The 61,670-nt window shown below is 37.9% G+C and overlaps 1 protein-coding gene across 1 annotated transcript; it reads right to left on the bottom strand.

Annotated features, from left to right (window-relative positions):
• Positions 1-15,541: 15,541 nt before the first annotated feature.
• LOC114296320 (receptor like protein 21-like) lies at positions 15,542-31,866 on the bottom strand. Its single transcript, XM_082909933.1, has 2 exons — positions 31,358-31,866; positions 15,542-15,875 (listed from the first exon to the last, which is right to left on the bottom strand). The coding sequence occupies exons 1-2, from the start codon at positions 31,815-31,817 to the stop codon at positions 15,646-15,648; spliced, it is 690 nt and encodes a 229-aa protein (XP_082766059.1). The 5' UTR covers positions 31,818-31,866; the 3' UTR covers positions 15,542-15,645.
• Between the last annotated feature and the right edge of the window lie 29,804 nt (positions 31,867-61,670).

The following is a 61,670-nucleotide window of genomic DNA, read 5'->3' as shown; positions in this document are numbered from 1 at the left end:
TAGATATGGGACACGGCGATTTCAAAAAAATGGGGACACGGACATGTCGAGGGATACGGAATTTTTTTTAGTTATATATATATATATATGTATTTGTACAAAATAAAATTTTGTTTTTTTTATTTAAATTATATATATTTCAATAAATAAAATAGAATACAGCATGATATTTATTATACATAAAAAATATTGTATATATGTGTAACGGCCCCAAAATGTGTATTCCGTTTATCAAATTTTTTATTTTATTTTATTAATTATGTGTAAATGATTAATTATGCAAAGTGCCTAGTTTAATTTGTGCATATTTGTCCAAATTGGAGAATTATCTGTTGGGGTACAACTTTGAAACTAAAACTAACAGCCTTGGTGGGTTCAGAAATTGAAATTGGGAATATGAATAGGCTAATTGACATTTTTACACCCAATTGGGAAGGTTAATTGAAAATTTATTTCGTCTGATTCATTAAGGTGTGTTTGGGTGGTTTAATTACAACTTTACACTGCAAATTGAAGGCCATAGAGGCTTCAGAAACCAGAACATAATGCATAATTATAATCAACATGATTTTTAGGATTAATATGAAGTTTTATAAAAATCTAATTCAGAATGAATTAATTTGATTTAATTAAATATTATATATATATATATATATATGAATATGAATATGAACCTCTTGGACTCAACAAGAAGAGAGAAGGAAAGAAAAGAAAATCTAGAGAGGAAAAAAGAGTGCTCGAGAAAGAGAGGAAGGAAGAGAGGGAGAAGAAGAATCAAAGAAAATTGAAGGGAAATCAAGCAAATCTTCTCCAAATTAACCATCTAAGGTAAGAATCTTCTTCTAATTTCTTGAAATAGGGTTGATACACCCATGATCTCATGGAATTGAAGCTAAATGAGGATGTGATGTGTTGTATTTGACCCTAGAAAGCATATATAAGCACACATGGCAAGAATTGAAGGAAATTAACTCTCAAATTCACCATGCATAGCATGTTTTCTTGAATTTCGTGATCGTACATTTATTTTCTTGCATGGTTTTCAAAAGTGAAGGGGAAATTCATGAGTAATTAAGAATTCATGGAGAGAAATTGGAGTTGAGAGTATATAATCATAAAAAAATAAATAAATTGAGAAATTAGATGATTTAATTCTCAAAACTCAACATGCATGGCTTGATCTTGTTTATATACATGATATTATTGTTTTATACATAATTTATTGCATGAGTCTCATGAATTTCTAAAGTTGCCAAAGGATTTCTTCATGGGTTTTACAATTGAAGCTTCACAACACATGATTTTTGTTTTGTAATTTCATTGAAGTTTTAATCTTTCCTCAAATTGGAAGATTTGGGAGTAGATTTCAAGTTTGATTCCTATTTGATGTTGAAGGCCCAAATTCTAGCATGTTTATATGAGTTTTGGGCAGCGAAATGCATGAAAATGAGGTTGAAATTGCAAACTTTGAGCTTCACACATGAAATAGAATTTTGAAAAACAAGGCATAGAATCTGCTATGATCTGTACATGCGGATTAGGCATCCTGCACGTGAGGTTTTGGTTAGCCTCGTGGTTTTTTTTTTTTTTTTTCTCATCATTTTTCTACCCTTTGGGCCATCGTTTGCATAGTTTTAAAGTATTTTTCTTGTGCAATTGCATCTCATGAGTGCATTGGAATGAACGACTGAAAAGTTAGAACTGAACGAGTGAAGACGAATGGAAATTGAATAAGTAAACAACCGAATCAAATAGAATTGGCTAAAGATATTGTTGTAATTGAATTTTTGTGCTTGAATTTATTTGTTTAGGTCGGATGCCGCATCTTTAGTGCATCTTTAGCACATGTTTCAAGGAGCCCACTGTGAGTAACACTATTGTAAAGCTATGTTCCATTATAATTATTTTCTGATTGATACAAATGTATTATTTTACTAAATTGATAATGTTTATTGTTGAATGATTGTCCTATTTTCTGAACTATACTCGTGGCATCCATAGCGTATTGTTATTGCTATTGTTATTGTTACAGAGATCTCTGTCAGTTCCAATCCTTGGAACTATTGTTATTGTGTTGATGGCCATCAAATGATTGTTCGGTCTTTAAGACTTATTAATTGTTCTACTATTGGATGTACCACGTATGACTATTATGAATCGAAATGATTGATATGATATGAAACATTGATCTAGAAATTGATCTACTGAAGAATTGACTGTTTCAATTATTGTAAGGTCGTCATTCATAACCGCTTTACACAGTTGTTATGCAATGGGCTCTAGCTCATTGTTTATTATATATATGTAGGTGATCAGGCACTGTATTAGAGTTAGTGGTGTCGACTCAAACCCTATTTTGTCAAGCGAGCCTCACCGTTAGGTTCCAAACCATCGTGAATCAAGGCTTTAGGGTGATTCAGAGTTTGCCCATCTATACTGTGATCTAATGTTATGGAAATGTCATGGAATTTTTGTTATGACTTTTGTTTGTGTTGTTTTGATAATGGGATTTAATTCCCTAACTTGTGTCTTATTCTAGATATAAGAGTTTTATGGACTTAAGTGGTTGTGTATATAAGTATATGAAAGTTTGTTTTGTTCATTTAAGGCCTCACAGCTCATTAGACGTTATTTTCTATTATTGTTTGGCTTTCGCCAGCTCCATTATTGTGTTATTGCCATTATTGTTAAGTAGGCCTTTGGTAATCACGGATTACTGGCCGGTTACAGCGCTAAACCTATAGGGGCGGGTATGGGTCATGACAGAGTGGTATCAGAGCATGAGTACTACCACACACACACGTCCAAATGAGCTATAGGATGTCCTGGAATTAGGGCATTACATCTACAAATGTGAGTGTGTGTGGAACTGTCGTGTGCATATGTGATAAAAAAAATGTGAATGTGTGAATTATTTTATTTTATTTTTATGACCAAATCTGAAAATGAAAATGAAATCTGTGAGAAGTTTTCCTATGTTTATTGTTGCCTCTATTTATATATAGACAATGGAAAGAACAAGAACTGTAGATTAATCTGAGGTCCCTGATGCCGAATTGACTGACAAGAGAGAATGGTGAATAGTTTAACCGAAATAGTGAGATAACTGACACGAGCATTACTTGACCTATGTGTAAATGGTTATGTGGGAATTAGTATGGGGATTGTATATTCCACAGTTAGATATAGCTTGTGAACATATTGACTGAACCCATTTGGAATTGGAAGTCTCTGTTAATTATTGAAAAATGAAACTGGAGAGTTACTGATAGATTTACGCATTGAGAACATACTGAACATGAGAGAACTGACTGTTAGATATTGACCACTCGTGGGAGTATGTGATGGAATTTACGAATTTGAGAATTTATCAAATTTTGTCATCACAGGGTGTATGGTGTATGTCTCTTATAAGACGAATTACTGATGAATTTTTGATGAGTATTGCCCATGTTTGATTGATAATTGCCTATGAGGATCTGTGATAACATAGATGTGTATGATATCATTTGGTTATATGGAATGGTTACACGGCATGAATGACTCCGCCTATATGAATTCTTCACTTGTGTGATACCCACAGGAAATGTAACTATTGACTGATTCTGAATCGCATGCGAATGAACTAAATGACTGATAATCTATTAATCTCCTATGAGAAATAAAACCATGATTGTATTATGATACTGACTTGTGATTGGAAATCTTTTCTCCGACAATTGAATGTTTGACTTTATAATACTCGGAAGAGTTATGTTAATATTAATGACATGTTTCAGTATCTATATATAAATGTTGGATTTTGAGATATTGCTGGGTTAGTCCTTCACACTGTACTCAGATACTGCAATATGAACTGTTATGCATATGGACCGGGAACTTTGACGTCTGTGAAATAGTGTGATGGGTTAATGCTATTTACTGTGAATTGTTTGTGAAACCTTTGATATGAAGTGGACGTATCTACTAGCAAGTGCTTATAGATTAACAGACTTGTGTGAATATTCACTTTTAAGATATGTGATAAACTGATAAGAACTACGTGGTATGTAAAGTAAGGTTGGGAATTTATTTGTTATAGTAACGAATTGATTGTGCATGATGTTAGCTTATGGGATCCAATTGGTACTGTTACTGTTGATTGATATTCACTCACTGGGAATTATGCTACGAACTATGATGGACATGGGTTTTAAATATGGGGACAATTTGATTGACCTTCTGCACTACAGTATAAAAAAAAGTAGGGGAGGGGACCAAAAATTAATATGCTTGGTAAGAGAGGATTTGTGCACTTCCTCAGAAAACACACAGAACACCAGGTGACTTTGCTGTTGTGACTGACTACCTATTTATCAGCTAATTTTGGACTGATATAACTATGCTTTTGCTCGAAATGATTGTTATTGTTCCTATTGACTAGATTATCGAGACCATGACTGTATACTTAGGTGACTTGTCTGTGATACCCGAATAATTGTGAATCCATACGTTCTTCGGGAACTGCTGGATCAGACATGACATGATGCATATCGATATGACTTGAAATATGATTATGAATTTGACATGATTTGAATATGATTTCTAGTCTTCTATTTGGAATTACATATATATAAATCCTATCACTCGGAATTTATGGTTTTGTGATTAAATGATCTGTTTGAATACCTTGACAAGTGAGTTGTCTAACAAGCATAATTGCCCTATATGCCTACATGTGAGCCATATATGAAAACGGCTATATTGAATATAACATGATGCCTATTGATCTGATTTTGACATGACTAGAGATAATATGAACCGTTATTACATGATTTTTATATAACTGTGAGAATTGGTGGGATAATTATACCGAGTGACCAGAATATATAGCTAAAAGAGATTGAATTGTGTAAGTGCTTACCTTGTACTCTATTGAAACATATTGTCCGATTCAATTTTATTCATGAGACTATGAATTAAATGTGAACATCTGAAAGTATATGAACTTGGTACAGTTTGTGATTGATTACCTCAGTGACACATTTGTTGTTATAGGAATAATCTCTGGATTTACTGGATATTCTGGATGACTACTAGACGAAATATGGAATTGGATTTTGAAATGAATTGTAAACTATTGTGTTCGGTTTTATTTCTTGGCAAACCCGTTTGACAAAACTCCTTTGAGTTGTAATTTTATTCGCATTTTTATTTCAGTGAGACTTTGAGTGTTTAGATGCGAATCCAACCCGAATCAAGCCTTTCAGAGAAGTTTGTGATGATAAAGTTTTCAAGATTGCCACTTCGCTGATTATGACGGGGATCGAGCTCAAAATGCAAAAATGCATTCAAAGTTGCCTGTTCGACCATGTAATATTTTTCTAGTTTTTCCAGTTTTTGCCTGTCCGCTCGAGCGGGGAAACGGGCGCTCGAGCGGGGTTTGTGAGCTCACAGTATCTCTGTTATGCCTGAAAAAGTACTGGATGGTGTGATTCGGCGCTCGAGCGTCCAAACCGCCGCTCGAGCGTAGAAAGCGTGGAGCCTGTATGAAATCACAGAATTTGAAGTCTCCGCTCGAGCGGGGAAAATGGCGCTCGAGCGGACCGCGCGATCCCAGATTTCCAGATTTGATTAAAGAGTTGGTTTTCTTCTGAAATTAGGATTGCTTTGGTTCTCTATAAATACTTGGTTTTCTCCCAAAACTAAGAGATTGATTGAACTGCTCCAGATCTTATTTTTGGATCTTAAGGTTTATATCTGGAGAGATTTTGTTAGTTTTCTTTGATGTTTTTTATTGAGTATTCAACTCATGATCTAAAGAGAGTACTTCAAAGGTTTGTTTGTTATACACAAAAGAGAGAATTATTCTTCAGTTGTGGATTCTGAAGAATTCGAGCCTGAAGCTTTGGTGGAATCCGGAGTGGCTCATCAGAAAGACAATTCCGTGGTGAAGATGGGGTTGGAAGAGGCACATAAAGGTTGGTTCAATTAGGCGTTGTGGATTCGCTAGGTAATTGAGAGTATACCTGTGTAATTCCTTTAAATCTTCTTAGTGGATTGTTCTTGTGGCTGTTGCCCGTGGTTTTTTGATCACAGTTGGAGGTGTCCAATTGTGGTTTTTTCCACGTTAAATCGTTGTGTTTCTTTGTCTTGATTGTTTGATTGTTTGATTGGGATTGTCATATTCTACTTAAAATTGATACATAATCACAAATCAACATCTAGTGGATTTCTAGATTTTTCATATTGAATGATTAAAGGAATTGATAGACTGAAAACTTGAATTTGGTTTGAATATTTACCGCACTTTGAAAACTTTATGTAGACTGTCAACGATGGATTGATTTGAAACTGAGTGTACGAACAACATTTGAATATTTACTATAGACTATTTGAGCACACAGGTATTATGATAGGAATTGGTTGCTTGGGTATTATCAAATTTTGGAAGTCATGTTATGGGAATATATGAACAATGTGCGACCTGTGATTAATTGTGCCCGTATTACTGTACTATCATGAGATTGTTTGATTAAGAGAATAATTCCTACCATGTTTCTATACTTGGAATTTGCTGCCATGGAATTGAAGCATGATCCTACTTTATAATTCTAATAACTTCTGAATGACTGCGATTGATTGACTGAGCAAATGGTTACTGCTGCGTTACCGTAGTTTATTGTTGAGTCTATGGGATACATAAATTATGAACATCATGCGATTGACTCCTTCAATATTGCATTTATTATTCTGAGCTTACTCTATGGGTATAATTTATACGTTAATGACATCTGTATAACTCTGGACGACTGTGATGAACCACTGGATTGAATGATTGAATTGAATTGTGAACTGCCAAATGACTAAGGAATGAATTATATACTTGTTACGATCGTTGAATAAAGAAAAAGATAATGGTATGACACTGGGATATTTAATCCAAACTTAATACAAAGTAAGATAAGTTGGAAGGACCAAACTTCTTAAGGTGGGGAGACTGTAATGACCCCAAAATGTGTATTCTATTTATATATTTTTTATTATTATTAATTATGTATTAATGATTAATTATGCAAAGTGCCTAGTTTAATTTGTGCATATTTATCCAAATTAGAGAATTATCTGTTGAGGTACAACTTTGAAACTAAAATTAACAGTCTTGGTGGGTTCAGAAATTGAAATTGGGAATATGAATAGGCTAATTGACATTTTTACACCCAATTGGAAAGGTTAATTGAAATTTTATTTCGTCTGCTTTGCTAACGTGTGTTTGGGTGGTTTAATTGCAACTTTACACTGCAAATGGAAGGCCTTAGAGGCTTGAGAAACCATAATGGAGTACATAATTATAATCATCATGATTTTTAGGACTTAATATGATGTTGTATAAAAATCTGATTCAGAATGAATTAATTTGATTTAATTAAATATTATATATATATATATATATATGAATATGAGCCTCTTGGACTCAATAAGAAGAAATAGAAAGAAAGAAAAGAAAATCTGGAGAGGAAAAGAGAGTGCTCGAGAAAGAGAGGAAGGAAGAGATGGAGAAGAAGAATCAAAGAAAATTGAAGGGAAATCAAGCAAATCTTCTCCAAATTAACCATCTAAGGTATGAATCTTCTTCTAATTTCTTGAAATAAGGTTGATGCACCCATGATCTCATGGAATTGAAGTTGAATGAGGATGTGTTGTGTTGTATTTGACCCTAGAAAGCATATATAAGCACACATGGCAAGAATTAAAGGAAATTAACTCTCAAATTCACCATGCATAGCATGTTTTCTTGAATTTCGTGATCATACATTTATTTTCTTGCATGGTTTTCAAAATTGAAGGGGAAATTCATGAGTAATTAAGAATTCATGGAGAGAAATTGGAGTTGAGAGTATATAATCATTTAAAAAAAAAATTGGGAAATTAGATGATTTAATTCTCAAAACTCAACATGCATGGCTTGATCTTGTTTATATACATGATATTGTTGTTTTATACATAATTTATTGCATGAGTCTCATGAATTTCTAAAGTTGCCAAAGGATTTCTTCTTGGGTTTTACAATTGAAGCTTCACAACACATGATTTATGTTTTGTAATTTCATTGAAGTTTTAATCTTTCCTCAAACTGGAAGATTTGGGAGATGATTTCAAGTTTGATTCCTATATGATGTTGAAGGCCCAAATTCTATCATGTTTACATGAGTTTTTGGGAGTGAAATACATAAAAATGAGGTTGAAATTGCAAACTTTGAGCTTCACACATGAAACAAAATTTCGAAATACAGGGCACAGAATCTGTTATGATCTGCATGTACAGATTAGGCATCCAACACGTGCGGTTTTGGTCAAGCTCGGGTTTTGTCTTCGTATCATTTTTCTACCTTCCAAGCCATCGTTTACGTAGTTTTAAAATGTTTTGCTTGTGCATTTGCATCTCATGAGTGCATTGGAATGAATGAACGAAAAGTTAGAACCGAACGAGTGAAGACGAATGGAAATTGAATAAGTAAACAACGGAATCAAATAAAATTGGCTAAAGATATGAATGTAATTGAATTATTGTGCTTGAATTTATTTGTTAGATCAAACGCCGCATCTTTAGTGCATCTTTAGCATATGTTTCAGGGAGCCCACTGTGAATAACACTGTTATAAAGCTATGTTCTATTATAATTATTTTGTGATTAATACAAATGTATTATTTTACTGAATTGATAATGTTTATTGATGAATGATTGTCCTATGTTCTGAACTATGCTTTGTGGCATCCACAATGTATTGTTATTGCTATTGCTATTGTTATTGTTATTGTTATAGAGATCTCTGTCAGTTCCAATCCTTGGAACTATTGTTATTGCATTGATGACCATCAAATGATTGTTCGGTCATTAAGACTTATTGATTATTCTGCTATTAGATGTACCACGTATTACTATTATGAATCGAAATGATTGATATGATATGAAACATTGATTGAGAAATTGATCTATTCATGAATTGACTATTTTAATTATTGTAAGGACATCATTCATAACCCATTTATACAGTTGTTATTCATTGGGCTCTAGCTTACTGTTTATTATATATATGTAGGTGATCGGACATCAGATCAGAGTTAGCGGTGTCGACCCAAACCCTGTTTTGTCAAGCCAGCTACCGTGTCTCACCGCGAGGTTCCAAAACATCATGAGTCAAGGCTTTAGGGTGATTCAAAGTTTGCCCATCTATATTGTGATCTAATGTTATGGAAATGTCATGGAGCTTTTGTTAAGACTTTTGTTTGTGTTGTTTTGATAATGGGATTTAATTGCCTAACTTGTGTCTTATTCTAGATATAAGAGTTTTATGGACTTAAGTGGTTGTGTATATAAGTATATGAAAGTTTGTGTTGTTTATTTAAGTCCTCACAGCTCATTGGATGTTATTTTTTATTCTTGTTTGGCTTCCGCCAGCCCCATTATTGTGTTATTGTCATTATTGTTAAGAAGACCTTTGGTAATCATAGATTATTGGCTGGTTACAGCGCTAAACCTATAGGGGCGAGTTTGGGTCGTGACAATATGATATTTAAAAAATGTTATATATTTATTATTTTCTATTGTATATATATTTATTATTGTGTATATATATATAGAATAAACAAGAGAGACAAAAGAGACGAGAGAGAGAGAGAGAGAGAGAGAGAGAGAAGCGAGAGATGAGATTGGCAATCGATTTCGCTCGATGAATGGAGATCGACAAAAAAAAAAAAAAATGAAGATTGAGGAGGCAAGGGACGACAAACGATAGACAGAGTCAAGAGAATCACAGGTTCGCTTTTCTCTTCTCTTTTTTTTTTTTTTTTTTTCCCCTTCTAATTCTAGATTAGGTCTCTTCTTCTCTTTGATTAGGGTTTTTTGATTAGGGCTTCAACTAGCACTATAAGAAAAAGCAGATTTCGCGACTAAAAATTGATTTTTCGTCGCTGAAAGTAGCAGAATTGGCAACTAAAATTCAATTAGTCGCCAAAATCGAACACTTTTGGCGACTAAAACAGTTTAGTAGCCAAATGTGTGGGTTTTAGCGACTAAAAGTTAGTTTAGTCGCCGAATGTAGGGGTTTTAGCGACTAAAAAAATTTTAGTAGCCAAAAGTGAAGGTTTTTGGCGACTAAAAACATTTAGTAGCCAAAAGTATAGGTTTTGGCGACTAAAAAATAATTTGGTCGCCGATTATACGTTTTTTACCGACAAAAATCAATTTCGTAGCCAAAAGTGAAGCTTTTTGGCTACTAAAAAAAATTTAGTAGCTAAAAGTCAAGAATTGCTGACTAAAATACAGTTTAGTCGCCCAAAGTAGAGGTTTTGGCGACTAAAATTCAGTTTAGTCGCCAAAAGTGCTATCCTTAGGCGGGATTTAATTCTTTTAGCGACAAACAAGAATTTAGTAGCCAAAAAATATAGAATTCGCGACTAAAATTCAGATTTAGTTGCCAAAAGTTTTTTTTAGTAAATAATTTATTTTTTACATAAAATATATTAAATAAAAATAATTATTTTTATATATATAGTTTTGTATTAATACCGGTCAATATAGTATATAAATAATATATGTTGCATTAATATTCATGTGATGTTGTAGTGGCGTAGTGGGAAGAGAGTGTTGGTAAAGGTTGAGAATGTTGGGAGGTTGGTGGTTTGAAACTTGGGAACAACAGAGGCAATTTTCTTTTTTTTTTTTTCTGAAAAATGCTTTTGGCGACTAAAGTCTGTGGTCGCCAAAAGGTTGGCTATTGGCGACGAAAAGTTTAGTCGGCAAATGTATAAATAATAAAAAAAAAATTCACTATTGGCGACTAAAAGTTTAGTTGCTAAATGTATAATTTCCAAAAATGGAATTGACTATTAGTGACAAATTCTTTGGCCGCTGAAGACCTGTATATTGCCGACTAATAGTTTTTAGGTCGCCAAAGGTATTCGCGACAAAACCAGTGACTAAAATATTTAGTCGGGGAAAGTGAAAATTCAACATTTGGCGACTAAAAAAGGACTTTTGGCGACTAAAAATTTAGTCGCCAAAGGTGTGTTTTCTTGTAGTGTAGGTCTTTGCTTCTCTTTGATTAGGGCTTCAATTAGAGCTCTGGAGACAAGAAACAGCGATTCAATTAGGGCTTTTTGACCTCGACGTGTCCCCTGTCGTGTCCCATACCAAAAACAAAAAACAAAAAATGGGACACGCCAACGTGTCTGGCGTGTGTCCCTGTGTCCGACACCGCTATGGCACCTATTTTGAAGTGTCCATGCTTTATAGCAAGATTTTTTATTAAAGAATATAATTTCCTTGGTTACCAAAGAATATCCTAACTAGTTACTTTCTTATATTATTTGGTCTCCAAGTATAGTTGGTGTCCAAGACTAGTACTATCCTAGTTAATTAGTTTCTTATATTACTTGGTCTCCAAGTATGCTTCGTGACCTAGACTTTATCTGGTATAAATAGTCATGTAAGCCTAGAGGCAAGGACATTCTCTATCAATATAATTTTCAAGTTACTCTATTTTTCTTGTAGATTCAAGGGTTTCTTTCTTGTGGATTCAAGATCTGTGTCTACTGAAATGATATCTAGTTTTGTGTGCATTCTGCTATGTCACTTTTCGACAACCAAAGAAGATAATACCTGGGTAATTCTATTCCTACGCCATATTTTATCTCACCATACACCATTTGTGTCGTTTGGATATCAACTTTCAATCAAAAATAAAATTTTCAAATCTCAACTTCTAAACAAAATTATTTGTTCAAACAAAAATCATGTTCAATAGTTGCTATCCGAACATTTGTATTTTGTTCAGAAGTAGATATTCGAAGATTTATATTTTGTTTGGAAGTTAATATTTGAACGACACAAATGGTATGTACTAAGACAAAATGTGGTGCATAAATAGAATCACCCATAATACCTAGAAGAAGACTACAGAAGGCCTGATCTTCATTTTCGTGGCCCTAATTGCACGTTGTGAACTCATGGTTTTTAGATTTCGGCAATAGCAAGACCAAACCAGGTCTTCTCCTCCCCTCTCAGTCAATCTCGCTCTTGATTATGGTCTTTCTCTTTATTTTTTCTCCTTTTCTATTACTTTATGCTTTGATTTAAGGTTTTGTTGACAATTTAGACACTTGAATAATTTAATTTGTGACGATATATGAAGAAGAATAAACTCAAAATTGCTAGGAAAACAATAATTTTAGCCTCACATAAATTAGATAAAGAAATTTCATATTTTTCCTAAATCTTATTTAATTTCAAGTACATTTCTACATAATTTACAACATCTCGTCTCATCTAAGAAAATTATATAATATGCAATATATATATATATGTATGTATTATGTGTATATTACTCATCCATACCTATATCTAAATTTGGATATGTATCCCAATATCCTAAATTTTAATTTATGAAGGTCTAATGTTTGGATACAAACCTTCACATGATACTCAGACTCGAGTCCATGTAACATAGCTCAAAACATCCACATAGCAAGATATAAACACAATAGCACTGTCTCCGAATGTTTATATTAAAATGCAACATTCCATTTTGCAAAATAATAATTTCCATTACAATAAAATTTTAAAATTTCATTTAACAACATATAGTATAAAAAATACCTTTACAAATTCAAGATCCAAATACAACATAAAAATATGTAGCAACTAAATTCTTTTACAAGTCTACCACCAAAACCATGTCACAAAATTGGGAAAGGAGGACAAAAATGTCAGTGCCAAAGAGGTCAACAGTCATGTTTTTCTTCTCCTCTTTCCATATATTATTAATTATCAATAAACTACTTGCATATTTTGTTATTTATCATGCACAATGCTATTTCATTAAAAGTGGTTTGGATTGGTTCAATTTAAGAGTAAACAATTACTTATGGTTCTATGAAATTTGAAACCAAACTAAATCATGAAAATTTTAGAACCAAATCAGTAAACCCTAATTTGATATGATTTGGAATCACGATTTTTAGAATTCTGTTTAGGTAATTGTTTAGATATAACAACAAACTTTGAAGAATAAAAAATTACAACTTATGCATATATATTTAATACTAATATTTGGATGCTTAATAAATTTTATATATATATATATATATACATATCTAAATGGTCTAATTATGAAGTTATGGACTAAACCATAAAATAAGTTTTATTTATTTTAATAATCAAGACTGAACTGTGTATTGAGAAAATCAAACCAAACTATACAATCTAGATTGGTTTGGTTTGAGGGTTTTTCAATTTTTTTCTCAACCCTATCTATCTATCTATCTATCTATCTATCTATCTATCTATATCTATATATTATATAAGGAAAATGGGGTTTCTAACCCACAAGCCTTGTGGAAGCTCCAATATTCTAATATTAATTTTTTAATTTTTTTATTTAAAAAAAAAACATCAGCATTTATTGACTTCTCCTAACCCATAAGCCTTTTTGACTTCTCACATACTTACTACCACACCCCTTTCAACTTTTTTCATACACTATGGTTAGTGATGGGATTGTTAAATTATTTTTATAAAAAAATCTTGAAAAAATACTTTGTATTTTAAAAAAATATCTAAAAAAATATAATTTTTTATTAAAAAAATGACAGGTCGCAATTGCAAGAAAAAAAAAAAAGAGAAAAAAAAATTACACTATACATTTCATTAATAATGCTAAAAAAATGTGCTAAGTGTTTGTGTAAAGGCTTGACATGTATCCACTCTCAAATTATCAAGTGAATATAGATGAAACCAAAGAACCCAACTTTAATGAGTAATAAATGTTAGAAGTCCGACCATTGAAGCCTAATAACTGTTAATTAATAGAATTCAGCAATTGAAAGGTCTCAAATCACATATCATTGTCTTCTCAAATGTTCCCCTTTTTTTGGTTCATGCATTCATTCTAATTTTGATAGAGAATTGGATGTGCGGAAGAGTCTGAGACATTAAAATTATATATTGAGTTATGTAATTTTTGTGATGAAAAATAAAGGTTGTCTTCCCCTTCTATGACGATTTATTTGGTTATACCTCCAAATAAAACGCCAGGTGTACTTCTACTTCATTATTGAACGTTGCTTCCATTTTTTTAGATATTTTGTCTCACAATTATTTGTGTTTTGTGTTCTGAAATTTATTACATCTGTGTTTGCTAAAGCTATTAGATGGACCTAATGCAAAAAGTGCAGACTATTTCAATGTCATTCTTGGGATTAGAAGTATAAAAAATATACATAAAAAGTATATGAATAGACGATATTTTACAAAATTTGTTTGTGAGTCTCACTTCTTAAAAATCCTATAATTTATTTATTTTTTGTATTATATTTTATGTTTAGTTTCTATATTTTTTTTATATATATAGTTTTCTTTTTTTTCTTTAATAGTTTATTTTTAAAAATAAATAAATAAATCATTTTATATTTTAAACAATTTCATTTTTGTCTTTATTTTTTATTTTTCCTTAAAGTAGTTTTAGTTTTGGACAATTACTTACTCTTTTTTTCTATATATTTTAATTTTGTGCATTTTAAGTGTATGATATTTTCACTAATAGACTCGGAGATGCACTATAAAACAAATATGATGCAAAAATCAAATAAGAAGAAAAATAAATAAATAAAACAAATTGATGAATGTGAAGCAAAGATCAAAAATCAAAACTCCCAAAGCAAGAAAGCAAACAAATAAGTAGAATAGAATATTTAATAATAAATATTTGAAAATTTACAACAAAATTTTATAACTTTCCTTTTTGCTAAGAAAATTCTATTTGGTACTAGCTAAATAAAATGTTTTTAAAAAAGTTTTTTTTTTTTTTTAAAGAAATTGAAATTAAAACTATAGTAAATTTATGTAAGCATAATTGCTAACCATATTTTTTTGCTTAATGTATAATATTATATTGACTAACTTTTTCAAGTTTATTTTTTTAAGTATTTACATAGAAGTAGAAAAATGTCGTTAAAAATAAATTTTTTCTTAATTTAGTTATAAATTTTTTCCGTACATTATTTTTTAATTTTGAATAAAAGCAAACATAAAATAATTGATTAAAGATATGTCGTATTTGTTATATTCCTTTTCCTATGCAAAAAAAAAAAAAAAAAAAAAAAAAAAAAAAATTTAAAAATCACAATTCACATATATACAAATAATTGTAAACATAATCCATACATAGCACGGGTGGAACACTATATGAGAGGTTTGGTAGATTATTTAGAAATTCATTTGGAGTTCATAATATTTTCCCACTAATTTGACAATAAAAACATAGATAGATATAGTTATTGTGCCACGTACCTTGCATTGGGAGACAGCCAAGATAACGATTGTTGCCTATATCCAGCGTTTCCAAGTTTCTCAATGTTACTAAATCTGCACTAAGAATATATATAAGTAAACTATGGGTCATTATCCAGTATTGACAAAGTATAGATACGTGATATTTTATAAGATTTTGATTAGTGGAGAAGCATAAGGGGCCACAATTTATGTTGGGGATAGAGAAACAATATAGGATTAAGTAATTAGTGATTGGCTTGAAGTATAGTCACATAGTGTTTTGAGAGTATTGAATAATTTTCCGTAAACTATATATATAATTAAAGAATCTCTCTCTATATATAAAAACAGAGACATAGAACAGAATTGTAGGAGCCCCCGGAAAAGGCATGGAGGGAAAACGTGCCATGTGCAGGGAAGTATCCACCCAAGGAATTGTAACTAACAATCAAAGTCTTAATTGAAGCGAGAGCACCCAAACATCGAAATATATTACTGTCATTGAAGAGATTGGAACCAAGATCCAACTTCTCCAGCTTCCTCAAACTTGACAACCCTTCAGATCCTGCAAAAACAAACTTCCATTCCATCACAATAAAACATAAATTTTTATACGGGTTGGTTTTTTTCAGCTAACTTTGGCAATATGGATTGTCAATTTTTTAAGATTGGTTAAATAGATTATTTAACTGAAAATTTAAATGATTAGATAAAATTATATTTGTTTTAATAAAAAAAATAGATGACAATTATAATGTTAAAAGTAGTCATTTATTTTTTATAATACAAATATAATTTATCAGTAGGTTTTTTTTTTTTTTTTATTTATCAAATCACATTTATATATTCAAATTGCATTTATCATTTATTTTTTATACAAATATGATTTAATGGAAGGACTATTGATATCCAATTAATTTGATTTTTCTAAATATGTTTTACCCGATAAACTTTAAAAAGTTTACAATTTAGATCATTAAAATAGACTTGGATTGTTTTGGGAAGTGACTTACAAACTGGTTTTTTGGCTTATTATAAAAAAATATGCAAAAAATGAAGAAGTAATATGACCAAATAAGTCAGGATAAATTACCCATTAAGTCCTATTGATGTCAACCTCTTTTATTTTTATGACTAAATTTGTAGTGATAAATTTATTAATCAGGACCTGTATATAAATAAATCTAATAATATGCATAAGTTAATTGAGGTGGCATCTCTTCAATGGTGAACTTATAATATGAGGCTTTAGCCTGATTTAATTTAGAGATTTTTACCCATAAATCCTATTTGATGTACTTGTATTTCATTAGATTTTGTAATTTTTTTCTTAATCAATAAAGTCTCGTCATATTTTTTTTTTCTTGTCAATCGATAGAAGAATAATTACAAATATATGAAATATTACATCATCAAATAGACTACTATCCCACAATAGTTAGAAAGTCAACTAATAAACCAAGTCCACCAAGCCCAAACCCAAGCCCAACAACTACTAATCACAAACAATCCCTATAATGGGAAAGAAATAAATATCACCACAAAGGGTATCAAACTCTTCTCCTTAAGAGTTGAATCCAAAATCTCACACCACAAAGGTGCTGCACAACCACATAAGAGTTATCATATAAGTTGTTTACATGATTATAGGGTGCCTCTATTTACCCCAAAAAAATTGGTCCCTATACTAAAATTTATTCTATTAGTTTGGACATTCCAAATAATACCCATTATATCCCAAAAATCATATAAAATATTTTTAGTACACCCCATGAAGTTAGAAGTTAAAATTTTAAAGGTACAAAAACACATAGTCATGTATATATATATATATTGAATATTTAATATTGAACAAAATTTAATTTATTTGGAAACAAATTTCCAAACATATGTAATTTGTTTAGAAATATAATACTGAATAGTTTTTTTTTTTTCAGAATTGGAATATAAAGAAGTTAAAAAAAAAATGTTCGAAAATATAAAGTCAAACATAAATAATTTGTTTTGATAATAAATAATGAACAATGTCAAATAATTTAAAAACACAGTGCCGAATATATGAAATTTCTTTAAAAATAAGTTTTTGAATAAATTATAATTTGTTTGGTACTGAATTTCCAAAAAAATTACGTAAATCCATCGGCCAAAAATGATGAAGATAAATAGAAAATCTACGCTTTATAAAAAATAGCTTGTTTTCTTTATTGTCTAATGAACAATCCCAATTTTACTTTTATTTAATATGAATGGTGTATTTTATCCCAATTTTACTTTTATTTAATATGAATAACAATTTTATAAATAATTTTAACTTAATTAAAATTTAAAATTTTAATTGTAAAATTATTAATATTATATTAGAAAAATCACAAATAACAATTTAATCGAATCAAGTATAGTATAACATATTATTCCAAATTATGAATTCTTTTAGCGAAAAAAAAATATCTAAAAGGCTAAATTCTATTAAAATTACAAAGAGCTAAGAAAAATAATACTATGAAAAATTTATGTATTTCTCAATCATGAGATAGTTGACGGATCTTATATTTATAGTTTTGTTTATGAAAATTCATTTAATTTGAACAACTAAAAGTAAATTAAAATTATTTTTTAAACTTTTTGGTTCATATTTCAATGAGAAAGATAAAATTACTATTATGAACAATTGAATTTTTTTTATAACAATTATAATAAATAAAAAAAGTATTTGTTAAAATCAAAATTTGATATAACTCAATAGTAATTTTCAAAACAAAATAGAACTTATTGATAATTTTTTCATTGTGGCTTATGATTTATTTTAGGAAAATTTATTAGAAATTCTCTTTCAAATACTTGTGTCCCAATTAGTCCATAACATATATTCTTGTATTGAACCACTAACAACTTGGTGTGCAATATTTTGAACTATTTTGTACTTTTTATATATTAAAATTTAAAAATTCATAATTTTTGTTGTACATATATATATTTTTTATGAAATTTATATTTTTGAAACCTAGTTTTCGAAATCTATAAGATAAGATCTCACTTGAATATGTAATTTTATAAAATAAAAATAAATAGACAAATTTGACAGTGTGAATGTTCACATCATGAAACATATATATTGTCAATATAAACATTAATGCGCACTTCACCATATTATTATTACGGATATTTTGATAACTATGTCACCCATTAGACTTATTGAAATATAAGAAAATAATGTAAACTAAGTGAAACATAAGTAGGTAAAGAGAGATTTATGAATAAATACCCCATTCTTTTTAAATATAATATCATATTTTCTAAAATTAAAAAATATTACTTTACTTAAATTAAAAATATTTATAAATTGGTGTTCATATTAATGAGTGGTAAAATTGAGATAACATACATCATTATGGACTAATGAACTTTTTGGGAATATTTTATGAAAGATAGGACTTAGTTACAGTAATCTTATGAGTAAAATAGGACATATTGGTTATTTTCCCATATTATAATTAAGTTACATATTGAATTGAGGTTCCCTTTCCAAATTTGAAGATAGGATTTTTTTGGTCATTTCAAAAGTTAGGGAGAATTACTCGACACTGGGGCAAAGAAAAAAATTAAAAGAAACATGTGGGGTGCAAGTGAATTTGTGGTGGGGTGTAAGTTGCACCCCTCCATATTTGTGTATTTTCTTTTTCTTTGTCTAACTGTTAAGTAATTCTCCTTAAGAAGATATGGAATTGAATTGTAAATTATGAACAGAATTAAATGGAGTACAATAAATATGGAATTTATCAATAAAAATCCCTATAATTTCTTTGTGATATATACATATAAATTGAAAGGGTCAAGTATATCAAGTTACGAATATGTTACGAATATAAACTGAAAGTGATAGATCATCAATTGTACCTAAAGGTTTCAATTGTCCCTAAAAGGTATTAAAAAAAAAAGAGAGAATATGCTAAAAACAATATTAAGAGTTGTTGTTAGTATTAAAAAAATTGTGTAAAAGTATTGTAGAATATGTGAAAAATGTATTGGAATTACAAATTTTTTGGCCAGTTATGGTGCTTATTGACAACCCTAAGGACGGTTATTAGCAAAACCCTTTAAAAAAAGTCCGGCACAATAAAGAAATGAATATATATATCTTTACTACTATACATTTTATATCAAAATAAAATTTATATTTTTACAGATTTACCAATACACCCACTAATAAATCAATAACTGTGGGGGTGATTTTCTGACCACACTGCCCGCTTAGTAATCAGCTGGAGAGCACTGGCAGAATAGATGGCACCTGACTGACCTGCAACAGAATTATAAGAATCCCGCGATAGTTTCGACCACCCGGGGGCACTCCGACGATCAAGTCAGTATATCTCTCAAAGATAAATCAATTGCCAAAATTACTGCTCAAAGCATAAAACTCATACCTTAGACCCACGGGAATGCCTCTCTTTTATAGTTTACTCAATCCTAATCCCACTAGAAGCTTAACTTCTATGGACTCCAATTCAATACTTACTTTGGACTCTTCAAGAGATAAAGATAAACTCCCTAAGAGCTTTATCCTTATCTTTAGCAGAGTTCCCTCTTTACTCTAGGACTCTTGTCTCTTATCCGCTTACCTTGGATTCTGATATCTTCGGAGATAACCTCGGCCTCGCCAAGATAACCTCGGCATAACTATCACGACACGTGGCACCTCGGCTCACACGTCGGCATCACCATGCCACGTGTTGGTACTTAGAAAATATATCCCCACAACTGCCCCCTAGGTTCTATTACCCCGGCATTCTGAGGTGATGGAACCTATATCGATGTCTCTTTCTATACATTAGCTTACAAACTCTTCAGCCGAGATCATTTATTTCAAGCCGACATGTTCTCTTTGGAGAACAAGAATTCCAGTGAACCTTTTCATATGAGTGAGCTGTCACGCATTATTTACTCAATCGTTTCTCTCACGCGTTTTTACCTTATTGGGCCGTGTTTGTGACGTGCCTATAAACTGCATTTTTTCTGCGCACGCCGCCTGACGTATGCGCTGCTCCAGGCGCATTGATTACCTTTTGCCGCCGTTTTTAGTTTTTGACAAAAACTTTTCCCCCTTTCTTTCCGTCTCTTCACTTTTGCATTTGCTGTTTCTCTCTCTAAAACTCGCTCTTTCGATTCCGCCATTGCTGAAGCTCCAAGCTTTGCATTTGTCTTCCTGTTGGAACTTTCGTCATTCTGTCACATTTGTAACTACCGTTGACTTCGGCAGCCCTCACATCGGCTTCATTTTTTCTGGTAAGCAACTGTTCCTTTTGATTTCAATTCTTGACTGTTTCTGGAACCTCCCATTATTACTTCTTTGCTCAAATATCTATCTTGTGAATCATTCATCTGAATGTGTTTATTCTTTGATTTGGCCCTTGCCCATATCTTTGAACACACGCACCGTCGCACCACTTTACTGCATTTTTGCCACTGTTCTTGGCTCTGTAGTTCTTGTTTTCTTCATGCTTTTGAGAACCCCACTTCTGTTCTTCATTCTAAAACTGCGTTCTGGTTTGTTGTTTCCAGTGTTGTTTTCCAGATCTCTGCCTTGAATTTTTGCTTTCAATCTTTGCCTTCATAGATTTAGGTTTGGGATTTGTCCATTGAACCTATCAATTCTTAGGAAAAAAATTGAAACAATCCTTACCAGCATATACCTAGGGTTTCGCCGAGGTCCCGATAACCCCTTAAGAGCACCTTCTTTCTGAAACCTAGCCCTCTGACTTTAGGCCGACGTTATGGGTATGTGGAGACATAGGGTAGATACCCCGACCAAACTTGAGTACTTTAGGCAGGAGTTCTCCATCCCTACCGATGTCCACCTGAGACTGGCTGGGGATGATGACTCCATCATGCCTACCGAAAACGCCATGCCCCTCCCTATTGTAGCCTTCACTGAGTGCGGACTCCGGCTTCCACTTAACATCATTTTTCGCGAGATTCTGCACTATTACAAGTTGAACCCTGTGCAACTTGCCATAAACTCTTATCGAGTGATTTTTGGTATTATCGCCTTGGCTAGACAAGAAAACGCCAGAATCACCCTAGCCGATATACAGTATTGTTACACTATGTGCCCCCTTAACCTGAAGGAAAAAGGTTACGTCTACTACCTCAAGCCGAGGTCCACTGAATTCAAAATCGTAGCCGACCTTCCAGACTCCAACAAGGGGGCTGGAGATGATTATGTTATCGCTTCGGGAAACTGGGAGTTTGGTGCAGACGAGGACGCCCATCTCTACCCTCTTCCCCGATCAATTAAAGAGGGCAAGGGTAAGAGCCCAGTGTCAATACTTAGTTGTTTCTGTTCAAGTCTTCAACATTTTGTCTGTTTCTAATGTCTGTTTCTTCTTGTAGACGTTCGCAAGCCAGCGAAAGACTTTCGCCAATCTTACGTTCCTAGTAAGGACTTGAAAAAGCTCATGGACTTGCCTGTCCACAAAAGAAAAGCACCTCTTCTTCTAAACTTTATTCCCACACACAAATTGATTCTGCCTGACGTCCCGAAAAGAAAGCAGAAAAGCCTTTCTCCTCCTACTGCCACAACTCAAACTGCCTCTACATCACAAACAGATCAAGAGTCAACATCTGACCCAACCAATCAACCATTAACTTCAACCACATACTTAATCCCAATACCAGAAAGAAAACGTCGGCGACGACTTGTCAAAACTGCTGAGATGGGTCGCCTGAAGCCAGTTGCTGTAGATCTCTTAGCCGACCTACCTGCCGACGTTGATGTTGTTTCGACTCAATCCATGCCCCCACCAAAGCCAAAAAGAATCAAAAAGGCCCAGCCCAAGGCCAAAGCTACTGAGGTTGATGCTGAGGATGCTCTGCCCATCTCACAATTAGCTGAGAGTAAAAAAACCGCTTATGCTTCTGCAAAAAGGTCTGCTGAGGCCTAGCCATCAGAGTCCACCTAATCAAAGAAGCCGAGGTCATCGTCTGCGACGACCTCGGGTTCCAGAATACCAAAAGTCCCCTGGACACCTAAGATCACTCTAAAGGATAAGCCTGTCCTTGCCAGTGACAGCGCCGATGATATAAGCGTCGGCGTGGCACTCAGTACTGCTCTACTTCTCCCATGCGATCTTGAGCGGAATGCCAAGATGAGTAAGTATGAGAACTACGCCTTTATGCTGCAACGCTCTGTCCAAGTAAGTGCCTTTATGCTGAAATTTGTTTTCTCTCTTACTTTGTAAAATTTTGTAACAATTTGTGCCTTGTGTTCTTTCATGCCATCCAACATGCCCACTCTCTCTCCATGCAAGCTTTTGAAAATCGACAAAGATTGGCCGACATGAAGAGAGAGGTTTCTGCCCTGGAAAAGAAGAACAAAACTCTCGAATCAAAGATGAAAAAGCTAGAGGACCAAGCTGAGGCCGCCGCCAAAGCCCAAAGTCTAGCCGAGGAAAAAGCCAAATCTGCCGAGGCCATTAAGAAGGTTGCTGAGGCCGAGAAGAGAGAGGCCGAGGTCAAAAAGGCCCAAGCCGAAAAAGAGCTTCGGGAGGCCTTAGTTACCAAAGATGCTGAGATTAAGGAGGCTGACGAGAAGGCTTATGCTCAAGGAATGGCCGACGTCACTGAGGAGTACAAACTGCAAGTTAGGCAGGCATGCAACAGGGGCTTCTCCCTTGGTTGGATGGCCCTTGCCAAAAAGCTCAACATCCCAGATGACTCGCCATTGCGCAAAGTTGATGATATCCCTCTGCCATTCCCTTCCCCTCCTCTTCCAAGTCATCCTAAAGAAGAATCTGATTTTGAGTCTGAAGATGTGGAGGGGGTGAGGAGGAAGGTTTAATAAGAAAATCCAAGGAGGCTGTTGGGGCTAAGTCTCCTTCTCTAAATGAACAGGTCCTGGATCTGACTCAAGATAATGATAGCGATGAAGTTAGCAAGGAGGCTACCCTGGAGCAGGGTTCATCCGACATTCCTCAAATCGGCAAGAGCGTTGATGAAACCCTTGCCGAGATCGACGCCGAGATTACTGCAGATAAGGAAGCCGAGGTATCTCTTCAGGAGGCTTCTGAGGTTCAGATCTAGCCAGTTGCTGATGCTGAAAAGTCTTAACTTTCATGTCTTTTCTTTTGCACCCTTGTACTTTGTTTTGTTTTCTGGACAATGTAAGCTTCCTTTCATGGCCGATGTGCCTTTCTTTGTTATTTCAAAATAATTTACTTCTGGTAGGCCGTAGTGCCTTCTTTTGTACACACCTGCAACTGTTTTTCTATGGATGCTTTAATCTTTTAATTTCTCTTGATTTGCTTCTGCATGATTCTATACTTGGAATATTTTGTATGCCTTTCATATTTTGCCACCTTTGTGCAATCTTCTCGGGGTTACATATCTCGGGTATAATAACTATAAGCTTTACTTCGACAAGATACCGACCTGCAAACTTTTCATAAATTTCAACAAGTGTAAGACATATACTATTCAATGTCAACTTTGCGAACGTTTCTCAATGTTTCAATCAAGTGTTTAGACAGTGATCTTAGTTCTAACCTACTTGTAAATTGCTACCAATTTCAACAAGTGTTATCATATACTGTAAACTTTTCTCAAGTTATAACAAGTGTTTAAGCAATGATCTACTTGTAAATTGCTACAAATTTCAACAAGTGTTAAAACAATATACTTAGCTTTTACCTCAACCTGCAAATTGCTGCAAATTTCAACAAATGATCACATGTCGGTTTAACATTATCTTGTAAATTGCTACAAATTTCAACAAGTGTTAAGCATCTTCTTTGGTTGGACCAACCTGTAGATTGCTATAAGTGTGCAAACTATAACCTCGGCTTCACTTCAACTTGTAAATTGTTACAAATTTCAACAAGTGAAGAGAAACAGTAATCTCGGCTTAACTTTAATTTGTAAATTGCTACAAATTTTAACAAGTGAAGATAAGGAAAAATCTCGGCTTAACTTCAACTTGTAAATTGCTACAAATTTCAACAAGTGAAGATAAGGAATCAGCTTAACTCCAACTTGTAAATTGCTACAAATTTCAACAAGTGAAGATAAGGAATAATCTCGGCTTAACTTCAACTTGTAAATTGCTACAAATTTCAACAAGTGAAGATAAGGAATCAGCTTAACTCCAACTTGTAAATTGTTACAAATTTCAACAAGTGAATTAAGTAATAATCTCGGCTTAACTTCGACTTGTAAATTGCTACAAATTTCAATAAGTGAAGATAAGGAATCAACTTAACTCCTACTTGTAAATTGCTACAAATTTCAACAAGTAAAGATAAGGAATAATCTCGGCTTAACTTCGACTTGTAAATTGCTACAAATTTCAACAAGTGAAGATAAGGAATCAGCTTAACTCCAACTTGTAAATTGCTACAAATTTCAACAAGTGAATTAAGTGTCTCTGTCTTCTCTCTGCCCCCAATGTGAGCCTGAGTTCTGCTTGGGTTCTCATTATTCATGTCTCCAAAAACACCAATATGTAACTTTATCAATCATATATGTTTTAAAGAAAAAGGAAAAGATTTTATTGATGACATCGGCCAAAAATACTGCACATCTAATGATAGAAGAATTTCAAATTACAAGTGTTCCAAGGTCTTGGCAGTGCTTTGCCCTCGTTATCTTCAAGCCGATACGCTCCATTGCCTAATACCGAAGTAATTCTGTAGGGTCCTTCCCAGTTTGGGCCAAGCTTGCCCTCTCTGGGATCTTTCTTGTTGCCGACGACTTTTCTCAGGACTAGGTCGCCAACTTGAAAATCTCTCGGATTCACCTTCTTGTTGTAAGCTCTAGCAAGTTGTTGCTGGTATATTGCGAGCTGAATTGCAGCTTTCTCTCTTCGTTCTTCCAAAAGATCCAGATCTCGGGCTAAGAGTATGTCATTGGTGCCATTCTCTACTCCCTGGGTTCTGATCCTTGGGATGCCGATCTCCAATGGGATGACTGCTTCTGTGCCATAAGCCATGGCAAAGGGGGATTCCCCTGTTGATCTTCTCGGCGTAGTCCGATATGCCCAAAGTACGTTGGGCAACTCGTCTACCCAGTTTCCTTTTGCTGCCTGCAGCCTCTCCTTTATTCCATCCAAAATTACTTTGTTGGATGCTTCTGCTTGCCCATTGCTTTGGGGAAAACTTGGTGTTGAAAAGTAATTCTTGATCTTGAATTTTGCATAAAAGTTCTTGATGGGTTTGCTGTCAAACTGTGTTCCGTTGTCGGCAACTATTGCTCTTGGAATCCCAAATCTGGTGATGATGTTTCTCCATATAAAGTTCTTGACATCCACATCTCGGATTTTGGCAAGAGGTTCTGCCTCTATCCACTTCGTAAAGTAATCTGTTGCTACCAGCAAGTATTTTCTCTGCCCAGTTGCCTGGGGAAGTTGCCCAACAAGATCCATGCCCCATTGGGCAAACGGCTAAGGGCTGGATACTGGGTTCAGGTCAGCAGCTGGTTGATGTATCAAATGTACAAACCTTTGGCATTGTTCACACTTCTTCACGTAGGCTTCAGCATCCTTTTGCATGTAGGGCCACCAATATCCTTGGGTAATGGCCCTGTGGGCTAATGATCTGCTCCCAACGTGGCTTCCACAAATCCCTTCATGAATCTCGTAAAGAAAATCTTCAACCTGCAAAGGGTGTACGCACCATAAAAGGGGTCCAGTGAAGGACCTTCTGTAGAGATGGCCCTCTGCTGTCAGACTGAATCTGGCCGACTTCAATCTGATTTTATGTGCTTCCTTATGGTCTTCTGGCAGCTTTTCCTCTTTTAGGAATGCAACGATTGTATCCATCCAGCTTGGTCCCAAGTCCACGCACATTGCTTCTTGCTCTGTGCTCTATGGTTCTATGCTCGGGCCCGACATATAGTCGATCATAATTGTCCTTGTTTTTCCAGTCTGCATTGAACTTGCCAGGTTAGCCAACGCGTCGGCGTGGGTGTTGTTATCTCGGCTAACTTGGAGTAGTCGGCAGTTCTGAAATAGGGCTGCCAATCTGATGACCTCTTTTGCATATGCCGACATCCTTTCATCCCTGTCTACAAATTCTCCTGTTGACTGGTTAACAATAAGTTGTGAATCACAAAAAACTATTACCTCATCTGCTTCTGCTGCTGCTGCCAGTTTAGCCCTGCAATTAATGCTTCGTATTTCGCTTCATTGTTTGAGGCCTTGAACCCTAAACGGATGGATTGTTCTATTATTTCTCCATCTGGAGATATCAGCAGTACTCCTACCTCTGCTCCTTGTCGGTTCGAACTTCCATCGACAAACAGTCTGAATGAGTCGCCGATGTAGATGCTGCAGGGTCTGAGTTTTTCCTTCTTTTGCTCTTTTGCCTTTGGCTGGGATTCTCCTTGCTTGCTGGGACAATGCTCATCCTGGCTCAACGGAGCCCGATGTTCGATGGTTTCGGGCGTGAATTCTGCCACGAAGTCGGCCAAAACTTGGTCTTTAATTGCTGTTCTCGGCCTGAACTCCAGGTCATACTGACCCAGGGCTACTGCCCATCTTGCTATCCTTCCTGTTAAGTCTCCTTGTTGCAACAAGGACTTCAGTGGATGCTCTGTTAGGACCACAATCTTGTGCGCCTGAAAGTAATGGTTCAACTTCTTTGAAACCGTTACTAAGGCTAGCATTAATTTCTCCAATGGTAGATACCTTGTTTTTGCACTGGCCAAGGTTTTGCTTACATAGTAAACAGCCTTTTGCTCCCCTTTTTCTTCTCGGATTAGTACTGCACTGACTGCGTGTTCTGAAACTGCCAAGTACAAAAACAGTTCTTCCCCTGGTTCTGGATTGGAAAGAACCGGACTTGTGGTCAAGTACTTCTTCAGGTCGGTCAAAGCGGCTTCGCATTCTTCTGTCCACAGAAAGTCTGTGGCTTTTTTCACCAAGTTGAAGAAGGGTCTGCACTTATCTGAGCTTCTGCTGATGAATCTATTTAGGGCTGCGGCCCTTCCAGTAAGCATCTGAACCTATTTTACCGACGTCGGGCTCTTCAGCTCTAGGATGGCCTTGATTTGGTCTGGGCTGGCCTCAATGCCCTTTCTTGTTACCAGATACCCTAAAAACTTACCTGATCCAACTCCAAATGCACACTTTGATGCGTTGAGTCGGAGCCGGTATGTTTTGAGTATATCAAAGACCTCTTTTAGATCGGCAACATGACCCTTAGATTCCTTGGTCTTCACGACCATGTCATCGATGTAGACTTCTACCGTTTTGCCAATCAGGTGCTTGAACATCTTTGTTACTAACCTTTGGTAAGTTGCTCCTGCGTTTTTCAACCCAAAAGGCATTACCTTGTAACAGTACAGGCCTTTAGGGGTGATGAACGCGGTCTTCTCCTCGTCTGGAGGGTAAATGGCAATCTGGTGGTACCCCCTGTATGCATCCAGAAAACTTATCCTTTCATGCCCTGAAGTAGTATCTACGAGCTGGTCAATATTGGGCAGAGGAAAGCTGTCTTTGGGGCAGGTTTTGTTGAGGCTGGTAAAGTCTACACAAACCCTCCATTTGCCGTTCTTCTTCTTCACCACTACTATGTTGGACAGCCATGTTGGGTAGTGAACTTCTCGGATGGCCCTGGCCTCCAGAAGTCTATCTACTTCTTTTTCTACGGCTTTGACGTGCATCAACGTCGGTCTTCTGGCTCGTTGAATCACAGGTTTTGCCGACCTGTTGACATTCAGTCTGTGGCAAGTGACCTCGGGGTCAATGCCAGGCATTTCGTAAGGTGTCCAGGCGAACACCTCTATGTTTGTTCTCAAAAAATCTTCCAGTTCTCTTTTCTCTTCTTCGGCTAAGCCTAAGCCGAGAAGAAAGAAGCCCTCTTCGTCGGTCTCCTGGACGAGGATTTTCTTTAGTGTCTCTTCGCTCTTCTCGGCTGGTTCTTTGCCGACGTCTTGTAGTACTTCCATGTCCTCATTTTCAATTTCTGCCTCTTTTGGCTCTCGAACGCTGCAAGTGGACTTCATTGCTGCCATGGAGCAACTTTTTGCCTGCAGTTGATCTCCTCTGACTTCTTCAATCCCATGCTCTGTTGGTGTGTGGGTGATTTTCCGACCACACTGCCCGCTTAGTAATCAGCTGGAGAGCACTGACAGAATAGATGGCACCTAACTGACCTGCAACAGAAATATAAGAATCCCGCGGTGGTTTCGACCACCCGGGGGCACTCTGACGATCAAGTCAGTATATCTCTCAAAGATAAATCAATTGCCAAAATTACTGCTCAAAGCATAAAACTCATACCTTAGACCCACGGGGGTGCCTCTCTTTTATAGTTTACTCAATCCTAGTCCCACTAGAAGCTTGACTTCTATGGATTCCAATTCAATACTTACTTTGGACTCTTCAAGAGATAAAGATAAACTCCCTAAGAGCTTTATCCTTATCTTTAGCAAAGTTCCCTCTTTAGTCTAGGACTCTTGTCCCTTATCCGCTTATCTCAGATTCCGATATCTTTGGAGATAACCTCGGCCTCGCCAAGATAACCTCGGCATAACTATCACGACACGTGGCACCTCGGTTCACACGTCGGCGTCACCATGCCACGTGTTGGTACTTAGAAAATATATCCCCACAATAACATATATATATCAAGCTAACGTAAACTAACTTAAAATTCTGCTACTTTAATAATAGGCTCCATTTGGGGACTTGAATTTGTAGTCAAAATTTAAAATTCACTATAAATTATTACATCATTCTATTTATTTTTCTATACGTATTTTTTAAAAAAATAAAAAAATTAATTTAAATAATCAATTTTCAAACGGGATGGTGTTTGGATATTATTGTGCCCAAACACAAGAAGCCTAATTGTCCTTTTTGGGTGGGCCTATTTATAGAACGTCAAGATGATTTAAATTATTTACCTTATAGAATATGTAGAAGATTATTTATATATATATATTAAAAAATTAAATTAAATTAGTTGGACTTAGATAACTATGTCATCATATTACATTTTTCTTTTAAAAGAAAATTAACTGAAAAATCTAGAAATCTCCTATATATTAATTTGTGATTATGTAACAATTTTAAGCAGTATATAACAATCCCAATCAAACAACCAAGACGAATCAACACAACGATTTTAACGTGGAAAAAACCACAATTGGACATCTCCAATTGTGATTAAAAAACCACGGGCAATAGACACAAAACAATCCACTAAAAAGATTTAAAGGAATTACACAGGTATACTCTCAATTACCTAGCGAATCCACGCCTAATTGAACCAACCTCTATGTGCCTCTTCCAACCCCGTCTTCACCTCGGAATTGTCTTTACGATGAGCCACTGCGGAATCCACCAAAGCTTCAGGCTCAAATTCTTCAGAATCTACCGAAGAACAACTCTCTCTTTTGTAGAACAAACAAAACCTTTGATGTATACTCTTTAAAACATGAGTTGAATACTCAATCAAAACATCAAAGAAAACTCACAAAGTATCCCCAGATATAAACCCTAGAACCCAAAAAGAAGATCTGGAGTAGTTATCTTAAAATCTGACCCAACACGCGAATTTATAGAATCTGTCCCGCGATCTCCGCTCGAGCGCCCAACAGCCTGCTCGAGCGGCTTCAGCAAAATATGCGCGTGATATAACAGAGGTCCGATCGAGTGCTAGAGAACTTGCTCGAGCGCGAAATCACACAGCTCAGTACTTTTACAGGCGACCAAAACTTTTGGAACCAGGGATTCTCCGCTCGAGCATGGTAATGTCCGCTCGAGCGGACAGGCAACTTGGAATGCATTTTTGCATTTTGCTTCGGGGGCGTTGCCCCTCGACCCCGCCGTGACGCTGCCCCAGACCCGCCAAGGGGCGATACCCCCTGGACCCCCGCAAGCTGACCGGGCAGCTCGATTCCCGTCATAATCAGCGAAGTGGCAATCTTGAAAGCATTAGCATCACAAACTTCTCTAAAAGGCACAATTCAGATTGGATTCGCATCTAAACACTCATAGCCTCACTGAAATAAAAGTGCGAAAATAAACACAACTGAAAGGAGTTTTGTTAAACGCAGTTGCCAAGAATAAAACCTAACATTAACCATAAATTTGATTTTGAGAATAAATTTTTAATTTTTTAAAAGCAAATATAATTTGGTTATATAACTACTAATATCTAATTAATTTAGTTTTTACATGAATTGTTTGATAAGTTTTACAAGTTAAATAGTTCAAATCATCTTTATAGAGCCTGGAGTGGACTCCATTTCAGTGGAGCTCACATTTTAAGATTTGTTTAGAAATGTAAAATATAAACAGTCCCACATCTATTTGAATTATTTTAAGTATTCATATTGTGGGATTTGTTAAATAGATTATTTATAAAAATAAAAAAAATAAAAAACTTACGTATAGGTCTTAATAGGTAAATTTATTGTCCAATAGGTCCTATGATAATTAATGGTATTTTTCATCAAACACTATAAAAAAAAGTTACTAATTATTAATTTTCAGTAACAGTTTAAAATTTTTGTCATAAAAAATGTCACTAATTATAAATTTTAACAATAGTTTAAAAAAGTTGTCACAAAAAAATGTCACTAATTTTCAACTTTTAACGATAATTTAAAAAATTTATCTCACAAAAACATCACTAATGCTAAGTTTGACAATTTATGAAGCCGTGACAAAAAAAAAAAAGGTCATTAATTGTCAATTTTTAGCGACATGTGTAAAAAATCGTTATAAAAAAATTATTTTTAGCGACGATTTTACTATGACTTATTTTCAATAAGATTTGATGGGATTTAAGTCAAACTATGAGGACCTATTAATAGTTTACCTTAAGACAATCGAGTTAATTGGACATCTGTAACCTCATAATAAATAAAATAAACAATTAGCATGATTTTCATAATCTTTTAGAAAATAATTAAGGCTTAATCATATGTTTATGCATGTCTAATTAATTTTATTTTCCATATATAAATAATATAAATCTTATAATATGAATCACAATTCCGGATAAACTCGGGTGGGCCATGGATCATATTAGCAGAGTTACGTACCTTGATTGTCAATCCAACCACTAAATAAATTATAAGACAAGTTGAGGTTTCGGAGCTCTTTGAAAGGAAGGAAGACAGAGGCATTTATGAACCAAATTCTGTTTTGGTGGTATTCTCTGAAATCTTCTTCAAATCCGAAAAATCCACTAGACCTGTAAAAATATTCATCGCCTGATATATCTCTTATATTATGCAGAGAGAGCTCAGTCACGTGCCCAGTGGTAGGATCGCATGAGACTCTCTCCCAATCACAGCACTCATTCAGATGATGATCTGCTGGTTTCTCAACCCAGGTAGGGAGGATACGATCTGCATCAGCACCGTTGGATTTGAGGAAGTCCTTGAATTCCAATAGACCCCTCCTCTCTCCTTCCAAGCAACCACCACTGTGTCCACTGAAATGAATCAAAACTATTAGTACCCACATAATACCAAACATGCCCAGAAAAACGCAACCCATTTATGCAAAAATTAAAAAAAAAAGAACTATATGAATGTAACCAACATATAGTTTGTATATATATAACAATCTATGCTACATTTAGTTCTTTGTATATATATAACAATGTATGCTGTGTATATGCAAAGCTTGATATAACATACTTGGATTGGGTTGTACAGGTGGCAAGCATCCCGTGGATCTATGGCTGATAATTATGGTTGGGTGTCCTCCTCAGGACTTTGATTATTCTTGTTGGAAAAATGGTTTGGAAACTATTAATAGTTGAATGGGAAATTAATTCTAAAATGTATCATTTGAGAATAGTTTTAAGACAATATTTATTTAATGTAAAATTTGATTTTATTTAAATAAATTCGTTAATTTTTTGGGTCAAAATTGAACATGATTCGATTTAGAATTCGAATACTTTTAAAAGAAGGATCATGCCTTTTTAGTTGTACCTTTTCATGAAAAAGATGTGACTCTTTTGAAAAGTCTCCATAACCGTTCAAAGAGTTACCAATTCATTTATATAAACAGGCCCCATTGCATTCATTAAAAAATATATATATATATCATTTCTTCTGCACTCTATCTTTACTATAAAAGAATTCTACATAGTAAGATTTGCCAGACTTGCCGTGGTAGTGCTGTTTCTGCAAAATTCGATCGTTGTATCTTAGAAGATAAACGTCCAATAAAAACTCGTAAGCACCATAGCGGGGCACGAATTTGTATTAAGGAAATTGTGTCCAACACAAGTCTCGATCAAATTGTTATCGATTCAAGATTTATACAATCTGTTTATAAGTTTTTATAGTTCTTATATATGGTTTGGTTTGGTTTTAGCCAAACAATTTACATTGTTTTCAACTTATATTTTTTATATAATTTGGTAATATATTTAGTGCAATGATTATGTGTTTCACACAGTACACATAAGGAATTATTCCTACAATCTTAAGACAAATTTGCATAAGAATATTTTTTCTTGTTTGCCTGTTCACATAAAATACAAAATTTTCTTTTGTGATTTTTCTAGATACTACACATCTATATTATTGATTTCTGATTTACTCTTAGAATATTTTATGATTAAACTGTGTGTACATGCGTAATTGTTATACTTTAATGGTGCTTATTTGTCATGATACACGTCTTCAAGTTTCGTGTCGAAACTGCACCAGATCAAAAGTTGTGAGTTTCTTTCCTAACTACTAGTGTTGAATAAATAGGCTTGTGTATTTACTTCTTATGCCATGTTTGGAAGTTTGCTTTTAGTGAATGAAATTTTCATTTTGATTGGTAGAGAATACTGGGAACTTACCAATTTGGGTGGGCTGATTATGATTATACTTTTTGGGTATAGAATATACATATTTGAATTAATCATATTTTGTGGATTGATTTTCATAGTTAGTATAATCCATTGGATGATGGTTTTCAAAGATTTACAAAAAAATTGACTTATCCATTTTTATATTTATTTATTGTTCATTGATGTATTTAATTGTTTTTATCATTCATTGATTTTCACACGAACGCACTTAGTGGTGTCTATCATGATGATGATGAAGTAATGAAGAACATCTATTATAAATAATGTAGCCTATTTTCATTTGAAAGGTTGTTTGTCATTTAAGCAGAATTTCTCAACATTTATAATAGTACCATTGTGCCTTTTTCTTACTTGCTCCTTCGGTGTGAGCTTTTTATATCCATTAATGATGGTTAACAAATTATAATATTCTTTTTCCTACTTTGATAGATATATGGTGATCCTAAATTGAGTGCTTTTAAACTTTTTTTTTGGTGAGTATACATCATGTAAATGTCATATATTTTTTTTGTTATGTAACGCCCTCAAAATAATACATAAAACCCCACATTCTCGACATGCATTGATATGAGAGAAATAAACAGCTTTCCATTCATCAGAGTGTTCCTTACAAATGTATTACATGTTGACAACAAAAGTAAATGTCCAACGGCTTACAACTTTCCAAGTCAAGACTTGGTTACACAAAAGAGAGTACTAACTCACATCATATTAAGCCCTTGGCCTGAATTTACATGTAATACAACAAACATAACAAACAACAAAAAAAAAGAGTCTTCAACTCCCAAAACCTTCCAAGCTATGTTCTTGGAGGTGGCATATCACCTGGACCTGAAAATGATGTCCCATATAGGGTGAGCCAGAGCCCAGTAGAGATATACTAAACCAAATATAAGCAATGACTAAAACAGTAGCATTTGATAGATGGTTAACACTTATAAACCACGTTATAACATAATCCATTTCCATGACACAAAGTCCATGTTTCATTTCATATTCCTTTACTTATACAAATCATTTAAAAAACGTGGCTCAGAACTTGGCCAGATAAATTAAAAAAGATTACATCTCATGTTAAAACACTTCTTTGATTCAACATTCAAATGAGTTTACAACTTATAATTAAAACACTTCGATGCATCAATTAATACACATGCTTGCTGTATTAACACTCCCATTTAATACACATATTTGCGGTGTTAACACTTCAATCTGATACATATATTTGCTGTATCTATGGAGCCCATCCCCTATCTTCACCTAAACAGGTTTAAGAGTCCATCCCCTATCTTCCCTCAAACCATGGAGTACATCCTCTATCTCTTCATACACAGTACACATATTCCAAGTATATAAGCAATTATCATATACAAGGATCAATCAATACACATATTTGATGTATTATTCCATCGATCATATTCAATGACATATTCAATGTGATTAGTTTCAGTTTTCTCTAATCAACATGCAGTGTCTACAACAATCAAGACTATCCTCCGCCGATAGCCTAAAGCAGATATTTCTGAACAGAACATAAATGCACTAACAGATATAACATCAATTTATTCCATAAGTAAGTGATTAATTTATTCGACTACACCATTCAATCCCATACTTTCCCAATTTCAATATTCTCAACTCAATTTTACATTTCCCCAAATTAATTATTCAATACAATTAGGGCATTTTCCCCTTTTTCCAACAATAGCCCTAAGGCTCATTTTTCACCCATGATCCATAAACTACCTCCATTTCAAGTCTATAACATAAATATGACTCAAACATGGAAAACCCCTCTTTCTTAAATTACATAACAAACCCTAACTTTTCCAAAATTACCCAACAACCCCAACATATCAAAATGCCAAAATTTAAAGACAAAACTCATAAGATGGAGTAGGATATCCCTACCTCGAAATGAAGAGCTCAAATGGAGGAGATGACCAAAAACCAAAGTGCTCCAAATCCCCAAACTTTCAGATTAAAAGAAAGCTCAAGTCGCCCTCTACCTTTCTTACAAAGGACTTAGGGTAGAAACACACTAAAAGGAGATGAAACCCTAGAGAGAAGGTGTGTAGAGAGAGAGGGAGCTCAGATCTAGGGTTTGCAAAATAAAAGAGATGAAAAAAAGTGAAGTGTTTCCTACTGCTGTCTACTGATATAACACATGCTCGCTCGAGCGAAGGATTGGTCGCTCGAGCGACCAGACATAAAGAATCCTCGCTCGAGCTAAGAAAGTCTCGCTTGAGCCAACAATTCGAAGCTTCAGGTCAGCAACCCAGAAGCACACTCGAGCGACAGAATGCTCGCTCGAGCGAAGAAACTCAAAACATACACCTCGCTCGCTCGAGCGAAGGAAAGCTCGCTCGAGCCAAGAAACGCAACCTTCAGGTCCAGAACCAGACGCAGACGCAAGCTCGAGTGAAGAACTTCTCGCTCGAGCCACCAGATACAAAACTCAACTCTCGCTCGAGCGAACAAACCCTGGCTCGAGTGAAGGATCTAAAACAAAGAGATCGCTCGAGCGACAAAGTCCTCGCTCGAGCGAAGACACCAAAATCTGGGCAGCAACCATTTTCTCCCAAACACACCCAACCTGTAACAAACCTGCCCAACACATCTTATAACTCATAAATAAGGAATTAAAGGATAACAACAAGATATAACAACAGCCAATACTACGGAACATAAGTCCGGAACACTGTACATAAAGGGGTAAAACCCTGGATCGCTATAACCTCCCCCCTTAAAGAATTTCGTTCCCGAAATTAGGCACAAGTTTTCAAAAACAAGTTTTTCTCAATTACCAACAATATCACATTTCAATATACAATAATTTGATCCATTACTGATCATTCCATCTCTATTCAAGAGGCATTTCACTATATATATTACAACATGCATTATCAGCATGCATTCCTTCCAAATCCAACAATTTTCCAATATACATTATTCACAATTTCATATCATATTCAAGGTTCATGATATATCTCCATTTCTACAACATATTCAACATATACAATGTTATAATAAACTTCCATTTCAAGGCAAGTTCTACAATACTTCCATAAACTGAAACATATACAATGTTTTACAACTTAAAATGCATTCGATGCTCTTAAAGTTTAATCAATACAATAAAATATGCAACAAGTGCTCAAACATCCACAAATAGATCCGGATATTTCTCTTGGACCTCTAACTCACGTTCCTAAGTGGCTTCCTCCACCCCGTGATGTTTCCACAAAATTTTCACCAAAGGGATGGTCTTGCCTCGCAAGACTTGATCCCGTCTATCCAAGACCCGAACCGGTCTCTCCTCATACGAGGCATCCTCCTCAACCTCTAAGTCGGTCCAATCCAATACATGCGATGGATCCGGCTCGTACTTCTGAAGCATACTAACATGAAACACGTCATGAACTCCAGACAACTGCGGCGGCAAAGCCAATCGGTAGGCAACCTCGGCAATCCTCTCAAGGATCTCGAAAGGGCCAATAAATCGAGGGGACAACTTCCCTCTCTTACCAAATCTCATCAAACCCCGTTTAGGCGATATTTTCAGAAGCATGTGGTCACCCACCTCAGATGCCAAAGGCCTCCTCCTACGGTCGGCATAACATGTTTGACGACTCTGGGCTGTAACAAGCCTCTTATGGATAAGCTCAACCTTCTCCGTCGTTTCCCTTACCGACTCCGGGCCCAACAAAGGTGCATCACCCACCTCAGCCCAACAAACTGGAGACCTACAAGGTCGTCCATACAAGGCCTCAAACGGTGCCATACCGATACTCGACTGAAAACTGTTGTTGTAGGCAAACTCCACTAAGGGCAAGTGCCTCTCCCACGACCCACTAAAGTCAAGGACACAACCCCGAAGCATATCCTCAAGGATCTGAATAGTACGCTCGGACCGCCCGTCAGTCTGAGGATGATAAGCCGTGCTAAAGGTCAACCTAGTGTCCAAGGCACTCTGCAAACTCTGCCACAACCTAGCAGTAAAACGTGGATCTTTATTTGAGACGATTGATACTGGGATCCCGTGCAACCTCACTATGTCCCGAATATACAAGTCGGCAAGATGATCTACTGAATCTTTCACATGCATAGGGATAAAGTGCGCCGACTTAGTCAACCGGTCTACAACCACCCAAATAGCATCACTACCCCGCTAAGTCCTCAGAAGACCTACAACGAAGTCCATAGTGACATGCTCCCACTTTCACTCAGCAATAGGCAAGGGTTGTAACAAACCCGCTGGCCTCTGATGCTCGGCCTTCACTTGTTGACAAGTAAGGCACTTAGACACAAAAACTGCCACATCTCTCTTCATTCCCCGCCACCAAAACTGGCGACCCAAGTCACGATACATCTTAGTGCCTCCCGGATGCACCGCAAGGCGTGAATGGTGAAACTCTCAGAGTACCTCCTCTCGACAAGACTCCGGTACAAACAAACGGTCTCGGTATCTCACACTCAGGTCGGGATACACCGCCACACCCTTCTTAACTTTCCCACTAGAGATTTTCTCTCGGAGGGACTCTACCTCAAGGTCACCTCTCTGTGCCTCTAACACTCGAGTCACAAGTGTAGGCTGCGCAACAACAAAAAACAAGGCCGTAGCCTCAACGGATTCGCCCAGAAGCAAATCAAACTCGCCAAGTGCACCCAACATCTCCCACTCCCGGATGGCTATACAAGCTACATCACTAATGGATTTCTTGCTAAGGGCATCGGCCACAACATTGGCCTTCCCGGGATGATAGTGCAACTTGAAGCCGTAATCCTCAATAAACTCCATCCACCTCCTCTGCCTCAAGTTCAAGTCTTTCTGTGTAAACAGATATTTCAGACTCTTATGATCCGAGAATACCTCGAACCTCTCACCATAAAGGTAGTGCCTCCAAATCTTCAAGGCAAAAATCACAGCTGCTAACTCTAGGTCATGTGTAGGGTAATTCCTCTTATGTATTTTCAACTGCCGCGAGCCATAAGCTACCACTTTCCCCTCTTGCATCAATACACAACCTAAACCCTCTCGTGAAGCATCGCAATAAACCGCATAACCCAACCCTCTCTCCGGAATAATCAAGACCGGAGCGGTGGTCAATCTAACTTTCAGCTCTTGAAACGATTTTTCACAAGTCTCACTCCATACAAATTTGACCCCTTTCCGTGTCAATCTAGTCAACGGCGAAGCTAGCCTGGAGAAATCCTTCACAAACTGACGGTAATACCCAGCTAATCCCAAAAAACTGCGGATCTCAAAAACACTTTTAGGCTGTGCCCAATCTTGCACTGCCTCAATCTTGGATGTATCAACAGACACCCCTTCCCCGGAGACTACGTGGCCTAAGAACTTGACCTCTCCTACCCAGAACTCACACTTCCCAAATTGGCATACATCCTATGGATTCTAAGCAACTCAAGTACCACTCTCAAGTGTTCCTCTGCTCCTCCTCAGAAAGCAAATAAATCAGAATGTCGTCCATGAAAACGACTACAAAACGATCCAAGAATTCCCGAAATATCCGGTTCATCAAGTCCATAAACACTGCCGGTGCATTTGTGAGCCCAAAAGTCATCACCAGAAACTCATAGTGGCCATACCGCATACGGAATGCCGTCTTCGGAATATCCTCCTCCTTGACCCTCAACTGGTGGTAACCCGATCTCAAGTCTATCTTAGAGAAACAACGGGAACCCTTCAACTGGTCAAACAAATCATCAATACGGGGCATAGGGTACTTATTCTTGACCATAGCTCCATTCAACTTCCGGTAATCGATACAAAGTCTCAAGGCACCGTCTTTTTTTTTAGCAAAGAGGGCCGGTGCTCCCCACGGTGAAACACTAGGGCAAATAAAGCCCTTACCTAGCAATTCCTGGAGCTGAATCTTCAACTCACTCAACTCGGCTGGGGCAAAACGATAAGGTGCCATAGAAATCGGCGCCGTGCCGGGCACTAGATCAATAGAGAACTCAATCTCCCGATGAGGTGGTAAACTGACAAGGTCCTCGGGAAAAACATCCGAATACTCACAAACCACCCTCGGTAATACAGTCTGGGTCTCATCACACTCACTACTTATAAAGCTAGCAAGAAGACCACTAAGCTTACTCCGCCCTCGCGGATCATACACCGGTGGCAAAACACTACCAACCCGATCCCCCAAGAAATGGAAACAGTCCCCGCTCAAGGTACATACTGTGACCCTCTGGCAGTAACAATCGATAACAGCCCGGTATGACGATAGCCAGTCCATACCCAAGATAACATCAAAACCCGACATAGGCATAACTGCAAAAGGAAATGGAAGTCGGCGATCGACGACCTCTATATCACAGCCCCGACAACCCTGTTTCAAAATCAATTCACCCCCAACAGGTGATACAACACATATAAGAGATGCTAACTGTGCCAACTCCAGCCCCAAAACAGATGCAAATGCAGCAGATATAAAAGAATGGGATGCACCCGTATCAATCAACACATTGGCAACCGAGTTTCAAAACAAGAAGGTACCTCTCACAACAGATGGAGCAGGTACTAGATCCTGCGCGGTAACAGCATACACGCGCCCAGATGGTCTCTGATCAACCTGCTCACCCCTAGGAGCAAAAGACTGCTGCACAGACTGGGATGACGAAGTTCCCTGATTGGCCCTCGAGGTCTGAATAGATTGTGCTGGCTGAAAACTCTGCGTCTGCCTAGAACCAGACGCCCCCTATGTGGCACGTAACTGCGGGCAGAACCTCTTCAGGTGCCCCGCCTGATCACACTGATAACAAGACAGTGGCTGACCCCTGCCCTGACTCTGGCTTTGTGGTCGAGCCGAAGATGAAGCAGCTCTCTGACCTCCTCCCCTCTGCGGGCAAGCTAGAGACTTGTGGCCTAGCTGACCACATTTGTAACAAGTCACGTCTCCCTGACTGCCTCTCCTAGAACCTGCACTCGACACTGGAAAGGTAGATCTAGCAAAACCACCCTGAGACTGCTGAGGGTTAGAACCCCTCTGTCTCCTACCATCACCCTGGCCATCCTGACTCCTCTTGGAGCCCCTCAATCTCTCTTCCTCCTTGTGTAACATAATCTCCATATGAGCCGCAACGTCCACAAGGCGCCTATACTCCCGAGTCATAGACCCGCCAACTCTCATCTTGAGCCCGTGCCTCAATTTCTTCTCAAACTCGAGACAACGGTGTTCTTCTGACGCCACAAGCTCAGGTGCAAACCTGGATAAGCTAGTAAATGCGGCCTCAAACTCAGCCATGAACAAACTCAGCTGCTTTAGCTGGCAGAACTGATCTCTAAACTTCTCCTTGATAGCGGGAGACAGAAACTTCTCCTAGAAAGCATCCACAAAGGCCTCCCAAGTGCCACCAATACCACACCTCGTGAACTTTCACCACTGACCCGCATCCCCCTTAAGCTGGAAAGATGCCAAGGTCACCTTCAAAGCCCCGTCTTCGATGCCAAGCATCTCAAACGTCTTCGTCATTTGCTCCAACCACTTATCAGCCTTAAGTGGTTCCTTCGGATCCCCCAAAAACTCATCCGGATTAGACCAGAAAAATTCCCTCTTCAGAAAGGAAGGCCTTGCATCAACAACCTGGGCCTGAACTGGATTCTCAGCTCTCAGGATACCCATGGATTCCCTCAAAGCTCCTGCTATCTCACGGGCTAAGGCACCCATTGCTTGCTGACCCACTGGCTCGGCCACATTGGTCTGACCAACACCCTCCTGCTGCGCCGGAACATCATCCGGTAAAGGCATCTCCTGCCTACCACACCTACCACGTCTACCTCCACGTCCTCGTCCTCGTCCTGCCATCCTAATAAAGGTAATGAAGAACATTAGCACATTCACAAATGTGCTGAAGCTATAACACTCACGTCCTAATACGTTGGACAACTGTAATTCATTCCACGTAAGCACATAATCACATAAGCACTTACGAATTTCATTTCTGGATAATGATAGTCCCGAGGCATTGCTAGAGTTTCGGTTAGAAACAGCATTGATCAAGTGCTTTTCCAACAAGACTCACAGAAACCCAAGGATCCAATCAACATCCTAGAAACTAAATCCCATACCCAAGTAGTCACATAAACATGTTATCAAATAAACACAAAATGTCATACATAAGTCTCTAACAAGCGAGACAAACCCATTGTGGTACTAACCACTTCCCGCGTACCCAAAGTATTTGAACCCAGTACGCTCTAATACCAAGTTATAATGCCCTCAAAATAATACATAAAACCCCACATTCTCGACATGCATTGATATGAGAGAAATAAACATCTTTCCATTCATCAGAGTGTTCCTTACAAATGTATTACATGTTGACAACAAAAGTAAATGCCCAACGGCTTACAACTTTTCAAGTCAACACTTGGTTACACAAAAGAGAGTACTAACTCACATCATATTAAGCCCTTGGCCTGAATTTACATGTAATACAACAAACATAACGAAACTACAAAAAAAGAGTCTTCAACTCCCAAAACCTTCCAAGCTATGTTCTTGGAGGTGGCATATCACCTGGACCTGAAAATGATATCCCATATAGGGTGAGCCAGAGCCCAGTAGAGATACACTAAACCAAATATAAGCAATGACTAAAACAGTAGCATTTGATAGATGGTTAACACTTATAAATCATGTTATAACATAATCTATTTCCATGACACAAAGTCCATGTTTCATTTCATATTCCTTTACTTATACAAATCATTTCATAAACGTGGCTCAGAACCTGGCCAGATAATTTAAAAGAGATTACTTCTCATGTTAAAACACTTCTTTGATTCAACATTCAAATGAGTTTACAACTCATAATTAAAACACTTTGATGCATCAATTAATACACATGTTTGCTGTATTAACACTCCCATTTAATACACATATTTGCTGTATTAACACTTCAATCTGATACACATATTTGTTGTATCTATGGAGTCCATCCCCTATCTTCTCCTCAACAGGTTTAAGAGTCCATCTCCTATCTTCCCTCAAACCATGGAGTACATCCACTATCTCTTCCCACACAATACACATATTCCAAGTATATAAGCAATTATCATATACAAGGATCAATCAATACACGTATTTGATGTATTATTCCATCGGTCATATTCAATGACATATTCAATGTGATTAGTTTCAGTTTTCCCTAATCAACATGCAGTGTCTACAACAATCAAGACTATCCTCCACCGATAGCCTAAAGCAGATATTTCTGAACAGAACATAAATGCACTAACAGATATAACATCAATTTATTCCATAAGTAAGTGATTAATTTATTCGACTACACCATTCAATCCCATACTTTCCCAATTTCAATATTCTCAACTCAATTTTACATTTCCCCAAATTAATTATTCAATACAATTAGGGCATTTTCCCCTTTTTCCAACAATAGCCCTAAGGCTCATTTTTCACCCATGATCCATAAACTACCTCCATTTCAAGTCTATAACATAAATATGACTCAAACATGGAAAACCCCTCTTTCTTAAATTACATAACAAATCCTAACTTTCCAAAATTACCCAACAACCCCAACATATCAAAATGCCAAAATTTAAAGACAAAGCTCATAAGATGGAGTAGGATATCCCTACCTCAAAATGAAGAGCTCAAATGGAGGAGATGGCCAAAAACCAAAGTGCTCCAAATCCCCAAACTTTCATATGAAAAGAAAGCCCAAGTCGCCCTCTACCTTTCTTATAAAGGGCTTAGGGTAGAAACACACTAAAAGGAGATGAAACCCTAGAGAGAAGGTGTGTAGAGAGAGAGAGGGAGCTCGGATCTAGGGTTTGCAAAATAAAAGAGATGAAAAAAAGTGAAGTGTTTCCCGCTGCTGCCTACTGATATAACACAGGCTCGCTCGAGCGAAGGATTGGTCGCTCGAGCGACCAGACACAAAGAATCCTCGCTCGAGCTAAGAAAGTCTCGCTCAAGCCAACAACTCGAAGCTTCAGGTCTGCAACCCAAAAGCACGCTCGAGAGACAAAATGCTCGCTCGAGCGAAGAAATTCAAAACATACACCTCGCTCACTCGAGCGAAGGAAAGCTTGCTCGAGCCAAGAAACGCAACCTTCAGGTCCAGAACCAGACGCAGACGCAAGCTCGAGCGAAGAACTTCTCGCTCGAGCCACCAGATACAAAACTCAACTCTCGCTCGAGCGAGCAAACCCTGGCTCGAGCGATGGATCTAAAACAAAGAGCTCGCTCGAGCGACAAAGTCCTCGCTTGAGCGAAGACACCAAATCTGGGCAGTAACCATTTGCTCCCAAACGCACCCAACCTGTAACGAACTTGCCCAACACATCCTATAACTCATAAATAAGGAATTAAAGGATAACAACAAGATATAACAACAGCCAATACTACGGAACATAAGTCCGGAACACTGTACATAAAGGGGTAAAACCCGGGATCGCTATATGTTATGGCAGTAGCATATTTGCATCATCATGGCAGTTGTTGACATCAAAAAAGTTTAAATGTGATTATTTAAATAGTGGTGTCGTTCCATTTAATTGCATATGAATCGTGCAATCTTTTGATAACCATACAAATGAATATATTATTATTTTATTAATAATCATAGTTTTGAATGTTGTGACATAGGTTGTCATAAATAATTATGAACCTAGTGTAGTAGAACTGGTTTAACCATGAATTCAAAAATCTCATTTAATTGTAAAAATTTTTAAAATGCATTCAAGAAAAAAAAATACTTGTACAACGCATTTAAGAAAAAGTACTTGTACATCCAAATTAAAATTTAAACTCTTAAATTTGAATACTTCTTGTTCAAGTTTCTATGGATAACATGTCATAAATCATGATTAGCAGACAATTTTGCTTCTTTCCCCCACATTTGTGATAATACATAAATTAACACAAATAACATGACTCATTTCCAAACAAGTGTTACTGTCACACTGACTCATTCTTGATAAATTAATCTTTTAATTACTCAAAAATTTGTGACAAAAGAAAATTAAATTAAAAGAACTTACTGTTCAACAATTGAAAAAGCAACTCAAGTAGAAAATCTAAATTTTTGAGGTTCCTCGAGTGTCATTATTGTGTAGGTTTTTCTTACTGTGAGTTGTGATTATATAAAATAATGTACGAAATGAAGTATAATTTCATATATAGAATCACGATAAAATTTAAATGACAAATCCATAATATAGAAGGCAATTTAGCATTAAAAAAAAAAATCATAATACCCATGAAAGAATTAAGAAGAAAAACGTGAAACGCAAAATTGGTACTGGGTTTGTGGATTATTTCAATTTACCTTGAAAAATATATATTTAAAAAATATCTATCAAATAGAATCCATATAAAACAGGTAAAGTTAGTCTGATTTAAATTAAGTTTGGGTTTGTGTAAAACTCTATATGTAATTAAGAAAATGCATACTGACGTTGCACTCTTAGAAAAAAGTAAGCCCTTATAATGTGTCACCTAAGTAGAGAAAAAACACTACTTTCAATAATATATATATATATATATATATATATATATGATATCTTTGGAATATACACTATGATTGCTTTTAAGAAAAAAAAAATGAGAAGGGTTAAAAACATATTGGGTCTAACTCAATCTGATTTGATCCTATTGAAAACTCCACGATCTTTAAAATAACAACAAATTATGTATATATATTGGTTATTTTTGTACTAAATACAATTAGAAATTGTATTATGCCATTTTAACTATAAAAAATATATAAAAAAATAGCGAAAAAAAAAAGAATCAAAATATGTCAGTCATGATAGTTTCAAGAATTGCATAAATCGTAAAAGGTGAATCGAATCGTGAATCGATAGTGAGTCGTGAGATTCACTAGAGATTCATTTCAAAATTGATTCACCCATAGATTTGTATCGATTTTGCAAAAAATACCAATCGAATCGTGTAATGCCCCGAAAATAAATACAACAAACTCATCTCATAAGCAAAAATGTAATTAAATTAACTTACTTTCATTCATCAGAGTTTGATATACAAAAGGTGACACATGCGATATATATTCATAAATAGTCTATCCTGAATCTATAGCATGTGTTACAAGTAGACAAAAGATGAAAGTTAAACAGATATTCAAATGCCCTAAAGGCTTACATCTTTCCAAGTCGTTACTTGGTTACAACAAAAGTGAGACTAGCTCAATATAAGTAAAGCCCTTGGCTGTACAAAAGGAAGTACAACAAAAAAGGAAGCTCTTGCTCCAAAGTCCCTCCAAGCTATTGCCTTGGCGGAGGCATGTCACCGACACCTGAAAATGGTTTTCCCCAAATAAGGTGAGCCAAAGCCTAGTAAAAACAATCTAACCCAATATATGAGATTTAATGAAGATATAAGCATAATGTTCATTTACAATGCTAGTAGTAAAACATTCATATTCTGCATAGTCATAAAGTACCAAAGTTCATATCTCAATCTTTTTTTTTTTTTTCTCGTCAATTCAAGTTAATTCATTTCATCTCAATTCATGAGCCAATTTCATTATCTTTTAAACAACCCATCTGAGACTACAACTCAGTGGTTCCCAAAATAACACAACCATCATACAAATACTTCAATTTGCCATTTTACGGAATTTGGTCCGTGGGATCGGCACCCATGTATACACGCGGTTTTGGGACTTTCACCTTAGACACATAGGCCAACTTAGTTTCAATGGAGTCCATCACCTATCTCCTCCCAAACAATGGAGTACATCTCATTTCTCCTCCCAAATAATCATCATATACAATGTATTTAAAACATAGTCATATGCAATGACAATCAACAAGAGATTAGTTTCAATTCACCTAATCCTCATGCAATTTCTACAACACTCATAGCTATCCTCCACTGATAGCCCAATTCATATATTTCTACTCATATATTCAATCTCAAGACAGATAATTTATTCAAAATTTCACAAGTAAGAAATAATACATATTCTTCTCTACCATTTATGTCCACACCAATTCCATTTCATATTTTACAATACCAATTTCATTTATTTATACAAAATAAATATTTGCAACATTTTAGGACAAACTTCCCCCTTTCCCAAATATCACTCAAATACCAAAATCAACTATTTTTTCACAATACAACCTCATTTTCAATCCCCATTATCCTTTATATCATATTCACATAGAAACCCCTTTTTTGATTTTTAACCCAAACCCTAGGTTTGTCCAACATACTCCCAAATCCCAGCATTGTTACACAACAACCAATAACTAAGCTAAAAACCATATGAAAGTGTAGACAAATCCCTACCTCGAAGTTAGAAGACCAAAGAAGAAGTGGAGAAACTCCAAAGATAGCGAAACCAAGGTTGATTCGGATCGAAATGTAGCTATTGATGTGCTCTACCTTTTTAACAAAGGCCCAAGGGTGGAGAAATCACTAGATCTATATGAAAAAGTAGAGAGAAGGTAGGTTTTAGAGAGAGAGGGTCTCAACTTTATGTTTTAAAGAGAAATAGATCTGAAAAAGTGATGTAAAAAGTCATTTTCGCGATCTGATATACGCACAGTCCGCTCGAGCGCAAGAACTGACGCTTGAGTGTCAGACACAATAAGTTGTTCCACTCGAGCGCAAGAAGTGCCGCTTGAGCGCCAAGACACCCAGAAAAGGACGCTCACTACTCGAGCCCAAGAAGTGATGCTCGAGCGTAGAAAACACTCATTCAGTAGTTTTGCAGACAACAAACCAATGCTCGAGTGCAAATAAGGCGGTTTGAGTGCTCACCCGCTCAAGCATTGGAAACGCCGCTCGAGCATAGAAACAACTCTCCCTGTGGTTTTGCAGACCTGCAAAAGTATTGAGAGTTCACAAAGCCTGCTCGAGCGCATGAAGTGTCGCTCGAGCAGAAGACCAAAAATCTGGGCAACAAGAGTTTAGAAACTAGGCAACCAACCTGTTCCTAACACAACCACAATAATCCCAAAGCCAATTTTAAGGGAAAAGAAGGTAAGCAATACATGTTCAACAATACAAAACCAAGAAACCCGTATTCCAGATTACAACAAAGGTCGGATCAAAACAGAAGTCGCTATAACCGCCCCCCACTAAAGAATTTCGTCCCCAAAATTTCAAATCAAGTTTTATAGTTATACTTAAACCAATTACAATGGTGATAACCAATCAATTCTGCCATCATGACCCACTCTTCGGTCATTCATTTTCGTCAACAAGATACATAATTTCTTGGTATTGAACATACAATTCATATTTTCCCAAAACACATACAATGTTTATAATAAACTTACATTTCTAAATCATAAGTAGCGCATGCAATGTTTCCATATAATCAAGACATATACAATGTTTTCATATACCCAAAACATATATAATGTTTCATATTTTATTAATATAACAAAATTCCATTTCATGTTCAAACATCAACAAATAGGTTAGGTGTCACGACCCCAAACCGCCCCTAGTAGTTTGATGCCGTGATGGCCAGTAATCCGAGATTACCGAAGGCCAACTTTCAAAATTCACACACAATCAGAGTATAAATATATGGGGCTCACAAGTGCGGAAGCAAAATATACAAATCTAATTAGTCCATAAGAGCAGTGCATAAGTCAAATGGAATGGCATACATCTTTACATAGCTTTACAACTTGAATATAATTAAAGCAAAGTACAAAAATACATATTACATCTTAACAAAGGGCTTCACAAGAAGACATAAACAAAATACATGAACTATAGGTCAAGGAACATAATCTTCCAGATTTGCCGACATCCTCACTGCCGACATGTTCAAAATACATAAGCTTCAAAATTGCCGACATAACATGCATACAAAACACACATCTCGGTATAGCCGACTTCTTGCTTGTTACCTACATATATACATAGGGAGGGTGAGCTTGGATACTCAGTGAATGGTATAAATAATAAAGGGGTTAAATGAATGATACCCGAGATATTTTCAAAACAATACATAGTATATCATTATCAAACCATACATAACATAGTTTAGCTTGACTTGAAACAAAACATCAATTGAACCTTGGTCTTTCAAAACTTACATACTTACTTAACATACGTGAACAAAAGCATAACCTCGGCATCGAGCACACCCGTTCATAGTCCGTCGGTGGCCGATATCTTAACAAGGGTGCTACTTAGGCTTAATGTCCCCTAGCACGAAAGAACGGTGCTACATAGGCTTAAAGTGCCCTAGCACGGAAGGACTATGTTACATAGGCTTAACGTCCCTTAACACAAAAGGACGGTGTTACTTAGGCTTAACGTCCCCTAACACGAAAGGACGGTTCCAAGAACGTCATCCAAAACAAGGGAGATATCTCAGCAAGGGTGCTACAAAAGTTTAGAGTCCTCTAGCACAAAGGACCTATGTTACGAAGGCCCGTAGCCCCCTAACATGAGAGTACTGCGAAAGTTTAGAGTCCTCCAGCACAAGGGACCTATATTACGACGGCCCGTAGCCCCCTAACACGAGAGTACTGTGAAAGTTTAGAGTCTTCCAGCACAAGGGACTTTCAAAACAAGATGTGCAGTGGCATTATAGTCCCCTGACAGTAAGGACTTTCTGAGAATGTCATCAAAACAAAACTTACTTGATACATAAAAATAAGGGTAATTATTCATGCTTAACAAATACTTTCAAAACAAAGCAAAGCAAAGCCTTTATCAAAACGTATAACATAGCTTTATTAAAAATACCACTCACTTAGTTCTTGGGACGTCAGGATCAAGGCAAAGGTCCAAGTCCTACAAACACATGGCAAAGTCTACTGAACATACTTCTCAAAACAAGTCTTACATGCATGCAAATGATCTCGGGAAAACATGCTGGAAGTCAAAACACTGTTTTACATGTCAGGAAGACATGCTGGGTACCAACCAGGTCTTTGCCGAGGTCCTACACCTCCTGGCCGAGGTGTGGCTACCTAGGCTTCGGCGTGCGGCTGCATGCCGAGGTGCGCACAAGACAAACAAAAGGTGTAAGTGATCATGCAAGGTAGGCCAAGGTGAGATACGATGCTTGGCCTAAGTGTGATCTAGGCAAGAGTGATCTCGGCGACTACACTTAGGGAAGTGAGGTCTGGAGATCTGGGTTTCCACCTGTGAAGAACATGAAGAACATGAACATGAGGACCATGAAGAATATGAATGCTAAAATCATAACTTCTTTATTACAAAATCTGGGATTTCATGCTATGAGTTCGAAAACATGGACCTGGGTACCCATACTTGAAGATTATGTAAAAACAAACACAAAAACATGGATCTTGGCATGAGGTTTCGGATCAAAACATGACTTTTCTTGAAGAACACATGAATGCTATTTTCTCTTTCTAAAACCAAACTTCAGAGCAATGCATGGCTTACAAATCATATTCACTCATGCAATGCAATAACATGAACATAAAGAACAACATGAGCAAATCAAGAATCTGACCTTTCAACACGGATCTAACGGTTCGATCTCTAGGGATCAAGCTTGGAAATCTACCTCCTCTCAAGAACTCCTCTCCCTCTTCTAGAGCTTCTCTCTCCTCTTCAAAACAAAGATATAGAAATGATAGGTTTTCACTCTCTGTCGGCTGACTTAACACTCAGCTCGGACATGTGGCAACAACTGGTTGGTTCTCCTAAAAAAGGTGATAGATTAACAAGACAAGACTATGACAAAGTGTATCTAACAAGCTACCCGGTAAGGCACTTCGGCAAGTGATGACATCGGCTAAGGACAAAGCTTCGGCAAGTAAGGTGACAATGACCTCGGCTAGGAAGGACAACACTGGACTAAGCTGTGCCACACCTTGGCCTAGATATGCCACACCTCGGTCTAGGTCGTACCACTCCAGGACAAGGTCACTTAGGTGCAAAGGTAACGTCTCGGCCTAGATAGTACACATCTCGGCCTTGGTGATGAACACCTCGGCCTAGATAATGACATCTCGGCCAATATGTCAGGGCGAAGGTGGAGGTCAAACAAAGTGGTTCTGTAGACGTCCCCGAACGCCCCGGGAGGGTGAGCTCCCGTTCCGTTCGTTTGGGGGGCACTACAGCTCGGACTCTCAATTTGTGTCACGGTTCTTAATCTGAACCAAAGAGTCCAAATCTGGCAAATCGTTTTGAGAAACAGATTTTGAAAAGAAGTGCCAAACATGGACTGCTTTGCCAGATACAGAGTCGCCACCTAAATATTCTTTATGAGGGAATTTAGGAAACCCTAACTCGGTGCCGGAGGCCACATGTCCGTCATCACCGGAGTTGTCTCGGCTCGGGAGCTAGGGTACGATTGGGGAAGGTTAGCTATGAGCACCCCCTCTCGCCCGATCCGAAGATCGGCCTCTACTAACCGTGATATCTGTTTTTGAAAGCATTATGTGTTCTTATTCCATTTGTTAGTCTAGAATTACTATGTTATGCGCGCAGCAAACAAGTATAGACTAGATTGCCTAATTTGGAAAGAAACATTGCATATCCGTTTGTTTTGGGAAATGTTTTGGGAATTTGCTACTCGCAAGTAGGCTAAAATGCGGATTTCAACGAGTTTTTCCAACTCAAACAATCCAACCTTCACCCACAGGCATTCAAACAGTTTATCACATAAGCATCTAGCCACATGGTAAGCATGCTGTCATGTTAACATTCACACGCATGCGAGATGCTAAAGCATGAATACTTACATCGTACTCCGTGCCAAAACAATAAACTAGTTAGCAAACATGCGTGATCCTAGTTCATGTTAATTTGACTAATGCAACACATGCAGGATGCAATTAGATAGGCTCGGCTAACCTAAACATGGCATGTGAAATGCAACCAATTGATGCACGTATTCAATTTGGAATTGAAATACAAATGCAGTTAGCATGATGTACCGAGCCCGGTGCATGCAGGACAAATGTATGAATGCACGCATGCATTGCATGAGGTATGCTAATTTAAACGTGCCCTAATCTACCATCATAAGCAGGTAAATAAAAGGGAAGAATGAAGTGGGGGTTGGAAGACATTCACACACTCACCCACACTTATTACAGATTTGCCCTCGCCCGGAGGGACCAAATAAATAATACAAATTAATTAACTACGCAAGCTAATTAAATATTACAAATTGCCTAATTAGTTAACAAACTAATTTAAACTAGGAAAAATAGTAAACCGCCTCGGGAGGAGAGCCAGATGGAGCGCATGCTCGGGTCCCGCTCGGAAGTGCACGGCCATGCATAGTCTGCCTCTGTTTTCCCTGCTCTGCCTCTCTGAAGACTGCCAAAGTCTCAAGGATGCTTCTCTGGGTACTGGGAATCACCACCGGCTGAGTAGAATTACCACCGGCAGTGAATTGTGGTCATCGTTACAAGATGAATCCATCGGCTGGTGATTTACTGCCGGTCGGCAATGTATACTGCCGGTCGGCAAAGAATGCCTGCAGAACCTGCAACTCACAGCAGCAGAGGACAGAACTTGCATGGCAATACAATTCAAACTATGTATGCACCAATCATGCCCCCTATCATGTTTGTGACTCAAAGGGGGGTGTGTCTCGATTCTCGGACCGCCAATCACGCATTTCCATGCATGACGGTGTAGACACCCCATTTTTGACCGTCCTCAAGACTTGGACGTCACCGCTCGAACACTCGGTGATTATCCATGTTTGTGTTTGTTTGGAGTTCCCGGAGGTTTTGGCTCGCGCGCCCTACCTCAGAATCTCCGAACTTGACCGTTTAGTGTCCGGTTTTGCACCGAACACTTGTGTTTTGCCTTGGAAGGGCAGGGTAGGGCTTGTAGACCATCCCCACCCACCACCGGCATTGGCTTGAGGCCACCGGCTGGTTTTTGTGGCCACCGGCAATATAGTTTGCCGGCCGGCACTATTTGTTGCCGGCCAGCACTATTTTGTGCCGACCGGCACTCTTTTTGGCCAAGATGGCATTTTTGGCCGGCCGATTGCTGTTCATCTGCTTTTGCAGATATTTTAGGACAGCTGTATTGCTTTTGCTCTCCTCCATACACGTGTATGGAGGGATCTCCCTCTTGCAAAGCTTGTCTTGTAAGCTTTACAAGAGGGATATAGAGAGAAGCCCTCTCTAAGTCAAAAAAGAGAGGCTTTAGACATTTTTGAGAGAGAAAAGACAGAGGAGAGCTCTGGTTTTCTAGGGTTAGGGTTAGACATACACAACCTATCTCTCTTTCCCTCTCATTTTGCACACTAGGTGTTTTGTGTCTTACTATTGCACACAAACACCTAGTGTTTCACCTTCCTCTTGAGATTAGGGTTCTAAGAGCTTGTTCTTGAGTTTCTTGATTGGTTTGGAGCCAAAGGAGGCCATTGGAGCATCCTTGTTGAAGAGGCATCAAGGGTGAGAAACTAGTCCTTTTTTCCCCATTTTTGCATCAATTTTCTACTAGTCTTAGAGCTGTTTTTGTGATTATTGTATAACATAAAAAAGTTCTGTTTTTAAGCCCTCTTTATTGTTTATTAAGAGTGTTTCATTGTTTGAGGGGTGTTGACCACCCTTAGGCCTCAAAAGGCCTCATTTTGAGCCATTTTGTGCTAGCTCCGGGATTTTGGTGTTGAGGTCTCTTCACCACTGAAATCTTGAGGGATTTCAGTGGTGAAGATGATGCTTTGAAGTCCCAAGAAGGAGAGGGCCACCCCCTCTCCTTGTTGTCCTTGAAAAGGGCATATTTTGGCCTCTTAAGGAAGCCTATGCTTGAGTGTGTGTTGAGCATGTTTGGTTTGTTTTTCATGCTTATATGTCCATGATATAACATGATTTAAAGTTGGTTTTGGAACTCCATGCATGTTTAGCATAGTTGCCATGTAATGCCCTATTTGTGCCTTAACACGTTCTAGGTTGTTAGCCTTTGTTGGAGCATGTTTTAGGCTCGCATTTGTGAAGATTATGTGCTTATTTTGCCATGTTTTAGCTCTGTCCATAATCGTTTGGGTTGATCTTTACATGCATTATATAGCTCCTTTGTATTTGGGCTTGTTGGCCTTGAGTATGTGCATGTGTAGCATGCCATCTTTGCATTGTTTTGATGATTTGGGATCATCCTACATGCCATTTCAGTCCCATTTTCATGCCTATTTGATTGCCTTGCATGCATCTTTAATGCCTCATAAGCTTGTGTAGCAATGCTCCATGTTTTGGTGTTTATGCATGCTTTTGATTTTGAGTCACTTAGATGCCGTCTAGGTGGTCCTTAGGCCTTGTATTAGTGTCCCAAAACTCTGTTTTTGGTTGATGAGTGCATGCCATGTTTGGTCATGTTAAGTGTAGTTCAATGGTCCTTTGATTTGCTTTGAACACTTGGACTATTTGTTGCATGTTTGGCTTGATTTTATCGCTTGGTTTGGCACCATATATTAGCATGATTTCAGAGCTTGTGTTGCATGCTTTTAGTCTACGAATGCCTCTTTCAAGTGTGCTTGAATGTTGTTTGATTTGTGCTTGAGTGTTAGTCCTTGCATGCATGTGTGTGTGCATGCCATTTAGCCCTCACTTTTTAGCACATTGGCTACTGTTTTAGGCCTATTTTAGAGCTGCCTAATTCATGTATAAGACCACCTTTCCATCCATTTGCATTGCCATATGTATGCTTGCATGATTGCATAAGTGCTTTGCCATGCCATGTTGCATTCCTAGCTTGTATGCCTAGGTTGCATTGCATTTTGCATGCATGCCTTGTTCCTTGAATTGGTGATAGGAATAGGGCCTAATTTGTTTGATTGGTTTGCATGTATTTGAAATCAAAGTTGCATACTTGGTTCTTTGGGCCATCATGCATGGAAATGCGTGATTGGTGGTCCGAGAATTGAGGCACATGTCCCTTTGAGTCATTACAATGATAAGAGACATGGTTGGTGTAACGCCCTCAAAAAAATAAACATTAAACCCATCAGATAAGACAAGCATTTACATATAAACTATCCACATTCCTTTATTCATTAGAGTTTCATATACATATGTATTACATGTTAACATCAAAACAAAATGCCCTACGGGCTTACAGCTTTCCAAGTTAACACTTGGTTACAACAAAGAGTTCTAACTCGTTTACACATTAAGCCCTTGGCTTGAAGTTACATATAATACATCAAAAGCAAAACGACAACACTATGCCCGCCACTAGCCTCCCAGCTATGTCCTTGGAGGTGGCATGCTTCCTGTACCTGAAAATGATATTCCCATATAGGGTGAGCCACAGCCCAGTAGAAATACACTAAACCAACCATGGACATTGCCTAAAACATTAGCATTTGATAGTTGGTCAACACTGATACAATCACATAAATTACATATTTATGTCAACGACTTACAAGTCCCAATTACTTTTCATTTTCCCTTTTTCAACAGATAAGCATACTAGCTCTATCATCATTTCCACAGATATGTATAAAAAAAAACTATATCCCACATTCAGATAAGCATAAAAGCTATATCCACATTCTCAACAGATATGTATAACTACAATATCCACAGATAAGCATACAAGCTATATCCACATTCTACAACAGATATGTATATCAACAATATCCACAGATAAGCATACAAGCTGTATCCACACTTCACAAAGATAAGCATATGAGCTCTATCTTCACTTCTCTAGACAAGCATATGAGCTCTGTCTACGGAGTTCATCCCCTATCTCCTCCCAATACCTATCCGGTTTAGAGGTACATCCCCTATCTTCCCCTAAACCGCGGAGTACATCCCCTATCTCCTCTTCTACACACAACGTATATAAACACATTGGTTCTATATACAATCACACAATACACACAATTAATGTATTCTATCAACCGTCAAGTTCCATGACACATTCCATTGATTAGTTTCCGTTTGCCTAATCATCATGCATTGTCTACAACAATCTCGACTATCCTCCACCGATAGCCCAAAGCAATTATTTCTAAACAGAAAATAAATGCACAAATGGATATTCAATCAACATTTCATTTCCTCATTCTTCTCAATTAATTATCCCAATTAATTAAACAATGTAATTAGGCCATTTTCCATAATTACCATTTCAACCCTTAGGTCCCATTTTCATCAATGATTCACCAATCATTCCATTTTTTCATGCCCAACATGCATCTAGGTTTATTATGAATAAAACCCCAACCTTTGTAAAATTACACAAAAGCCCCAAACTTTTACAAAATTACCAAACCAACCCCAACATCTCAAAATACCAAAATTTAGAGACAAAATCCATAGAGAGGAGTAGGATATCCCTACCTCAAATTCGGAGCTCCAAGGGAGAAGAAGACAAAACTCAACGTGCTCCAAAACCCGAGATTTTCAGATTAAAATGAAGCCCTCGACGATCAACAACTTTTTTGTAAAGGCCAAAGGTGAGTAAATCACTCCTACTAGATCAAAACCTAGAGAGAAGGTAGTATCTAGAGTGAGAGGCTCAACAATGGTGATTTTGGAAAAGTAAGAGAGAGAAGAGAAAGCAAAAAGTGACTTGGAAAGTCACAATTTCGGGTCTTTAACCCAGGTCTCCGCTCGAGCGTAAAACACCCCGCTCGAGCGGCCACTCACAGACTTACGCTCGAGCGGCCAATCTCCCGCTCGAGCGCAGAATGCACTCGCTCAGCACTTTTGCAGAAATAGACCTACGCTCGAGCTCCCAACCCTACGCTCGAGCTCACAACACTGCACAACAAGATACTGGATGGATGTATTCCCCGCTCGAGCGCCAAAACCTCCGCTCGAGCGTACAGGCCAAAATCTGGGCAACTAGTTTTGGCTTCTAAACTCAACCAACCTGAAACAAAACCGCCCAACACATCCTATAACTCAAATATGTAGTAAAAAAGGATGTAAACAAGATAATAATCAACTACCAACATCCACGGACACATGTTCGGATCACTGTGCAACAAGGGTAAACCCGGGATCGCTATAACCTCCCCCCCTTAAAGAATTTCGTCCCCGAAATTAAGTACAAGTTTGCAAAAACAGGTGTTCTTTCATTTTAAACAATGTTACATGTTAACATTCAACAGTTCGACCCATTACTGGTCATTCCATCCCTTTAACAAGAGACATATCACAATATGTAAACAACATATGTATTTTCAACATGCACCAACATTATGCACTAACTTTCCAATGTCAACAATATATTCAACATATATAGTGTTACATCCAACTACCATATGAGGCAAGTTCCAAGACATGCTTCCAATAATCAAAACATTCTCAATGTTTTACAACTTAAGACATATATAAAAGCTCTTAAGTTCAACATAATGTAAAATTTAAATACAAGATCACACATCAACAAATAAGTCCGGATATTTCTCACGGACTTCCAACTCACGTTCCCAAGTGGCTTCCTCCACTCCGTGATGTTTCCACAAGACTTTCACCAAAGGAATGGTCTTACCACGCAGGACCTGATCCCGCCTATCCAAGACCCGAACTGGTCTCTCCTCATACGAGGCATCCTCATCTACCTCTAAATCGCTCCAATCCAGCACATGTGATGGATCTGGCTCATACTTCCGAAGCATACTCACATGAAACACGTCATGCACTCCGGACAACTGCGGCGGTAAGTCTAACCGATAAGCAACCTCACCTATCCTCTCAAGGATCTCAAAAGGACCTATAAATCGAGGGGATAATTTCCCACTCTTCCCAAACCTCATCAGGCCTCGTCTAGGTGATATTTTCAGAAAGACATGATCACCTACCTCAAACGCCAAAGGCCTCCTCCTACGGTCAGCATAAGATTTCTGCCGACTCTGGGCTGTAACCAGCCTCCTACGGATAAGCTCAACTTTCTCCGTCGTCTCCCTAACCAACTCCGGACCCAACAAAGGTGCATCACCCACCTCGGCCCAACACACTGGAGACCTACACGGTCGGCCATACAAGGCCTCAAATGGTGCCATACCGATGCTAGACTGAAAACTGTTGTTGTAGGCAAACTCTACCAATGGCAAGTGCCTCTCCCACGTCCCACTGAAATCCAGGACACAACCCCGAAGCATATCCTCGAGGATCTGAATAGTACGCTCGGACTGCCCGTCAGTCTGAGGATGATAAGCCGTACTAAAGGTCAACTTAGTGCCCAGTGCACTCTGCAAACTCTGCCACAACCTAGCAGTAAAACGAGGATCTCTATCTGAGACGATCGTCACTGGGACCCCGTGCAATCGCACTACGTCCTGAATATACAAATCGGCAAGACGATCCACCGAATCTCTCACGCGCATAGGAATAAAGTGCGCCGACTTAGTCAACCGGTCTACAACCACCCAAATAGCATCACTACCCCGCTGAGTCCTCGGAAGACCTACAACGAAGTCCATAGTGACATGCTCCCACTTCCACTCGGCAATAGGCAAGGGTTGCAACAAATCCGCTGGCCTCTGATGCTCGGCCTTCACTTGCTGGCAAGTAAGGCACTTCGATACGAAAACAGCCACATCTCTTTTCATACCCCGCCACCAAAACTGGCGGCTCAAATCCTGATACATCTTAGTACCTCCCGGATGCACCGCAAGGCGCGAATGATGAAACTCTCGGAGTACTTCCTCTCGGTAAGACTCCGGTACAAACAAACAGTCTCGGTATCTCACACTCTGGTCGGGATACACCGTCAAACCCTTCTCAACTTTCCCACTGGAGATCTTCTCTCGGAGGGATTCTACCTCAAGGTCACCTCTCTGTGCCTCTAACACTCTAATCACAAGTGTAGGCTGCGCAACAACAGAAAACAAGGCCGCAACCTCGACAGATTCGCCCAGTAGCAAATCAAACTCGCCCAGTGCTCCCAACATCTCCCATTCCCGGATGGCTATACAAGCTACATCACTAATGGTTTTCCTACTAAGGGCATCAGCCACAACATTGGCCTTTCCCGGATGATAATGCAACTCAAAATCATAATCCTCGATGAACTCCATCCATCTCCTCTGCCTCAAATTCAAGTCTCTCTGGGTAAACAGATACTTCAAACTCTTATGGTCCGAGAACACCTCGAACCTCTCACCATAAAGGTAGTGCCTCCAGATTTTCAAGGCAAAGATCACTGCTGCTAACTCTAGGTCGTGTGTGGGGTAATTCTTCTCGTGTATTTTCAACTGACGTGAGCCATAAGCTACCACTTTCCCCTCCTGCATCAACACACAACCCAAACCCTCTCGTGAGGCATCACAATAAACCGCATAACCCAACCCTCTCTCCGGGATAATCAACACCGGAGCGGTGGTCAATCTAACTTTCAACTCTTGGAACGACTTTTCACAAGTCTCACTACACACAAACTTGACTCCCTTCCTAGTCAGTCTTGTCAACGATGACGCTAACCTGGAGAAATCTTTCACAAACCGACGGTAATACCCAGCCAATCCCAGAAAACTACGGATCTCAAACACACTCTTAGGCTGTGCCCAATCTTGCACTGCCTCAACCTTGGATGTATCAACAGACACCCCTTCTCCGGATACCACATGGCCTAAGAATTTGACTTCCCTCAGCCAGAACTCACACTTCCCAAACTTGGCATACAGCCTATGGGCTCTAAGTAACTCAAGCACCACTCTCAAGTGTTCCTCGTGCTCCTCCTCAGAAGACGAATAGATAAGGATGTCGTCCACAAAGACGACCACAAATCGGTCTAAGAACTCCCGGAAAATCCGGTTCATCAAGTCCATAAAGACTGCCGGTGCATTGGTAAGCCCAAACGGCATCACCAGAAACTCATAATGGCCATACCGCGTACGGAATGCCGTCTTCGGAATATCCTCTTCCCTGACCCTCAACTGGTGGTAACCCGATCTCAAGTCTATCTTAGAGAAACAACGGGAACCCTTCAACTGGTCAAACAAATCATCTATACGGGGCATAGGGTACTTATTCTTAACCGTAGCCCGATTCAACTTCCGGTAGTCAATACACAATCTCAAGGCCCCATCTTTCTTTTTAACAAAGAGGGCCGGCGCTCCCCACGGCGAAACACTAGGGTGAATAAAGCCCTTATCGAGCAATTCCTGGAGCTGAACTTTCAACTCAACCAACTCTGCTGGAGCAAAACGGTAAGGTGCCGTAGAAATCGGCGCCGTACCAGGCACTAAATCAATAGAGAACTCTATCTCTCGGTGAGGTGGCAAACTAACAAGATCTTCGGGAAAGACATCCGAATACTCACAAACCACCCTCGGTAATACAACCTGGGTCTCACCACTCTCACCACTCTCAAAGCTGGCAAGTAGACTACTAAGCTCACTTCGCCCTCGCGAATCATACCCCGGTGGCAAAACACTACCAACCCGGTCTCCCAAGAAATGGAACCACTCCCCGCTCAAGGTACACAATGTAACCCTCTGGCGGTAGCAATCAATAACAGCCCGGTATGACGATAACCAGTCCATACCCAAAATAACATCAAAACCCTTCATGGGCATGACAACAAACGGAAAAGGAAGCCTATAGTCGGCGACCTCTATATCACATCCTCTAACATCCTGTTTCAGGATCAACTCACCACCCAAAGGCGATACCACACAAATAGGAGATGCTAACTGTGCTAACTCCAATTCCAAAACAGATGCAAATGCAGCAGATACAAAAGAATGAGATGCACCCGTGTCTATCAACACATTAGCAACTGAGTTGCAAAACAGAAAAGTACCTCTCACTACTGATGGAGCTGGTACTAAATCCTACGTGGTAACAGCATACACGCGCCCCGTAGGCCCCTGGTCTACCTGCTCACCTCTCGGAGCAAAAGACTGCTGCACAGACTGGGATGACGAAGCTCCCGGATTGGCCCTCGAGGCCTGCACAGACTGAGCTGGCTGAAAACCCTGCGTCTGCCTAGAACCAGACGCTCCCGAAGTGGCACTCAACTGTGGGCAAAACCTCTTCATGTGCCCAGGTTGTCCACACTGATAACAAGTCAAGAGCTGCCCCCTGCCCAAACTCTGACTCTGCGGTCTAGCTGAAGAAGAAGCAGCTTTCTGACCCCCACCCTTCTGCGGGCAAACAGATACCTTGTGACCCAGCTGGCCACACTTGTAACAGGTGAAATCCCCCTGACTACCTCTCCCGGAGCCTGCACTCGGCACTGGGAAGGTCGATCTAGCAACACCACCCTGCGTCTGCTGAGGGTTAGAACCCCTCTGCCTCCTGCCATCACCCTGACTATCCTGGCTCCTCTTGGAGCCTCTCTGACCCTCATCCTCCTCCTGCATCATAAGCTCCATATGAGCTGCAGCGTCCACTAGGTGTCTATACTCTCGAATATAAGACCCACCAATTCTCATCTTGAGGCCCCGCCTCAACTTCCGCTCAAACTCATAGCAACGGCGTTCCTCAGACGCCACCAATTCAGGTGCAAACCTAGACAGACTGGTAAAAGTAGCCTCAAACTCGGCCACTGACAAGCCCTGTTGATTAAGCCGGCTAAACTGATCCCTCAGCTTCTCCCTAGCTACTGCAGACAAAAACCTCTCCTGAAAAGCATTCACAAACGCCTCCCAAGTACCACCAACACGAGCTTTCTCGTATTTCCACCATTGACCCGCATCTCCCTTCAATTGGAAGGATGCCAAGGTCACTTTCAGTGCTCCATCCTCGATGCCAAGCATCTCAAACGTCTTCGTTGTCTGTTCGAGCCATTCATCTGCCTTAAGCGGCTCTTTAGGATCCCCGATAAACTCGTCCGGATTACACCGGAAGAACTCCCTCTTCAAGAAGGAAGGCCCTGCCTCAGCTGCCTGATTCCCAGCTCTAAGAATACCCAATGCTCCTGCTATCTCTCTGGCCAAGGCACCCATAGCCTGCTGACCCACTGGCTCGGCCACATTGGCCTGGCCCACTCCCTCCTGCACTGCCGGAATCTCACCCGGTAACGGTGCTTCCTGCCTCGCAGGTCTACCACGCCTAGCACCTCTTCCTCGTCCTGACATCCTAATAAAGGTAACACAGAACATTAGCACATTCACAAATGTGCCGAAACTAAACACTCACGTCCTAATGCATGGACAACTGTAATTCACTCCACATAAGCACATAAACACATAAACACTTACGAACTTCATTTCCGGATAATGATAGTCCCGAGGCGTTACTAGAGTTCCGGTTAGAAACAGCATTGATCAAGTGCTTTTCCAACAAGACTCACAGAAACCCAAGGATCCAGTCAACATCCTAGAAATTAAATCCCATACCCACATAGTCACATAAGCATGTTATCAAGTAAGCACATAGCATATGATACTACATCTAGGTCTCTATCAAGCGAGACAAACCCATTGTGATACTAATCACTTCCCACGTACCCAAAGTATTCGAACCCGGTACGCTCTGATACCAAGTTGTAACGCCCTCAAAAAAATAAACATTAAACCCATCAGATAAGACAAGCATTTACATATAAACTATCCACATTCCTTTATTCATTAGAGTTTCATATACATATGTATTACATGTTAACATCAAAACAAAATGCCCTACG

Source organism: Camellia sinensis, chromosome 15, assembly GCF_055761805.1.
Source record: "Camellia sinensis isolate YWXY chromosome 15, ASM5576180v1, whole genome shotgun sequence".
Lineage (NCBI taxonomy): Eukaryota > Viridiplantae > Streptophyta > Magnoliopsida > Ericales > Theaceae > Camellia > Camellia sinensis.
The sequence above is the reverse complement of the archived record's forward strand: the minus strand, read 5'-3'. Positions and strand labels throughout refer to the sequence as shown.

Bases quoted from the DNA above. Each gene is read 5' to 3' on its own strand.
- LOC114296320 (XM_082909933.1), bottom strand. From the start codon at position 31,817: ATGGGTTGCGTTTTTCTGGGCATGTTTGGTATTATGTGGGTACTAATA. The intron at 15,876-31,357 runs GTACGTAACTCT...TTGTTTTTGCAG, and splicing joins TGGTTGGATTGACAATCAAG to GATCTGAAGGGTTGTCAAGT.